Here is a 72,089-nt window from a genome sequence, read left to right as displayed (position 1 = left end):
ATGAAATAATACACAAAATATGATAATCTATATTCATGAAAAAACATTAAGCCACTTACCCGGAGTATTCAATTATTTCACTATTTATGGATAACGTGTGCTATAAATGTCAAGATCAATTTAAGAAGTGATTAAATTGCCTTTTTATGTCTTGGTATTAAACAGTGTCCGGCATGCATGGCTGTCACTTCAAAATTGTTTAGTTTTCTTCTATCATAAAAGCTCCATCTACACTCTTACAGTACATGACTAGGAAAATGGAATGCAGAGGATACTATCAAGCAGTTAATGGCTTAAATACTTTATCTTAATAATTCAGAATAAAGAACAAATGTTTGGAAATACTAAAAGAAACTGGTATAGTCAGTCAGTTTGACAGTGATGGAGACAAAGAAGTTTGTACCTATTGTATATTGTGTTATAGAGGGAACAAAAACTGAGGTATATACATCTATAGTGTTGATGAATTCAAATATGCAAGAAATACTTACATTGTTTTCTACTATATATCCAGTAATTGTGGCTTAAATATTACATTCATATCTTCTAGTGAAATACCTTTGTGCTGAAATATTTTGGGTGGAAAATTTGAAAGGTGAAAAAAAAACATAAAAACACTTTAAGCATGAGACCTAAAGAAAGTTAGCTTTGGTTGAATAACCACACTACTGGAAAGCTTTAATTTTAAAGATATGTTTCAAGTGGCTTAAACATTGTCTTTACAAGAACCTTCACTATTCTATGACACATCTGTATAGCCATTACTCAGAAAACTGAGTGCCAATTATAGACTATGTTTTGCTTTAATAAGTGAGAAAATCACCTTGGCAGTTACATTACTGATCCCAATAACATTACCTCTCTATCTCTCTGGTTGAATTTCCATGGAGGGTTGCACAGAACAATAGCAATGAAATGAGCTAATCTTCCACATAAATAGAGATGATTGGAAAATGTTCTGTCAAAATTGAGTTAATCAGAAAATGTTTTTTATTACCTTATATGGAAATTTTGATTTCATTTGATTCTCTCCCTCCATGTTTTTTCAAAGAAATGAGAAACAAAATGTGCATGTGTAAGGGTTTTTTTTTTTTTTGTCTTGTTGTGTTTTGTTTTTCCTAAAAATGCACAGTTTAATTTCAGGTTGTCATAAAGAAATGATGGCAATTTTTAATGATTTTTTTTTTCAAAAAGTCCAATGAAAATACCCTATGCATTATTCGAGTAGCAGCATATCTCACTTTAACCTGAAGAAACCTATTATAAGTTCTTTCCATATTTTTTCTTTATTTTCAAAGGAGAATGATTTCAAGTCTTTTAATAGATAATTAACCCCCAGAGGCAGATGGTCTTTGCAAAGCAGGTAAAATTGTAACACAGTAGTATTTGAATATTCTGATGTGCTTATTTATACGTTTCATTTTCAGAGGCAAATTATTGATTATGCAAGCTGTGGGTTTTTTAAAAATCAATCCCATGCTTCGTAAATCATACAGAATAAGCACATCCCTTTGTTTTTAATGCTGGAAGTGTTTAGTGAGACTCCCTTTAATGGTCCAGGAAATAGTTTAAAAATGCGAATACTTTCAATGGAATCAAAGTAGGGCTTGGTAGTAAATTCTTTTATGAAAACTAATCATTCTACACTTTGTTCCAGTGTAGCATATGGAGAGAAATAATGTATGATAAAATTCAGAATAAGGCATTTTACAACTGCAGATTTATTTCTTTAATGATACAGCATTTCTGGGAAGTCTGTGAATGCTTAAACACAAACATTTCTTAGAACAACGTCATATGCTCTCAGGACCTGGCTTTCCTCTTATACCAATTTTGAACTAGTATACTCTCCTAGAAACATTTAACCACCTCCTCAACAGATCAAGGCCCTGCTTTTTTCAGGCACAACCACATAGGAAAATTGAAGTCCACATTTCAAATAAATTGTGATCTAGGACATGTTAGAAATAGTTTTTCTGATGAGGAGATTCTTGTGTTATACTTGTCAAAGCATTGTTACTTTAGTGAAAGTCAGGGTAGCTGTCTGTAATGTGAAGAGCTCAAACTGTCCTTAGTATCTAACTCCAACTTTCTCTGCTAATGAAGATATCTGCAGTTTGGATAAACCTGTTGTGAGGCCTGGATTGAGTTTATATTGCTCAAGGTTATTAACTGAGCTACTTCAATCCAGATAGAATTCTCCTCCCTGTCTTGAAAAACAGAGATTATAATGTGTCTCTTCAAAGGTAATGCTTGTGAGGGTAGTCTGTGGGAATTATATATTTTTCTGGTCAGAGACTTCCCCAGTTCATGATGAATTTGTCTCTGAAACTCCCACCTCCAGATAAAAGTGACAAACATATCCATTGAGAACCATAAGGGAAGAAGATTTTTCTTCACAGCTCATAGTAAAATTAACTTTCCCTCCTGTGTCCTCTGACTTTTTTCTCTCTCTCTCTCTTTTTTTTTTTCTTGTTTTGATCATCAACATGTAAAAGAAAAGACAATATGTTGTATTAAGGCAATAGAGAACGTAACATAAGAAATGGAAATACTGCCAAATTGTAATAGGCGTACAGGATACATATACTAGCTCTTGCTTTAACTATTTCCAGTAGCTAGCTGCAGCTGTACACGAGTCCAATGGAGCCGAACATTCAAATTTTTTACTCTATTTTTTTTTAGTAGACTGAGATCTCTTCTGCTTTGTAGACGACCAGAACTGATGATAGAACCATAATAAGCTTTCTATTGTTTATAATGAGGATACTCTGGAAAATGCAAGAACCATATAATACAACTATTTACTATTTCCCAGCCTGCACAGAATATCCCAAGTCATCATAGATGTCTCAGCACCACCACACCAATCCCTCAATTAATAAGACTGATTAATTCAAACACAGCCCTGTGGGGCTGTGTAGATCCAGCTGAGATTAGGAAATGGTTGAAGCACAATAGTATAGCAAAGCGCCTGAGCTAATAAGTTCTGCCAGAAAATTTGTTCTTTTGGACATGTTTATTTACAAACAAAATTATCTACAAATAATCTACAAATAATAAGAGCTGACATTACTGTAAAGTTATTTTGGGTACTTCTATATCAGAGTCATTTTCAACAGGGATTTCATGTAGACTGTGTACAAGGCAGGTGCTTAGGAGAGAGGTTTGAAGTGAATTTGTTCTCAAATAACATAAGCTATTTGCATTCCACAGAGATATTAAGAAGTACAAAGGAAATCCCCTGGGTAGGCTTCCTTCATTGGATTCTCTTACTCATTTTGCACTACATACCTCCAATGACAATTCTGTTGCCACTCTTTTGAGTGACTACAAGACCACTGAGAAATGTCATTTTGTATCAAACCAAAAAGAAGCACCTATTGCCTACCATGGATGACAGGTTCTTAACCACAGTATACTGCATTATTTCAGTGGCTGATGCATTCATTCTCCACCTACCCCTATCCCATATTCTCCGTACTTAAATCATTTTAATTTGAAAGGAGAAGAGGAAAAATTTGCAAATATGGTAAGACAAATACAGAGCCTGGTATACAGCAGGTGGTCTTCTCCCTGCTCAGATTCTAGACAGTGGATGAAAATTGTAAGTAGACAGACTACTAAATTTGTGGAGAATAATAACTTTGACAGGCTCTTACTTACCTATTAACAAAAGAAAGATATAAAGATGCCCCAGATAAACAATTCCTTTCCAGAACTCCTGCTCCTGCTTGTTCCTCATCATTTTGTATAGCTGAACCACTTTCTCTACTCCATGCAAATGGCTTCAGAGTTTTCCCTCTTTTGGCTTGGACATACCAAAAACCTTTTCCAGTAATATCAAAACGTGACGTACAATTTTGCACTCTCAAGCAATGTACAAGTTACGAACTTAGTGAAAGTAATACGTTGAATCACAGCTTGGGTCCTTTTCACACCAAGGAACCTAAAATCTCGCCGTGGAGTTTTATGGATCAAAACACTGGATGAAGCATTGTTGCATGGCAGACATTCAAGTCTTGTGTCAGAAAAACTTCCTTAGGTTAGAACACATGAAATTACATTTCAGAATTAATGTACTTTGTTGATTTAAGTAGCCAAATGGTAGAGAGGATTTTTGAGTTTTATTTACAGTGCTCATAATGTTGCAACCACCTACATGGCTGTCGGAAATGAGGATCCTCCTACTGAGTGGGTGAGAGCAGCCCTGACTCTGTAGTAACAAGGGAGAAATCTTAGACAAAAGTTCCTACTATCCCCACAGCCTTATAGATCTTTTTCTTAACTCTATAGATGATATCTAACTTCTCCCTTCATTTATCCTTAGTTCTAACTTAGTCTTCTGTCAAGGAAAAGGCAAAAACTCCAAAAATAAATATAAAATATTTAAATAGCTAGTGAGGACATCTCGGCTTAGAATTTCCTGGGCATTAATAATGACTTGGGTAAATGGCCTAAAGTGGTGACTATAAAACTATAAAAACTATAAAAACACTTCCTTACAGATTTATCTATTCCCAGGAGATGTCTGGCACCTTGATACTTATTGCTCCAATAAACTACCCATTAAATATTTCTCTCATGATAATCTTTTTATCAAGCTAAACATGATGTTTTGTGGAATCCACAATTGCTTGTGGTAAACAATTATTCAAAGGCAGGACACTTCATTTCATTTTGCTAATTATGATTCCTTTTTTCAGCACAGCCATTTCAGATTAAAAATGTGCCAGCATTGGGAATAGAAATAGCAACTGAAAATTTAATATCATCGACTGTTACCAAAAGATTCATGAGATTTAAAAAAAAATTATAATGTAGTCTTTAGCTTATAAATTGCATTTCCATTTTTATCACAAAATCCACTTATTATTGTATTTCTTTTGTGTCATTTAAGGAATGGAAAAGTGAATGTAGAAAATGAGAGTAATATGGCAAAGACAAGTTATCTTCATCATAGCTCTTGAGATTTGAGATCTTCAACTTTGTTAATTCCAGTTTAGACCAACAAAATGACTTTACCTCTCAGAGGTAAAATATTTCATGACTGAAAACAACAGCTTTCTGTTCATCTTTCTCTGTCAAAGCAAGAGGAAGGATCTTTGGTAGTATGCAAAAATTTAATGAGAAGGTGTAAGACTCTGACATTCCTCATTGGTATCCTTAGCCAAAGAAAACTATTTTAAATGTAGAATAGTTCTATTCTACATTATTCTGTTCTAAACGTTCTGTTAAAATTCTAAATATTCTATTTAGAATAGTTCTGAGAGAACTGTTCTAAAAGTAGGCTGAAATAAGTGTTTTGCAATGAATAAAGAAGTCTGGAACATTTGTGAAAAATAATGTTTGGATCAGATCTTATTCTAATGTGGTTTAGTTCATCTCCAAACAAGACATCATTCTGAACAGGTACTTCTGCACAACATTAAATTTGCTCCTTATCAGAATATAAGAATATAACAGGCCTGAAATAATGATGGGTTAGTTGGATTAAGAGCACATATATGTTACTTTGGATTGAGTTATTTTCCAGGTGATAGGATTATAGAGGTCCATTCTCAGCATGAGGCACTCAGCCATGGCTTGATTTTCAGATTATTCCTGGGACATATAAATTTCATGCCAATAGATGTTACAGGAAAAAAAAAAAAAAAAAAAAAAGTAATTGATAAAATCACCTAGCAGCATTTTTTGGCAAAACACAATACAGGAAATGACATCATTCTTTTTGGCATCAAACCTATACCAACTGAATGACTAGGACATATCTTTTACTGTCCATTTGCAAAGGAAATACTACATGCTGAGTAAGAAGTTTAAAAAAAAAACAAAAACTAATTGGTTCAATGTCAATAATTGAAAACATTTGTTTTTTTGTTGACAGGCTGGGTCTTAGCATGTCTTAATTTGCTAGATGTAGGAATTCCCAGCATTAGCTTGTCACTGCCAATCACATTGTCTATTAGCTTTATTACAGTAATAATGCTGCCCTAGTTTTTTACTAAATTAAGTAAATATCTACTTATCACTGCAAGAAGACTACAAAGAGTCAATAGCAACCTCCACAAATTCCCCATCAGATATTTTTATACACATAGTTTAATGTCATGGCCGTGACTTTATATGTATAAAACACCAAGCATGTCACCAGATTAAAAACTGGCATATCATAATGCTTAAAACAACATCCTACTGTGAATGGCTAAAAGTCTAGACTCTGATAAATTCCGCAATACTGTGGGATTTGAAGAAAGTAACCATCTAAAGAAACAGATCTTCTAAGTTCCTAGGAAATTTGTCAGTACACCAGGTGAGTGGAACTTCTGAGATATAACAGTTGTTCTGTAAACTGATAAAGTTGAAAAGGGAAACTTAATGACTAACAAATATTTAATAAGGAGAAATGAGAAGCATTTGTAGCCAAAGATGTAGTTGGGTAAAGGTAAAACAGGTATGATAGCTAGTGTTTAATTAATGGATGAAGAACTTAAATTCCATTTTGTATTGTGTGTTGAAAGGAACACCACCAATATTTTCTAGTGAAGAAAAGACAACTTATAGAAAATGTGTTAGATTAAATAGAATTGTTTATTATTCTCTGCTTCTTTGGCTTCCTATGTAACACTGGATAAGTCACCTATTTTGCCTGATCCCTTGCTTGTTCAGGATATTATTTTCCTAGCCATAGGGCAGTATTGCAGATAAATTCATTAAGAAGGATTAGGTGTTCGAAAATTTAGGTGTAGTCATCCACGTATCTAAGTCTTTAGTTATTTATTAATACAGCAGGAAATAGATTTGGAAGATGGCTTTGTCTCTATTTCAAACCCATAATTTGGTAAAAATAATGAAGCACAAGGACCGCGCAGCTGCCTAAATTGCAGAATGACATTGTTATCAAATCAGTTCAGTGACAGGGTTGATGTTCGCAAGTATGACAACTCAGAAACTGTTTTAAAGGCTGTAAAGACACCCACTGAACAGAAAGAAGAGACTATTTTTGTGCTATCTTAGCAAAATAATTATTTTGAGGAAAAAAAAAATACTCTTTTGTTTATGGAATACCTTTGACATTCAAATCCCTTCTTCCTGCATCTTGACTCTTACACCCAAATAAACATCGCTTTGTTCATATGTCAGTCTGACACTAAAGCTAATGAATGGTTTTTGCTTGAAATATTTTGCTGTGTTATTCCTTTTAGATAACTGGCTGATACAATTATTTGGAAGTGTTGTTTTTTTTTTTTTGGTACATATTCACACATATTTCTATGGTTTGTTAAACTCCATCATTATTCTTGAAATTAGGATGAAATTCCTCTTCACAAATTTTATTCATTGGTCAGTCTTTTTAATAGACAGATATTTCACTAACTTTCTAAAATATATTACAAATGCCATGTTTCTGGGAGGAAAAAAAAAAGACAAAAGAGAGAGAAATGATGTGTTTCAGAAAGCTTTAAAGTATTTTTAAAAAATATGAGAGTTTCTCTAAAATTGTTAATTTTGGCCAGTACTTACTAGGACCACCACTTAGTCATAATCAAAATTTTTTTGAAAATCCAAATAAAAAAATTATTTGCAGTCTATCATTGTGTAAAATTAAAAGATTTCTTCTTTCATTGCATGGTCTTTGGAGAAATATTTTCAATTTTCAAAGTACTCCAGAATTAATTCAGAACAGATCCCTGATAGTGTCAAGGTTTTGGCTGGGATAGAATTAATTTTCTTCATAGAGGCTTGTGTGATGCTGTGTTTTGGACTTTTTATGAAAATAGTGGTGATAGCCCACCACTGTTTTCAGTTGTTGCAGAGTGCTTACACAGAACCAAAGACTTTTCAGCTTCTTGTGCTGCCCTGCCAGCAAGGAGGCTGGCTGTAGTTATGTAGCACATAACTACAGGCCAGTGAGTCTTACCTCTGTGCCTGGCGAGATCATGGAGCAGATCCTCCTGGAAACTACGCTATGGCACATAGAAAGTAAGGAAGTGACTGGTGACAGCCAGCATGGCTTCACTAAGGGCAGAACGTGTGACAAATCTGGTGACCTTCTACAATGGGGTTACAGCATTGGTGGATAGGGGAAGAACAACTGACATCGTACCTGGACTCATGCACATCATTTTACACTGTCCCACATGATGTCCTTGTCTTTAAATTGAAGAGACACAGATATGATGGACAGATCCTTATCGGTAGATAAGGAATTTATTCGATAATCCCACTCAAAGAGTTACATTCAACAGCTTGATGTCCAGGTGATTGATTTTCATCAATCGGGTTGTCCAGAGAAGCTGTGGATGCCCCATCCCTAGAAGTGTTTAAGGCCAGGTTGGATGGGATCTTGAGCAACCTGATCTAGTGGGAGGTGTCCCTGTCCATGGCAGGGGGTTGGAATTAGATGTTTAAGACCCCTTCTATCCCAAACCATTATATGATTCTATGATTCTATTGGAATCTGTTGTTGGAACTAGGCCTTACAGCTAAGCCTTTCTGCATGCGTGTGCAGAGCAGGGAAGGAGCTGGACTGGATCATTACTTCAGGAGGACAGGCCACAGGATAGTCTGGATTCAGGATATATGTGGCAATCTTACTTTTGGGTAGATGCTTTTCATCCATCAATGGAATAGACAGCAAAAACTGTTGGATGTGCAGGCATAGCCCAGTCATATCATAGAATCATAGAATGGCCTGGGTTGGAAGGGACCTTGAAGATCACCTAGTTCCAGCCCCCCTGCCATAGGCAAGGATGCCACCTGTGGTGTAATGACCACACGGACACCAGGGTTCTTTAGGGATCAATAACTTCTACTTCTTTATTGAGGACATAACTTCAACTCCTTACATTGAGGACAGGCTCCCTTCTTATACCATTCACTCTACAGCAGTGCTTTTCCACTAACTATTCATTGGTCAACAACTTTGCCCGGCAACAGCAAACACCCAGCAACCTCCATGTCTTAACAGCTGGAGAACCAGCAGTCCACGACAACAAGGTGCCTCCTGAATCACCCTTCTTTGTTCCTTCTAAACTCTTTACATTCCTCATGGCCTCATTGTTAAGAGTCTGATGTTATCACCAACCATGGGGCTTGTCGACCCCCATGGCCACACTCCAACAGCCACCCACTATACCAGATTGTCCAGTGCCTCATCCAACCTAGTCTTGAACAGCTCCAGGGATGGGGCATCCACAGCTTCTCTGGGCATCCTGTTCCAGTGCCTCACCACTCTCCAAGTGAAGAATTTCCTCCCAACATCTAATTTAACTCTCTTCTCTTTTAGTTTAAAACCTTTCCCCCTTCTCCTGTCATTATCTGACTGAGGAAATAGTTGTTCTCCATCTTTTTTATAAGCCCCCTTTAAGCACTGAAAAGCTTCAGTAAGGTAAATCTGGAGTCTTCTCTTCTTCAGGCTAAACAGCCCCAACTCTCTCAGCTTTTCTTTGTAGGAGAGGTTTTCCAGCCCTCTGATCAACTTCGTAGCCCTCCTCTGGACCTGTTCTAACAGATCAACACCCTTCTTGTGCTGGTGGCCTCAGGCCTGGACGCAGTACTCTAAGTGGGACCTCACAAGGGCAGAGTGTCCTCCTGAGACATAGTCAGAGTGCAGGAAGAGCTTGTTAATGACCAGGAAAATGGCAAGCACTACTAAGTGTGTATTCTCCATCACGTAGGATGTAACCGCACCTCCAAAGGGAAGCCAAAACAAGAAACACTGAACAAGAACCTGCCTGACAGTTTAGGTATATTGTCACTTCCATCTAGTGGAAACAAACACTTTTGAGTTTTGAGTGAGTCCAAAGAGGCGCAGAAAGGTACCTCTGCATATTTGGAGTACACAACTTCCAACTTTCTTCAAAGTGTTTTTGTATTTGTTTGTTTTTCTGTTTTGTTTGTTTCTGTTTTTGTTTTTCCTGATGCTGCTGATGGATATCCTGTCCAAGATGCTAGAAACCATGCATTGCTTATATCTGAAAGGATTTAAACAAGCAAAAAACAAACAAAACAACAAAAAAAACACACACACAAACCCACAACATATCTGAAGCTTTATAAGACTGTCCTAACAATTGACTTACTAAGCTGTGCCTGCAAAGGTTTCAATATATACTAAAAAAAGAGTTGATGAGTGGATATAACATGATAGACTAATAAATCACTGAAGTGAAGAAGAGTTCTCACCATTCTTCTAGTGGTGCTTTATGTTTTTTTCCAAAAAAACAAAACAAAACAGAAAAACCCTCACTCCCAATAAAAGGAACAGACTTTGGAAAGCAACAAAAATACATATCCTCCCTCTTAGCTGAATTTTTTAGCTATTTGTGTACTAAATCATGCTTCTTAACACTAGTTCTCTCTGTCCAGTTTCATGACAGATGCCTTCCCTTTTGATTTCTTTTTCAGCATCAAGATGCTAATGTAGAAAAAAGCTCTCTAATGTAGTCTGATGTCTAGAAAACTCTTTGTGGTGGAACGTAAGTGAATTCTCAGAGGAATAATTCTCTGTGTTTTTAATAAAGTTGAACTTTATAATGCTATGGCGGAGATGCATACTCTTCCAAGAATTTTTTGAAAGAGAAGAGAGACAACCTGTCTATTTTGAAAAGAGCCTGGTCCTGAGGATGTGCTTGGTTAGTGCCACAAATGACTGTTAGGTGACTCTTAGTTAAGTATGATCATAAGACAGTTGCAGAGCTATTTAGCTCAGTAAAAATTAAGTTTCGTACATGTGAAGAAGTAGAATTTGTATGAAAATTCAAATTCAAACCAGAGACTTCTGATACTTCCAAGACTGTTAGAAGGGAGTTGGGCTACCTATATTCTGCATAAAGACAGCAAAGTTATGTCTGATTCCTGCATTTGGTGCTTAAGCTCCATTCTAAGACTAACCCTATCTATAAAATTTTATTGTTATAACTTTCAAAATTATTGCCTACTGAGCAGAAAGAGACAACTATCATCTATAAATAGTTTCTGATACATAGGATCCTTTTATTTCTCCAGGATTCCTCTTTTGGCGGGAAAGAAACAAATAAATTTGCTAAGCTGTACAGTCTGTAGTAACAGTAACAGCTGTTAAAGATAACAAAAAATGTTTTTACAAATACATCAACACCAAAAGGAGGACTAAGGAGAATCTCCATCTTTTACTAGATGCGGGGGGAAACTTAGTTACAAGGGATGAGGAAAAAGCTGAGGTGCTTAATGCCTTCTTTGCCTCAGTCTTTAGCGGCAAAACCAGTTGTTCTCTGGATACCCAGTACCCTGAGCTGGTGGAAGGGGATGGGGAGCAGGATGTGGCCCTCACTATCCACGAGGAAATGGTTGGTGACCTGCTACAGCACTTGGATGTACGCAAGTCAATGGGGCCGGATGGGATCCACCCGAGAGTACTGAGAGAACTAGCGGAGGAGCTGGCCAAGCCGCTTTCCATCATTTATCGGCAGTCCTGGCTATCAGGGGAGGTCCCAGTCGACTGGCGGCTAGCAAATGTGACGCCCATCTACAAGAAGGGTCGGAGGGTAGACCCGGGGAACTATAGGCCTGTTAGTTTGACGTCAGTGCCAGGGAAGCTCATGGAGCAGATTATCTTGAGTGTCATCATGCGGCACTTGAAGGGCAACCAGGCGATCAGGCCCAGTCAGCATGGGTTTATGAAGGGCAGGTCCTGCTTGACGAACCTGATCTCCTTCTATGACAAAGTGACACGCTTAGTGGATGAGGGAAAGGCTGTGGATGTGGTGTACCTTGACTTCAGTAAGGCTTTTGACACCGTTTCCCACAACATTCTCCTCAAAAAACTGGCTGCTCGTGGCTTGGACTGGCGTACGTTTCATTGGGTTAAAAACTGGCTTAAAAACTGGGTTAAAACTGGGTTAAAAAACTGGTTAAAAACAGTCCCAGTCCTCTTCAATATCTTTATCGATGATCTGGATAAGGGGATTGAGTGCACCCTCAGTAAGTTTGCAGTCCACACCAAGTTAGGTGCGTGTGTCGATCTTCTCAAGGGTACGAAGGCTCTGCAGGAGGATCTGGATAGGCTGGACCGATGGGCTGAGGTCAACTGTATGAAGTTCAACAAGGCCAAGTGCTGGGTCCTGCACCTGGGGCGTAACAACACCAAGCAGCGCTACAGGCTGGGAGATGAGTGGTTGGAAAGCTGCCTGGCCGAGAAGGACCTGGGAGTACTGGTTGATAGTCAGCTGAATATGAGCCAGCAGTGTGCTCAGGTGGCCAAGAAGGCCAACAGCATACTGGCTTGCATAAGAAGCAGCGTGGCCAGCAGGTCTAGGGAAGTGATTGTCCCCTTGTACTCAGCTCTGGTGAGGCCGCACCTTGAGTACTGTGTTCAGTTTTGGGCCCCTCGCTACAAGAAGGACGTCGAGGTGCTCGAGAGAGTCCAGAGAAGGGCGACAAGGCTGGTGAGGGATTTGGAGAACAAGTCTTACGAGGAGCGGCTGAGGGAGCTGGGATTGTTCAGCCTGGAGAAGAGGAGGCTCAGGGGCGACCGTATCGCTTTCTACAGGTACCATAAAGGAGGCTGTAGCGAGGTGGGGGGTTGGTCTATTCTCGCATGTGCCTGGTGACAGGACAAGGGGGAATGGGCTAAAGTTGTGCCAGGGGAGGTTTAGATTGGATATTAGGAAGAACTTCTTTACTGAAAGGGTTGTTAGGCATTGGAATAGGCTGCCCAGGGAAGTGGTTGGTCACCATCCCTGGAGGTCTTTAAAAGACGTTTAGATGTAGAGCTTAGTGATATGGTTTAGTGGAGGACTTGTTAGTGTTAGGTCAGAGGTTGGACAGGGTGATCTTGGAGGTCTCTTCCAACCTAGACGATTCTGTGATTCTGTGTGATCCTTTTATTTCTCCAGGATTCCTCTTTTGGTGGGAAAGAAACAAATAAATTTGGTAAGCTGTAAAGTCTAATGAATAAAACAAGGGATTAATATTTAAGAAATTTGTCTCTCTTCTTGATTTCCTATCAACTTTGTGAATTACTTTGGACTATCACCCATTCCAATCCCATATTTGGATTTTCTATTTGCATTAATATCAAACTCATTTTGGTGTAATTCTGTTGTTTCTAATTACTACTATTTCCTAGTTAATAGTGTTGCAGATGCCACTCTACAAATTTAATAAATCATGCTAGATATAATCTGAACCAAAATAGCACATCTGCTATGATTCCATAACAGTCTGGTCTGCTTTGGAATTAGCAACAGATGTTGCATTACATTAGAAGGGAAAATCTGGCTAGTAGAGAAGAGTAGAAAAAAACATGATTCTTTACCATTACCATCTGCTTCTTAATTCCTTGACGTATATTGGCTTGGTACTTAAAGATATTTACCTTTGATATATTTTAAACTAAGTTCATAAATTAAATGATAGTTTATACTTCCAACACTGAACAACTTGAGGCATAGGTTTTCACTTCCAGTCTAGAATTTTAGTTTAAATAAGTAAACTCTCTGGAATGAGTTTCTGTGAATTACTCAAGTTGGAAGAGACTTCAAGTGAGTCATCTGCAGTAGGTCATCCTCCTGAGTCATGGTAGAACTGATGCAAATATTCCTACGGCCCCAGGACTTGCTGTGATTATTTCAAATGAGTTTATTTCAGTCAACTTCCTTGCAGTTGATTCTTCTGCCAGAAATAATTATTAAGCATCCTTTAACACTTAATTGCATTCTCCCATGCCAGGACACTATTCCCTTTCTTATCCTCTTCTAAAACAAATGATAATAGCTTGTGACATAAGATTTCCTCCTTGTAAATTGTATTGCTAGTCTTGTGCTTTCTTTTACATTTTAGGTTACGTTATAGGGCATTCATACTCTCTCATTGCTTTGTTCTTTTATCCAATACTCATCGATCATGTTTTAAATATCTTAGGAAGCTTGCTGCTCTTTTTTCTTTTTTTCTTTTTTTTTTTTTCCTCTACAGATTTCTATTCTATTTGAAATGCACCATCCCTAAACCTGTGTTTTGTTTCAAGTAAAGCCAAAACAGCACTATTATCCAGGAGTTTCCATCAAGACTGATTTATTATGATGATCCTTTTGATACAACCCGATACAGAAACTAACTTTTTATGATTAAGGAGAAGCCATAAACATAAATTATGGATAATTTATATTTAATTCAATCCTTATGCCCTCCTCAGAAGTCTTGGTTTGTGTTCTTGAACTTAATAATCTCTCCCACGTATGAGCTTATTTCCATTTGTCTTTACTGAGTTTCTTTATTGATTTTAGAATCTTGTTCCAATTTAAGAAGAGTGTACTATGCTTTAATCCTAACTTCTAAAATAATTTAAATCCATTTCAATTTTAATTTTTGCATAGAGAAATAATGCATGTTTTACAGCACTTTCCAAGTCTTCAGTGACATTTTACTACACCTTGGAATCAGAACTGGTTTTCAAGACCCTATATTCAAGTTAATATTGGAACATTGGAATTACTTTACTTGATTACTTAAAATGGTGCATGCCTAAATTATAGGATTTCTACCTAATTCTTCTATGTCCCATAACCATATAAGATTTTCAGAGTTTCCCTACCAAGTGTCTCCAGTATCATAGTCACTTAGACTATGTTCAGCGGTAATACTTCCTCCCCTAGAATTCCAGTCAAATACACAAGGAAGACAAAGAAATTCTGCAAGCTGCATAACATACAAGGAGCAAACAGTGGCACTCTCACACTCATGCAAAACCTCTCCGTATTTTCTAAATGTTAGTGTTAAACTGACATATCTTGAATTAATTTAGTAGAATGCCCCAGCTGTACTAGCGTCTACATTGTTACTTCTATACTCTTAGTCCACTAAGGATCACATTCAGTTTCTTGTTCTCTGTAGTACTGTATATTTACTGCACTCAAAGAGAAAGTTACTTGATGAAAAGTTTTTCTACTCCCTCTCATTACTTCTGGCTTATTGAATAGTCAACAGATTCTATTTTAAAATAAATTTTTTTTAAAAGGTCCTTATGCTAGATGCTTCTTTTTCAGCTTCCCAAAAAATACTTCTGAAACCCACTTAGCAAATAATTTCTTAGCTCTGTGTTCATTTGATTAGTGTCTGATTCCTCTTATTTCTACTAACATACAGACTGAGGTCCAGTACTGACCATCCAAAAATCATGTCCTACTAGTTTCCAACTCTAGTTTTAGTATGAGTCTTCTGAGGGAGTGTTCCTAAAACATTGAATATCATCGTAGTCAGAAATGTTCGGGGTTGCAGGGAAATGTCCTTTTGATGATCTTTATTGTTCTTGGCCTCTGCAAGCCAGCTGATCAAAGTGCTTGCAGAGTGTTACTGAACGTATTAGAGCACAGAGAAGTAAAGCACTTCCTTACTCCAGCTACCAGTAAAATAAGTAAATAAATAAATAAGCAAACAAATGAATGAAGATAAAGAACATGAGTTGTTTGCCTTATGCTGAAAGTGGTAAAAGCAGAGGCTCTACTCCCTGAGGAATGAGAGACAGTGAGTGGGCACACATGGCTGCGTAATTTGCTCAATTAAGGACTGAATTGCATTACTACCCTCAAAGAGCAAAGTGAAAATCAGATCAGTTTGTTCATTGACTGGCCCCTGCAGTAACACTTTGAAAAAAAAAAAAAAAAGTATTATTAGAACATATCCCTTCAGAAAGAGTCCTAATGTGTCCCTCAAAAGTAGGGGGGGTCTCCCACAAGGGTCTCCCAGAGGCAACAATGAGTTTATTGGGTACAATATCAGATGTGAGATATCTAAAATAAATGTGAATTTATCTGAAGAGCAAAGGAATTGCCAAATCAGTTGGAATGGCCTGTTTTAGTCCATGTCTTGAATCTGGCTGTTAGCAATGCAAGCAAAATCAAAGAAGAACAGAAGAAACCACACAGAGAAAAATCATTTATTATTATGCCAGCTAATGGCTGTCTTATCTCCTGAATCACAAAATTTCATATTTCAAAATTTCTGCCCCTTGAATTTCAGGAAATATGTTCCCTTAGTGGTGAAACCAGCTGTTGCTTAAGACAATGTGACACATAGCACATGCATAATCTTTTACGACTATGAGAGTACATAAGGTGATTACATTTTGTATTTATTAAAATGCATCTCTGAAGATGTATGTTTGTTTTTGAATTATCTTTATTACTGAGCAGTAGTGTAAACTTCTTATTAACTAGGAACAGAATCAGAAAGAATTCAACAGTGGATACTCTTTGTTTTTCTCTCAGGATAAAAAATGTTGAAGAGTGAAAAAGGGAACTTTAAATTTAATTCAGATATTGCTAATGGTTTACCACGAAGTTTGTGTAGTTGAAATCCAGATGCCAGTGCTAAACTAGCAATGTGTATTAAATAATGGACTTTCTCTTTCCTTAGCAATAATACCTCCGAATAACGGCATACGAAAAGGTCTTTTACAGAGGAAATTTATTGAAGTTCATAAATTTCATGCCCTGCCAGAAAAGAATCACTGATGCATGGTTTCAACGCTCAACTCAAGCTTTGGTATGTGCATTCACAGTTAATTGTACCTTACTATAAAACAAGCACCAAGACATTTATTCTATTCACTCCATATAAGGGCATGAGGATCTAGCTCTCAGTGACATTTTGCTGATATAGTGATACTGCAATACTAAACTTAATTATATTAAATGCAGGGGAAAATTCAGCTGTAAATATTATAGCACAAACTGTACCTTGACATATACCTATGGTGACCCTACCAAAGTCAAAGCACAAAGATTTCCCAGCAGAGTATGGCCTTATGAATAAACTGGTATATGATATGACATACAGTTATTTTTATCATAGCTGGGAACATGAAGTAGGGGAAAAGCACTTTGTATTCTTTGCAGATAACTTTGACACAAACTAGCCCTTTTGTTTCCAGAGATTCTCCTGAAATTCTATTCAAAATAAACAAGGGTTTTGCCCCCAAAATAATATACAAGTGATTCCTGAAGTGCTTATTTTAGATCAGAATGGTACTATATAGGAGAGTATCATGTTTTTGAAATCAATGGGACTGTCCCTGGTAAATTATTTTTCACCTAATACATTCTGTCATTTTGTGGAAATTTTAATTGGATTGAGAAATTAAAGGTAAAAAAATATATGTATGATAGTCAATAGCTATTTATTTCTAAGTCAGAAGTGATTACGAATATCGACATACTTTTATTCTCAAAATTCTTGCCTGTTGTAGATAGATTTGAACCTCACACTACAAAATAGCACTTTTGCTACAACAAGTGACAGAAAAAAAAATATTTTGAAGTGAGCTGTTCTCTTATGCTCTCTAAAATTCTCACCAGAATTTATGTCACTGATTGATAAAACTCAATTTAGCTTGACTGATAGATCTAAGCGTGGAAGGACTGTAGTATATACACCTTTTTCCTGTCTTCTTTGTGCTGCCTTTAACAAATTTCACAAAGTTTCTCTGGTGCTTGTCCACTTTGAAGAAATGTTGAATATGTCTCAAGCCTGACCTACCATTTCTTCTTGGGTCTGAACTGGACTTTTCAGTACATGTGTGAAGGCAGAGGAAGAAGTGAGGACTTCTAAAAGGGCTGAGGCATGCCAGTGCCCAAGCTGAGCATGCAGAAAGTAACTGGTTTCTTGACATTATTGGTAATACCACCATCTTTGCACATAAGAAACTCCTAAATGTAAAAATTGACTTTACCTAGCCCCCCCAAATAATAATTTTAACACGTTCTCTCCTCATTGCCTGAGTACATTGTTACACCTGTGCCAATAAAATAAATATTGCCTGTTTCTTTTCCCTTCCCTTCCCTTCCCTTCCCTTCCCTTCCCTTCCTTCCCTTCCCTTCCCTTCCCTTCCCTTCCCTTCCCTTCCCTTCCCTTCCCTTCCCTTCCCTTCCCTTCCCTTCCCTTCCCTTCCCTTCCCTTCCCTTCCCTTCCCTTCCCTTCCCTTCCCTTCCCTTCCCTTCCCTTCCCTTCCCTTCCCTTCCCTTCCCTTCCCTTCCCTTCCCTTTTCTTCTATAGCTATTTTTAATACCTTTACATGTATCAACCTTTACCTGCAATTTCCGTGCAAGGCCAAAAATAAAGTATCATATAATAATTATTTTTGGTATTTTTGTAAAACACCTTTTCTGTACTACTGCTCTAATTTATAGAGTCTGACGCTGCAACCTGTTACTCATTTATAGCATAATTCATTTGGACACAATAGAGGAACTTGTGTGAAGTAGTGTCCACAGCTATAACAATCAGATTCACAGACTACAAAACTCCTTTTATACGGACATTCCCAAAGCAAACTCAAAAGTCTCTTGAACTATATGGAGTAAAGATTTTCACCTAGAAAAATGGGATGTTATTCAAAATGTTTGCTTGACCTGGAACAATTCCTTTAGCATCACAGCCTCAAGTGTGTTGAAGATTCTGATAATATACTAGTATGGCCAATGACATAATGGGAATGTTAACTGCCCTTCATAATGGCACTGAAGGTAACCCTGCTGAACAAATATTGGGTGAAGAAAGAGAAACCTGGTGAGATTTGGAAGGCACATGCACAGATTAATTAGCAGAGATCTGAGCTGAGGAGAGTCCCCACTGTTAAGTATTTATTATTTGTATTTTAGACAGTGCTGTGGATCGTACCTTTAACCACCAGCATTTGCCTGGAGACAATCTGATTCAAACCTGTCAGAAGTTACTAAATGAACAGTGAATCAGTGTTCTAATAATTATTTGGTTGTGGAAGAGCTCTCTGGCTTTTCTGTACCAGGCAAACACAGCATGGTACAACTAAATGATTATATGTTAATGACTGCAATAATTTAAGGCTAGGCAAGAGCTGGAGAGCAGTATTCAAGTGGGCTGAAAATCTGTTCAGTTGAGTGAACTATTTAACACCTCTGCTAATGGGCTGTGTTCCTGTTACCAGTAGTATGCTTGAAGGATATATTTATCTGTTTTCATATTTTAAGGATATGCTGTAGTGCTCATCTTAGTATCTTTAATTGGCCTTGTGTAAATATACATGAATTTCAGACATTTAAATAATAAAGGTCTGGCACTGCCTGTGGATTTATGAACTTGGTTTTAATTGACTTACAGGAAGAGAGGAATTAAAACTATATATATATATATTTTTTTTTTCTTTGGTTTTCAGAATGATGTGAGGACTGGGTATCTGATAATCGTTTTTAGGACTGGACAAAGACTACTGAACTGTACTTCATTTCTAATGCAAATACTAAGTGATTCAATTCATTCTTTCTCCTGAATGAATTGTCAGTAATTTATAATATGTAAAACTGGGAGAGAGAAGAGAATATTCCAATACAACAGACTATTTACTGTGCTAGCACATCTATTTGGACTATGTCTTCTGCTATGCTCTCCACTTTAAACATTTAAAGATGGACTTTTTTAAACAAACCTGTTAAGTCAGTGAGAACTTTGTTGGACAAAGTAGTTTGAATTGTGTCTTTCATCAACACTGTATATCTGCAGTATCTTTTAAAGTCTGTGAATTAATACATATGTGATGATTGTTGCTAAGTTATCATTATGTTTAAGTCCTTTCAAAACCTCTAAAAATTCTTCCCAAAGCTTGTCATCTTCATTCTGTATTCTTCCTCCATACTGGTCCCTCAAAATCTCTCAAATATCTTAGGGGACATGTAATTTGCCTGTACCATGTTAACACCTGGCAAAATAATGTGTGGCATATGGCCTAGTAGCCTATGAAAGCACAAAGGCATTTGGCATTGCATGAAAAATTAAATTTCTGAGTAAATTAGTGACAAGGGGATGCAATTTTCTATTTCACCTATAGACCTCCAAAAACAAATTGTAGTTTAAAGCCAATGAAGTATCTGCTATGACAGAAAAGTGCCTTACTCACTCTCTCTGCATCTGCTGATAGTTTCTTAGCAAGTTCACTAATGTAGGTAACATTTTTTATAAATACAAAAAAACACAAACAAAAACTAAAGATGACATTATATTAAAATGTATAAAATGTGTTAGTGATTAGCATCAGCTTTTCTACCTATGTTCATTTTTATGTGATACATGATGCTTTTTCTGTGTGAAATAGCAGTGTCTAGTGTGTGACCTAGTCTAACATAGTCACATTTAATCCAAAAGTTCCTATCAGTGAAGAGAAATAAGAAGGGGAAAATAATGAAAGGGATGCATTCTTTCTGTCCTGATTACTTTTGTAAGACATTTGAAATAACTTAATATATAGTCATTTTTTTCCTTTCTACATTCCTTCAGCTCACCTTTACTATGCAAATGATTAACATTATACACCTATTTGACCCCAACACCATATTCTTTTCTGTTTTGAAAAGGTCATGGCAAAGCAACATTGCATATTTTTTTTCCTTTGTAATTTTAAAATATTTACATTATAAACAGAGCTAATTCTTTGATAAAGTTAGGAAATTTAATTATGACTTGAGCAAGTGGCCATCATCCCTTTAGCAAGCTAAATACAATCTGTCCAGATTGTCAGAGATATAATGCTTCACTACCTCCTCGTTGCTTGGCACCTTTAAAAAAAATAAAAAATAATAACAATACACACTTATTTAGACACTAATTTGAGTCTCCTGAGTTGGAAATGCTGACATGTTCAAAATCCCCTTCACAATATGGATTTTATAACCTGTACTTACCTCTACTGAGGTGATCATGCAAGGTTTGGATGAAACACTGATTCAGGCTACTTCTCATTTTCTGGACTGGCTTTCAAATCCTCTGAAGTTACCTCACCACAGGTAGGAGATAAGAAATTTGAAGGGTTGTTACACACTGCCAATATTGATGGAAGGCTGGTAGAAAGTTATTTGGCACAGCAGGCCATAACTAGAAATTCACTCTCAGCTCAGTGATCTTTTTCATGTAGGCCACAAAGATGCTGCAACCTCACAGGCAGGGTCACACTTTTCAGACTTTCTCTCTTTGGTTTTGAAACAAAAAAGACACATACATTTCTTGAAATCATACAGTGACACATTATTAAATGAAGAATCCAATACATAAAAAGGAAAGCATAAGATAACTTCTTATTCCTGTGGTCCTTCCAGCTTCCACACATTTTTTTTTTAATTTTATTTTTATTTTTCTGTAGTTTTAATTATGTTGTTTCTTCCTCTGCTACTTAACTTTTCTTTCACTACAAAGATTTAATTTTAACTTGGCACTTGGCATAATGCTCTTCATCTTTTGCTTTGGATTTCTGTCTTTCACATTTCTTCCATGATATAGTGTTCAGCTTCATAGATGTTATTTTCCTACTCAAATCTGGGCTATAGCAGCAGCTCAGATTGTACCAGTCCTCCACATCTACAAACATTCTCCTACTTGCCTAGTAGGTCACCTTTTGTTACTAGATTGAATACATCCATTAAGACTGTGGTAAAGACACCAAATTTGGGCTGCTTTGCTGGCAGGAGATGACAGATCTGTAGGCAAAGGAGACAATGTGTTAACTGGGGAGATGAAGGAAGTTCATGGACAGTGGACAAAAGGCTGAGGAGGTCAAGGGAACAGGGCAGTTTTGCTGGTGGATTCTTTTATACTAGGGAAATTAAATTTTGCTGGGTTTGGTGGCAGATTCTTTATGCTTTATTTTACCAGATGTTATCCAGATATTTTATTGAGATATATTTCAAAGATCATCTGGACATTTTCACCCATCCAGTACCTTGTAAAAGAGAATACTGATAAAACTCTTCCTTGCTCTTAATTTTGTCATATTTTCAGTTTCTGAAGATTTACTGATTTTTATGTTTATTTTTTGATAACAGAGTAATCAGTAGTCCTGCAGTTCCTTCCTGCCTTGGCATGAAAATCTACTATAAAGACCAGTCAATCCCTTTTAAGGACCAGCCAATTCCAATGGACACACTGAAGCTATGGACCTAGCCACTTTGCTTAGGATGTCTGATCTAGTTAGTAGTCAATGTAGTCAATGCTTCTTCGGAAAAAATTTGCTCATTATATAGACTTGGACTCAAATGAAAACTATCCTTTTTACCCAAGGCTCTTTGACCACTTCTATAGTACAAATCTTCATTATAAATTGCTCGGATGCACATATTACTCCTTCTCTTGTCATTTCTATCTCATTAGCAGTCTTGTTTTTTCATGCTTTTGGAGAATGAAATACCTAATGACACATATTCAAGCTCAGGTTTTAAAGCAATGCAACTGTGGATAGCTATCTAAGAAGCTTCACAGGCAGTTTTGGGGAGAGCTGGGGATATCTGCCTGAATCATGGCTGATAGCAACTGAGAAGAAAGAGCTTTCTTCTGATTTATAACTGTTCCATCTAGGTTGTTTTCACTTAGGAAAAAAAAAAAAGAGAGAGAGAAACAACAACAACAAAAAAATACTTATTGACATGAAACCACTTTCATAATTATCTGAAAAATAGAGTACTGACTTACTTTGAACTAAGATGCAACTTCAAAAGCGTGAGAAACTTCTTATGGTATTGAAATGTCATTTTCCTCGTGATATAGGAGTTGTTGTCTCCTGCATTACTGTAGACTGCCATTCTTATACCCCCAAAGGTATACTAATCAATTCTTAAAGAGTCTTGCATCATCCATGTTTTAGAAGTCTGAACTACTGAGTGATCTTTGTAGCAGACACTTCTGAAAAAGCAGCATTCACAATACTTATGCATAATTTACAGTATAATTCTTTACACTTATCTAGTACCTTTCAGCTCAGGATTACAAAGCTCTTTGCAAATATTAATTAATTTATCCCTCCAGTACTGCTATCAGATAGGAGATATTAGTATTCCTCAGGAGAGGCAATGGTGAAATGAATGTTACTTTAACCAAGTCACCATTACTCGATATCTTTTTTTTTTTTCATAAGCAAAATGGAGATAAAATAATGAAGTAACTCACAAGAATGTTATTAAGAATTTTTTGTTTGTTTGTTTTTGACTTAAATCAGGACATTTTTACTGCAAAATATTATTTTTCATGTCATTAAGTAGGCATAAATTTGTGAAGATCCAAACTCTTGTACTCAGCCTAATGCATACTGAAATAAGTAGGAGGTGGACATGTAAGCTCTAGTCACCTTAGAGGATCCTGGCCAAAGACCCAAATGTTCAAAGCCCTTATCAAGCCGATATCAAGCCCTTCCTGTTCTGTGTTGCTTACAGCAGGATTTCAAGGACGTCAGTGGTGTTTTTGTTTTATACAAGTGTTTCTTGCTTATTTTTCTTTTGTCTTTAAGACTATTGCCTGCTTTAGAAATCAAGGAATTGACATTAAAACTCTTCATTCTCTGAGTTTCTGAGAGCTTTTTGACACTTAATCAAGCCCTGCTGCTCCTAGCTCCCTTTATTATGATAATGTATTATTCCAAATTGAAGACGGCAAGAAGAAAATTACTTAGATGATGTCTTAACACATTAAACGAAGGCCTGCTGTCATTGAAGCCCATAGCAACACTCCCATTATTTGCTTAATGCTGATGTTGTATTCTGAGCAATGCCATACAGCAAAGAAAAGCTAGACACAGACTGCTGAATGTCTTTAAATGTTAGCGGTAGTTGATACTTAAATTCCTTGGTGCTACGGTGTTCTAATTTGATATCTGATGCCTTGCTAAGGTGGAGTTTCCTTGTTTATTCCCAGACAGAAACATCGCTGTTATCTTCCTATCTAATATTTGTTCAGGACTTTTCATTATAAAAGGAACCCATTTTCACACTTCTTTTTCAAATGACCAGTGACTAAAGGAGAATTTTTTAACTTGAATATGAGGGATCCCATTGCCTAATTCTGTCTCCTGGCTTCCTGTGTTTCTGCAACAGCCCCAGAGAACAATATATCTCCCAGTACACAGGACAGAAGAAAATGTCTATTGACTAAACTTTCTTCTAAACTTCAGATTTCATTTCCAACTGAATGTTTGCCTTGAAAGGTACATGGTCACTTTTGTTTTTAATAGATAAGTCAAATAACAGAGAATTTGCTTCTACATGCCTTATAGAGAAACAAATTAAAAAAAAAAAAAAAAAAAGCTTTCTAAGACTGTTTTAGGTTTTTTAATACTTAGAATTCAAGATACCCATCTCCTAGTGCATTAACAAATGATAGCTTTTGTAGTCATAATTTGAAACATTTTTGTCAGGAATGCATAAGCTCTGAATATAACTGGCCAGGTCACTATAATGAAGCAAGAGAAGGAAAAATAAATGGGATGCCTGAGCTGTCTCTGGAGACAAACCTTTTATTATTACTGTTGAACAATTAGGTAAGAATTATTATAATAAAGAAATGTATAAGATATTTGCAGCATCAGTGTGGTGTGTATATATATGTATATAACAAAAGAAATGTGGGGCTATTCAGCTTGCTGGCATTAAATCGTAGCAGTATCAGCTAATTTCTTTATATTGCTCTATTTAGACTGCTATATAATAACATTTAATTTGTTAACAATAAGCACTGTTTCTGTGACTTAGATGTGCTTGTGGTTTATGACTTTCAGCACCTCACATTGTAGGAGGTCAGCATATACAGTTTCCCCCGAAACTCATGTTTTCTGATAGATTCTACTCTGGTGCAAAATGGGCTTCAAACCACATAATAAAAATAGAAATCATAGCCATCTGGGGCTTTCACCTTGTTTCTCTTATACTCACTTTAGTAAGTCATACAATTCTATCATGAATGATTGAGTACTTCACTGAAATCCAGGGGGATGAGTTGCAGCTCATGCAGGCATACCAAGCTCTCCTTACACCAGCTCATTGAGGTACAAATAATAACAGAGTCTAAGACTGTAAAGAGATGGATTATGGGCTTGGGACAAATAACAGAGTGGACAGAAATCTGGCTAATATCTGCTATTGGTATCTGAGCTGGCTGGTTTGAAGCTAACTCAGGTTTGTGCTTGTGAAATACACTGAATTGCTGAAGTCTCTGGCTTGTAATGGCATAAGGGGTCTCAAAACTGGAGTAAAAAGGATGCTACATTTGAGTCAGGCCTTGGGGGTGGAAGTCTCTTCCCTCATGTTCTTCAGGCCCTTGTCTCCACTGGAGTTGTTCAGCATTAATGGTTGTCCTTTGTGGAGACTTCCAGACAGCATTTGTAAAGTCATGGTGTGGTGGTTTTACCTTGCTAGACAGATGAACTCTACCACAACCACCCCCTCCTCAGAAGAGGAGGAGAAGAAGAAAAGGTAAAAAAAAAAAAAAACAACAACAATTCACAGGTTTAGAAAAGGATAATTCATTATTTAAAGGGAAAATAATTATTAAGGTAAAATTATTATTAAGGGAAAATTAAATAATTTAACTAAATAGGAAGGGAGGGGGGGAGGAGGGGGAACAAGCAAAGGCCATATGGAAGCACAGAGAGAGAGGAAATAAATTACTCTCTATTTCCCACCAACGAGCAACGCTTGACCACATCCCTGAAGCAGGCCCTCAATACCTGTAGCCAGTTTTCAGGAGATAAACAAGAGCCCACCCCTTCCCTCTCCCTCCATTTTCCCACCTTTTGTTGCTGAGTGTCACACCATATGCAATGGAATATCTCTTTGGTTGGTTTAGGTCAGCTGCCCTGGTGATGTCCCCTCCCCACTTCTTACCCACCCCCAGCCTGCTGGCTCTTGGGGGGTTTGGAGGGAGTCCTGATGCTGTGCCAGCATTGCTCAGCAATAGACACAACAATGGTGTGATACCAGGGCTGTTCTAGCTACACGTGCAGAGCACAGCACTGTATGGGTTGCTGCAGGGAAAGTTAACTCCATCCCAGTCAGACTCAGTACATGTTGTCCTATATATGCTAGAACTGGATTTATCCCACAGATGAAGATCCAGGTTTGACCTGGATCATGCATGGACAAAGGTCCTCTCAGTATAGGATTTGTGCTGGTTCTGCACTTTTATGCTGGTTTTACGCCAACTGGAAAAGAAGAGGAAAAGCATAATCTGGCATAAAGCTAGAGAGATGCAGACAGATAATACTTGATCTGGCAGGCAGCCTGGCAATATGAAGGTAACTTATTAATATTTTAAAATAAACTTAGGTCAGCAAAGTAAATATATACCACATCAATGCCTTTCATCTCATGACTGACATGTTTTTAATTCACTAGCAGGACAGGTATGTCATTAGGGTGGATATAAAGAGCAGCAAGGACCATATGCATATGGTTCAGAAGTCAGCCGGAGGCTATAAGTTTTACATAACTGATTTTCACAATTCTGTCATTAATATATGTCTTTCTAGGAGGCAGACTCCCAAGGTGTCTTTCCAGAGATTTTTATGAATGCCTACCGGAACTGCTTAGCTCAGTGTGATTGCTTTGTCCTTCTAGTTGTGCCAAATCAAAATTTCCATTGTTTTCTTTTTCTTTAATGTAGTACAACAAATGAAAAATATTTAGAAGTCCTAATCTCCTATAAAATACAATTTTCTTCCTGCAAGGACAAAACTTGTTACTGATACTGCCATCCCACACTAAATGAAACACAGATTCTTTATTTACTGTGTTTGTCCTCAAACATTTTCAGTCACCTCCCCACCCCAATTCTAATGCTGATAATTAAAACAGAATATTTGCACATACAGGCAGATAAGACACAGACATATGCATCCTTTCAAATGATTTAATCATAATGTGCCTGTTGACTTTGTTGTCTATTTGGCTTTTAAAGATTTAAAGTCTATTCCAAGGTACAAAGCTTTGCCAAAAGTGACTATAACTTTCACAACAAGGGGAGTCTCCAGTTGTGTTCAAAAACTTTTGTAACTCCTTAATGTTACAGGCTCTTTCTGTGAATCTCAATGCAATCTCCCACACCCTTTTGCTGACAACACTGAATGAAGAGGTTTTCATTTCAAAGTACCTTGTAAGGTAAGTGCTAGGCACCTGACCTGAATTTTTCAGGTACCCAGTGTTTAAAATCACTTGTGAGGACAGGATGATCTAAGAGAGGCAAAGTATGTCCATTTATAAAATAAGTAAGGATGTGTGCAAATTATTTTATTATTATTTTTTTTAATCTGTGTGAATAGATGTTTTAAATGTGCCATTAAAAGTTATGTGGTTGTCTTACTCTTCCACATGTAAACTCTTTATTAAAGACCTGGAGGAGAGGGGTGTGGATACTAAAGTGTTTATCTTTCAACAGTTCAAATCTATTTGAGTTTGCTGATACCATGAAACGTCAGCTTGTTCTAAATATGGTCTGCTGTTAATGTATTGTATGCTGTATGCACAGATCCAATAGACTTTGGTTGGATTCTGGAACGAATGTAGAAGGGAGTTTCTCCTCAGACTTGAGTGAGGGCCTCATTCTTGTCGCATTCTTACCCAGCTGCATTATATTTGCAGAAGCTTTAAAATAAATAAATAAATAAATAAATAAATAAGGACTGAAAGAGACCTCAAATTACAATCTGTCTAGTGATTACCCCAAGACAGCCTCTGTTACACTGAAATCACTCCTGAACAGATGTTTTGTGTAAGCAGTGACGAAGGCCTCCAATGATGAAGACACCTAAACCTCTAGAGGCTACCTGAAAAGGTTGCTAGAATGAATTCAACTGAACTTCCGGATAATCCAGATGTTGTGAAATTGACTCTCATCTGAAATATCTGGAATGTTTCAGTATGGAAGAACACTGAGCTGTGTCAGGGCTCTTATGAATTTTCTCTCTTTGCTGTAGGATTGTGTATGCGCAAGGCTGTGAGACATTTACATTCCAAGTGGTGAAAGCATTCTCATTCTCTCATACTTTTAAAAATACAGCCTCTCTTGTTGCTACCTTAAACAGCATAATGCCTCTCTTCCTCTATCTAATGATCTTCCCTTTGGATCCATCACAAATAGCTTGGGGGAGAATATACAATTATACCCCATAATACCATGTCAGACTGCCAGGCATTGCTTTCTACCTGAAAAACAGAATGAGTCATAAGAAAAAGAAAAGCCACAGAGGATCCAACAGATATTTATTCATTTTTTATAAACTTTTGTAAAAACTTCGAAGGCTGGAGACAATGATGTTCCTTATTCAGCTATACATTCTTGCACATCATGAACTGTGACCACAAAGCTGCACATGTATCACTGACCAAGAGCTTTGGGTACTTCCAAACCTCTACGAACATGCCTACGTCCTGGCCAACTTAACTACCATGTCTCTTTCAGCACAATATGAATAAAATAAAGATACCTAGGATGGTTCCTCAGCAACAAGGCTAAATTACGTGGAACAATCTGTGACCATACTATTAACTATCTTAATTTTCAGAGCAGAAATGCATGCAAGGCATCTGGGAATGATCACTGAACGGTATTCCTGAGTCATCTCGGGGAAGAGTTTGTAAAATAATTGTGACCAGAACTGTTCTGAACATGTAGCAGTGCACATGTATGGGTACTAGTGCCCAGAGTGCTCCTGGAGAAGGCATACATTACACCCATAAGGATGCGAGTGTTTACTTTGATTCATCTGAGTCCATATTTTTAAGCTGTACCTTATAGCCACCCTTATCAGCTGGTATAGGAATAGAAAAAAAAAAAATTTATATATATATATATATATATATATAAACACCCACACTCAGACCATGCTTTCTTTCCTATTACCAGAGCTTAGATATACAAAAATAAATAAATACATAAATAAATAAATATTAAAAAAATATTGTGTGATTTGCCTGAGTTAGAGCTAACTCTTTAGGCTGACATATAAATGATAGTACTTGTGATTCACATTAGTGCTGTGGTCTGGGAAATCCAGCAACCCCAACATATATAATACAAGGATAAACTTTTCCCACATTCTTGGACTGTTAAGATGTGCTATTGTGGCTGGAGATTCTCTAATGTCCTAATTTATTAGGGAAGTGAGATAATTCAGCTTTAACATTTTTCTCTTGAGGGTCCTCTATAGGTCACTAGAACAGCACACAACCCCAGGAATGAAGACGTACATATGACCTTTTCCCCTCTCTGAAGTGCAGTGCTATTGGAGTTGGACATCCAGAGCCTATCAATACATGTGAATATTGTTTGTTTTCAGTGCTCCTGTGAGAGCTGACTGTAAAATCAATTCTTTTTAAGTTGAGCTCTGACTGAGTTGAAGATCTAAAACAGGTAGACTGGCCCTTTCCCCTGCCTCTCCTCATTCAGCCATTTTAGTCAAGCTATACTGTGGAAAAGGAATCAATCTCACGTATTGTTCACATAAGAAATGTTAAATAGCGAAGTTTAAGGTCAAGTAGGCCCATGTATCCGTAATGCCATCAGCTCTTTATTACGATTTTGAGATTTGAGATTTCTACTCCACAGGATTTTTTTTTTTTTTTAAAAAAGGTATTTAAATTATTAAACCCTTGCTGAGGTTTTCAAAGGAATGTACTCTGAGGCAGGAGAAACCTAGGAGCTGTATTCATTTTAAATAATTCTAGTATTCCAATTAGGAAAGCTGTGAGCTTTTTGTTTCTTAGCTGCCTGCAGACATGGCAGAGACTGGGAGGCTTTTTAAAAATCCCTGATTCTTATTAAAGGCTTTTTTTTATTTATTCCTAAGGCAATATCTATGTAATATAATTGTTTGCAGTTATCTTTACAGTTATCTTATGTCAGAATTTCATCCTCAGAATAGTGAATCACAGTCACAAGATTTCTAATGCTGACAAATTTCAACACACTTTTTGAGAAATGTAAATTTGAGTGTACAAAGCTCAAATTAAAATACCCTGATGTGACACATTATAATAGATAATATGCAGGTGTGAACCTATAAACTACGTTTATTAAAAAATGAGTTTGTGTGACCAATTAGAGGACATTTTTTGCTTAAGACCATTTTTCAGAGTCACAATATTTTAAACAAAATTCTGTTCTTCAAGGTTGCTTTTGGAGCCTACATGTAAAATTTTATGTTTTTAATGATATCCCTGTTCAATCATTTCCTGACAGAAATTATATTGATTTGTAGGTCACAAAACATTTTTAAAGTTAATACAAAAATATGTGTGCTGTTGTATTTTTTGTTTCCAAATGCGTATGCATCCAGTACAACTTTTGTTTGAAGATAACAGGCAGTTCAGTTCAGAGAATCAAGCTAGCAAAGTTTTCAGAAGTCAGTATTCAGACTTTTTAAATAAAATAAAATCCAATGTGTAAAAATAGAAAAATATGTTCATATAAAACCCTTTTTTTCACAATGTCTTTCTGTCATTTGTGACTTACTGGCCTGGTAGGCTGTTCTCAGGTCTGGCAGTCTACGACTTTACTTTAAAAAAAATGTGTCCTGCAGAGCACACAAATTTCTGGCAAGTCTTTCAGGACAGAATAACTCATCTACAAGCATTGTCACTCCTGACATAACAAATGTTAAATATTGGTCTGTTTAATTGTTTAAACTGTTACACTTTTGTATATGGAGGAAATGCAAGTTGACTCAAAGGATATGTTCGTCCAGGTAAAAATTATGGCCTTGATCATCTTGCATCATTAAAGTGAGTGGCAGTTCTGCTGACGATTTTGCAAGGAACAGATTCAGGCAGTCAACAATCAGGAGAGAAACAAGCATTTATGCCTCTGAGATTTTAATGTTTTGACTTTCTAACAAAGGTATATCTTCTGACTGTTTTTACTTAAGAAAAATGCTTAAACATATTTAACTATGTATTTGGGTCCCATTGATTCTTAATGGGATTCAATCATGTGCTCAAGTAGTTTGGGAATGATAGCCTATGATAAGAAATATAAATGTAGAAATGAGTTGAACAAGTAAACATGAATAAATAGTTCTGCCTGTATGAGGTACTTATGACTCTTGAATAACTCTCAAATCCACATTTATGTCCTCCCAGCATTATCAACACGTGGCTTACCTAAGTATGGTTTGTTTTCTACCTCGTCAAGAAATTCAAAATTAGCTTTGCTGAGGCAAGATATTTAAGGAAGAGTGCTTTTCATTAGATATAGCTCTTCTGCACTGTTGGATCAGCATCTGATATATTTAGATGTTACATGTTTTTCCTCTGCAGAAAAGGTCTAATGCAAGAAAATAACCTGTTATTTTGTTGTATGATGGCATTTTCCATTCATTAAAATGCAAGTCCTTCAGGGCGTTGAATTTAATATATGCTTTAGTAAATAATGAGAATGGGGGAAATAGAGTGCTTACAGTTCTGAAAGTGTGCATGTGCTTCAAAGTCATATTTACCATCCAAGCTACCAGCTTTTAATGTATTAACAGCCAGTATATCAGCATAATTATTGCTGTTTATTTCAGTTTTAATGAGGAAACAAACATAATAATACATTAGAAGAAAGAGGGCTGACAGGTGTATTAACAAATAGGCTTATAGAGAAACAGATGCAATGTTATTTTCAGCAGGGAGTTAGAATAATAAAAATAAGCTAAAATTAGAAAATACATACTCAAGTTCACAACATTCTTAAGCAATGTTCAGATACCTTTAAACATATTAATCTGTCTGAGCCCATTAAGACTAACTAGAGTACTTTTTAATGTCATTCTCAATATTTATTAAATACATTATTTAAAAGTAGAACCTCCTCTGTATCACAGTAGCCAGTTGAACACTAATGAAAGGCGTCTGCCAAGAGCCTTGTTTGCAACACCGTGTGATTTTTCCTGTGCAACATCCTATTTATGATAGACCAAAGACTCAGAGCATAGCCAGGGCAAAAGATGTTCCAGTTCCTTCACTTAGTGGCACAGGAACTGTAGAACACGTGAGATCATATTTCAAGACCACAGGTAAGATTTGGACTGAACATGCAAGCTCTGTCATGTTAGAGACAGGCTGTAAATAAAAATGAGTTGTGCTGGGCAGTGTTGCAGTTTTAGCTCACAGGACAGAAAGCTGTTATCACTTAGGTATGTTGGGCTAAGTGGGCTAATGTTTATGATCCTGGAAATAAAAGCTGCAGTTGAGCATGATACAAACAAAACTCCCCAATTTTTACCTATGCCTATAGTTAGACATGCATTTGAGACGTATTTGATTTCTGTTCATTTCACAAAATAGGTGAGTGTAGACCTTCCAAGACAGATGAGTACAGAAGATACTTAATCAACAAAGAATGTAAATACAGTAAATCATTGGAGCACAATCAGAAAAAATGTAGACAAGCATTTAAATAGTGGGCTTCAGTCCTTTTTCTCATTAACAGGACTTTGATCAATTGTATCTCAATAGCTTCATTTGTTATATTCAGTAAAAGAACAAGAACAAATAAACCCAATTTTTATGTTAAAAAAAATCAGCTGGAGATCTCCCCTTTACATCCTACAATGCCCCAATCTGAATGCATAGAAAGCATATGCATACATGGATCAAATTTATTGTAAGAATCAAAAAGATGTATTTAATTTGAAGGGTTGACCAAAGGCTTTCTCTACTGTTCAATACATTTTTCATATATATTTTGATTCTTTTTATTATGGCTAGTTAGGGAGTCAAGAAATTTTTGAAATCATCTAGACAGACTTAATAGTTTCCATAGAAAAACTGATGAGCCATATTTTAGAAAGAGCGGAGTGAGTACATGGTATATTTGGTTAATGAAAACTGAAGCATTCACACTACCTGCAGCTTGAAGAGACCTTTGGTGACCTCAGTAATTTCTGTTGCAGACATTAAGTATAATCTTTTAAAGTGAAGCCATTTGCAGAGAAGTCGTCTTGTGAGAAAACAGAATACTTCAGATTTCAAGGCAAGATCTGTTTACTTTTCTTAAATGGCCTTTTAAAACTAAGTTCTGAAAGCAATGGATCATATGACAGTATACTTGAATATGCACACCTGTCCACGTGATCACTCCTCCCAACAGCCAATGTTCCATACTTCAATCCATTTGATAATTTCAATTGAATTTGACAGAGCAACAAAGCCATAAATGTAGTTTGTAAATGGGAGGGATCTTGTTGATTGTGATTGATAAAGGGGCTGTAGCGTGAGGTAATCTGCTGTTAGCCGCTACAGAATCTGCACTGATTAGCTGACCTAGTAAGTGTTCTGCTTGTAGGAAAAGCTTCAGCTGGCATTTGCAATCAACCAGGAACAGCTGTGGTCTCCACTGCTGGTTTCTTTTTTTTTTTTCTTTTTTTTTTTTTTTTTTTTATCTCTGCATTGCTGCCTCTCTCTGGTCCCTACTGGCACTCCAGGATTCTTGACTACCGTTCATCACCAACACACTGTTGATCATAAAACCGTTGATACTGGATTTTACTACCCAGTATCAAGGGCTATAGAGTATTCCTCTCCACCATTCAAGGATCTCTACAGCTACAGTCACACAGCTCATCTCAGGTATCTTTATTGAAACAAGGTGGCTAGTAGCAAGAATAGCAATTAAATGCTCTGTAACAATGGGATGAAACCACTCAATAGCCCAAGTCCAATGACTCTTATCCATGAGTCTCTTACACACTTGCTACTTCTTTAGACACCATATCAGATGTTTTTCTATTGTATCAAACATTGTTGAAATAACCTGGTTTTGTTTGTTTGTTTGTTGTGTAGATGTTGTCCGCTGAACAGTAGTTGCACTACACAGTAAGTTAGGCTTCCTGGATTCATGTTTGCATAGCCTACTTCAAATATAAGACTTGACCAATTTTTTGTATATTTAGCTCTAACTTAACTATGTATAAGCTGTATGTATGTCTATCAGTTTAAAGACCAGGTAGTATAACAATCTTCTGTGTCTGTGGTGAGATAAAATACCTGATTTTAGCACTGCGTACTGGTGTTAATACACACTAACTTGCAACATGTGTTGTTAAATTTAAGGAGACATGTCATGATTAAATTTGTGTCCAGGCATAAAAACTTCAAGGCCTACAGATACTACCAAGAAAAAAGCAGAAAGTAATAGAAGATTTATGCTGAAAGATATGTCTAACAGCTGGATGAATTCTTAACTCCTGACGTACCTTTAATATGGTTGTTAAGGAGGTTTAGAGTGTGTATTTCACCTGTCAAGCAATTATAAATTATTATCAGTCTGCGGACTGATGATGTTTCTGGACTCTCCATTGTCTTATGAAATCAACGTGAAGATGGCCAAATACTGATTAGATGAAACTGAAGAGACTAGTGGAGCCTGGCAGCATTGCTTACCTACAATTCTATTGTGATCTATATGGTCATTAGTGAACATGGAACTATCTTCCAGGGTCATTCAAATGAGATGTTTTTGATATTTTTAAATGGCAGTCTCCTCTCTTTCAATCTAATAGGAGGATCTGGTAAGATAAATACATGTGACTGACAGTGTACCGGGCTGGAAATTTATATGGAAAGTGAAGCAGATGAAACTAAACACAGAACTGGAGGCTGGATTTGTTTGGGTCACTTTTGCAGTATGTACATAATTCTTCTAGGGAGGAACATAGCCAATAAATATAAATATATTGTATTATTGTATACAATTATTATAAATATGTATATTTATAAATGTTCTATTTATTAAAACTTGAAGGCATTTGCAGCCACTGGCAATCAAAAGCTTTCCAATGAATGAAAAAGAAACACATGGGAATGTGTGCTATCCCATGACAAACATAATAACACCTTGTATGACACACGCTCCTGCTGAAACTGATGCTTAAAATGCTTATTAATATTTTGAGAGCTGCAGTTCTTTCATTTTGTTGCCAAGACTAAGTTACAGTGGTGTCCAGCAGAACATTTGCATATTTCACTAAACAGCAATATATAGTTCAAGCATAAGAAAATGTCTCACCTCACCTTTCAGCAAAGTGGGAGCAATTCAAAATTGTGGTAATGCTTCATACCATAAAAATCATTACTGCAGTGGTAAAACACACTATACTGTGCTTTTATGTTTTTGTTTTTTTTTTTGGTCAGCTTCTCCCTGTTCTAGTCATGTTATCAATCCAAAATGAGGAGCTAATTGTATTGTGAATTACCTCTGAAGGCATGCAATCAAGAAAAGTTTCAAATGCATAAGCTAAAAGGGCATGGGCATATTTCTACCCCTCCAGAGGATGTTACGGAACAGAAAGAATTCCTAACCACAGCATTAATTTTTCAGCATACTTGTATGTGGTAAGCACAATCTCTTACAGAATCACAGTATCAGAATAGCTGAAGTTGAAAAGGACCTTTGGAGGTCATCTGGTCCAACCCCCCTGTTGAAGTTATCCAATTTTATTCACTGGGTCTTAATAGACTGTAGGGATTGAACCTTGGTTCCCAAGCCACCTGATGGGGATATGCCCACCTCCTTACTTTTCAAAGCTGGCACCCCCTGCAGAAGGCTGACTTCAACCAAACTTTCTGTGAGCCCAGAAGAAAACTAGTCTGTATTAGGAGGGAACTTATTCACTCCAGGGGAGACATCATGAATGGAGTGGCATAAACACAGCTTGAATGACCAGGAAACTAGCAATTGTGCAGCAAAACAGAAATAAACCTGGAATGACAGATTAGAGGCATGTAGTGGATTTTTGTACCAAGGAACAGCTTCGACAAGAGAAAATGTGAGCAGCTCCTCACATTCGCCTAGTTCTTTGTTTTGATCAGTCACCTAGGGTTTAGAGGCAAGTCTCTTCCTCAAAACAGGACAAATAGCAAATAAAACCCACATCCCAAAGGTTAATCATTTGATGAATTGATATTCTGGGATAACATTTCAATTTTCTCTGCAACACACAACCTAGACCTTGCACGCTTAACTCTTGAAATGCTTTGTAAGTGATGTGACTCTTTCATAAAGAGGTACTGGCCTGATTAGGTATAATCATTTTAAAACTGAAAGACAGGTCTTATAACATTCAGTGATGCAAAAGAACCTGTGTGGACTTTGCCCAAAGCACTGTCTTTGACCTAGTTTTGTTGCCTTTCGTTTTTAGACAAATTATAATTTAAAATTCATCAACTCTTGTAATCTGAGTTGCTAGCTGGGGACAGTATCACCTATAAATAACTTCAAATAAGTAAGCACAACTAGATAGGAACAACTGTGGTCAAAATAGAAATGGGGTATGTTTGAACTGCGGAAATAAATAAAACAAGATATCTACCTAGTAGCACTGCTGCAGAAATTTAATAGCTTGCAGTGACTGATACCATGACAGACCTGAGCTGACAATTTTCTGTCAGGAAGATATTAGTCTGTCTCAAATTATTCCAGACTAATAAGTACATTAATATTGTGTTGCTCATTTATCTATGTCTACAGGTTAACAGAAAAAGGAAAGAAAGAAGAAAATAATCAAAAGATGAAGCCAAACTACTCACCCAAGCAGTTCCATTCAGTTGGAAGAATACCACTTTCTGACCCTTTTTGCTTGAGAAAATAATTCTTATAACCAGTAATTTAAAAGGCACCCCCCTTTGTATTTTATTGGCACCATACCTGTGTAGCTTGGAGGTCAAAGAGGCAAACAGCTGTGGCAAATGAATCCAAGCAACCAGCCTGGTAGCTCTTCATGGGGAAGAAATGGATTGTGGCAAGGCATCTGTAAAATTTCCCTAAGGCCATCATGATACAGTAGCTTAAAAATGACATATAGCTTTGCAGCCTCAAAGTGATCATTTAGATTAGGTTAACAGAAAGATCATTCTTTGAAACAATGAGAACAACAAATGGCAACCAAAAAATATTGTCATTTCAGCAGAAACACTTACTTAAATTGCATTTGGTCACCCCCCACAGAGAGGAGAGAAAACCTTTTAGCACTCATAAAAGTGAGAGACGAACAGCACCGTCTAGAGCCAAGTGTTTCAGAGATGGAGGCGATGTGTGAAACATCCCTAACCGGCTTGGCCAGTGCTCCCAATTCCCAACCTGCACCATGCCTATTACTGCAGGGCTGAGCAGGCTGCCAGCCCTGCTGTTCCATTGTGCTCAGCAAGATGATGGTTTTGTGATGCAAATGAAGGTCGACTGAAAACCACTGCACTGATGTTGTTTGTGACCACCTGCACCATTTTTTTCCTCCTCTGAGACCCAGGGTCTCCTTGATGGAAAATTTATTCATTTTTACTGTGTTTGCTCTTGAGACTATCACAAGGTGCCTGCTTCTCTGCAGAGACCTCCTGTATGGAGCAGAATGGCCTAAGGAATCAAAGACAAAGAGGACTGAGTAGTTGTTTCCACCAAGGCACTAACATAACTAAAATGTAGCATCTGCAGAGCTATTCATCTTGTTCAGTCAGGAGTGTTCTCCTTCTTTCCCCAAAAATAAATTTCCATGGACTGGTAAGTTGGACTTGGTCCTAAGCAGAGAACTGTAATAGTGATGGCAGATTGAATGGCACAATCTAGATTTTTGCCTTTGATATGGTTTAACATATTCACACCATAGTAGCACAATAGCTCTGTTTTTGAGAGAAGTGCTTCAGTGCATCTGCATGCAGCATTGCCCTCAGCAGGAGCTGCACGCCTCTGTTGCAGCTGTGCAGCCCAGTGCCCAGCGCTGGCTTGCTGAATGATGCTTTGTCAGATGCTGCCTGGAGAACTGGTCTTGAGGTAGGGGTGCGGTTGCAACCATGTAGACACTCTGCAAGGGGGGTTTGGTGCTGACCCTTCAAAACCTGAAGGTTATTTTATATCAGAACAATCCTGAAGTAATTCCCTTACAGCATACACCTATACAACAGAGATCAGACTGTGATTCTAAGCCCCTTGTACTGAAACACATTACCAGTGTAAATGACAGCTGAAATGTGATAAATGTTACCTTTAAGAGAGGATCTTTAACAGACTATAGATTATGTAATGCTCTAAGAAGAGTAAATGCCTCTGAAGAATATATATTAGCTTGTTTATTGACAGCTAGACCTTTTTTGCTGTTTACCACTTTTTGCCTTAAAAGGCAAACAATCATTTTTAGCCTTTAAAAAGCTAAAGCAAACAATCTCCAATAGCAGACTGAAAAGTTACAGTTGACTCCCGTATTAAAAATATTGGAAACATTGGAAATAGAATTCCACACAGAAAATGGGTGAAAACAAATCCGGGCTATCTTTAGTTGATAGCTTTGAAGTCAGAAGGAACACTTTGCCTAAACGACAATGATGTGCTATCCAGAGATCAAGTAAGAGGCACATGTTAAACAAAGCAACATGTACAAGGCTTTTTAAAATGTGTTTGCTTTGTGGGAGGAGGAGGAAACACTAGAAGAGTTTCATCTAGGGAGGCAACTACTGGTAATTATCTTGCATTGTCACCAAAACCCACATGTAAATATCCTATAATGAACTTATGGATCCTCAGGTTAAAAAACTGTTCATCTTCAGAAACTGACTGTGAAAGAGATCCAATTTTGTGCTCTGTTACTCCAGCATAACCTGAATCAATTCATTCAAATAATCAGATTTATTCAAATAAGTACTATCAAAATTATAAAAAGTTTGTTGGAATAGTAGGGCTGCCATTTTCTTAATGAGGATAATTAGCCCTAGAGGAAAATGGAAGTGCAGGAGTCTCTATCTTCACTGAGCAACTAGATCTGCTTCTGGTATCCAAAACGGAATCTGAGCTTCAGCACTGGAGTAACTGGGGGAAATGGTGTGGGCTCATTATGTATGAATTAACCTAGTTTGTTGCCCTTCTGTCCTTAACTTCTTTATATCTCTGAATATTTGGCTCTAATATAAAGGATGAGACATTCCTGTTTGCTATATACCATATATTAAATTTGTTAACATATTTATTATAGCATATATAGGAGAGTTCAAGCTTTGCCTTGAATTCATCTTTCTTCTTAATTTGAATAAAGAAGGTTTCTTTAGAGACAAACATAAATCCTGCCTCATCTAACATCTTTCCTGAACTAGTGATTATTAGGAATGCTTCAAGAGAGAATTAGCTTTACCCATAAAAAATCTCAGCTTTTAATACTTTTAGATTGACACTAATATTTGGCTTAGATGCCAGAGTCAACAAAATAGTTTCTCTTCTCCAGCAGGGCCAAAGGCTTGACAGCTTGCCACTAGCTCAGGGGTAGAGTAGGTCAGTTATGTTCTGATGAATCAGACCTTGATGTTCCAAATGCTACTTTGCTGAACACAGAGTATTTCCTTAAAAATACCTTAGATTTATATTTTCAGTGTGTTGAAGATTAGTTCCAACGGATTCCCACCTGTGTTTTTGTCAGGTCCGTCCCAAGGCAGACTTCTGCTCTTGGCTGCTGGAGGGAGCAGAGAAGCCCACAGTAATGCTCATTTTACCAGTCTCCAAATTCTGATCAGTTTTTGGTTGACTGGCAGGTTGCTTTATTTTTTGGCTTTTATATTGAGTTATTTTCAATTAAGGCCCAAACCACATATGCACACAGAAATCCAGTGAGCTAGAAGTGCTTATTGGCCTCTTCAACTCATCTTTTACTCACTGAACTCATGCCATGATAAAAATGGGGTCACTATGAGGTGTACAGGGGATAGCATGGACAATTAAAATTCTGCAGGTGACAAGAGCAACAGAGATGGAGAACAGAATGGAAGAAGAAGGGAAAGGAAAATAAAACATAGAAAGAAAAAGAATTTTATGAATTCTTAAACAGTAATATTATGATTGACTGGTAAACAAGCATTATTCTATAATTAGGGAGTGGTGCATTGAAAGTGGAAAGAAGTAAATGTGAGGTGTCTTCATTTAGCTGACTGCTTTCTGGCACATTCAGTGTAAACCCACAATTTTGCATTCCTTTATAGCATTTAAATCTGTGTAGTTGCTTCCAAGTGTAGCTGCAAACATGGACATATTTGCAAATTTTGATTTATACAGCTGCAGTATCCCAAGAGAAAGAAAGTATCCAAACTGAAGTCCTCAAACCTCAAAGAGTTAAAGATGACTTTTTTTCCCCTTTTTATTTACCAAAAAAAAAGGTTAAAAAAATAGAAAAAATAGAAGTCTAGCCCTGCAGGCAGTGGAACCTTCAGGATCTCAGTATACAGTGCTGCCTTGTGCATGGATGAGGACAGCCTGAAACACGCAATGAGAAGGCACAAACTGCCCCTATTCATCTGCAACCCAGCTCTGCTAAAGTAAATGCTTACATTGTTAACCATTTCATCACCAAGTGAGACATCAGGAAAAGTGAGCTAACCTGCATGTTCTCCATGCTTTGTCAGGATGGATTTACCACTTGAGCAGGACTGTGTGTCTGGGGAAAAGTCCAGTGTTCCCTCTGGGGTTTTGGGGCTCCGTTACCAGGGTCAGTGGTGCCATTCCTGGCAGCAATATTAAAGGTCTATATTAGAGTCAAGGATTCAGTGTCCAATTTGCTTTAACTCTAGGAAGGTAAGAAACAGTTACAATCAAAGAACTCCATCCCCAAAGGCTAATCAAGCTAATAGCCATCTGAGCCTCTCTTTCTCCTACCTCTTGCTTTCTTTTCTTCTTTTTTCTTTTTATTTTTTTTCTTTTTTAATTTTTTTTATTGTCAAGAGCTGATGGCAAGTCTTCCTCCATATGAAACAAGGATATTTTAAGGAGGAATTAATAGTTAAAAAGATTGGGTACCTCTTAAACCTTTTTAAAACCAGTGCTATGCAGATCTGCCATAACTTACCCCAGGATTTGACAGAGTTTGACAGATAAGTTGTCACCAACTATCAGGAGGCTGGATGCAGATGCGCTGCCAATATCATCATTTAGTGGCATTGACTATGAGAGATCCTTATCCTTTTAAATTGAAGATGCAGTTTCAAACAATGCCATACATATGTAGGCATATCTTATATCATATACAGGTCAGCAACTAATGCTAACCTTCAGTTTAATCATACAAGTCTTAATCTCAGCTCATGACTGCTATCTGTTAAATGAAGCCCTGAATGAGAAATGGTTTACTCAGAGGTCACGAAGGCATCTAATGATCTGCAAGAGGATCCTTTCTATTTCTATTTCTATTAAAATAGAAAATTCTATTTCTATTAAAATAGAAAAACAGCAAAGAATCATGATATGGAATAAAGATAACATTACCTTGTGTAGGAGATGCCTGTGTTTTGGCAAGGGGACACTGCTGTTTTCTGCTCGCTGGGCCCCTTGATTTTTCACCTTGGTAGGTGAACAATCTTTAAGTCAGAAATTCATGCTGTAATGCTCATACTCTGCACACTGGTCTCACACAATTGACAAGATTTCTTCTAGCTGTTCTTGCTTATAGAAGGAAAGAATGCAGCTTCGTTATTTGTAAATACTGTCCACAGGGAGAAGGACCATTCACCTTCAAGTTTCTCAGTGGATAGGTTTTTGCAAAATGAATGAGACTTGCTTACAAGCTCAGTTTTAAAGAACTGATCATCAGGAAAACAAAAGAGGATTTTCCTTTGCTCAGGGGAGAGTTGGCAAATGGAGTAAGACATTGAAAGGATTGATAAGAATAGCCAGAAGAAATTGTTTCAAAATAGAGAAAGGAAAGAATCTAGAAGAAAAAATGTGAAGTATAAGAGCTGGCTACAGTTACAGATGGCCAGCTTCTTTCTTAAGCTTTTATGCTCCCTGTACAACACTTAAAACACCAAATACACATTTCCTCTAGCATACGTATGTATTAAATCAAACTGGAATTACATCTTAGGGGAGAATTAATTCCTCGCATATAATAGCTAACAGACTAAAATCTATTTCTTCACATAAATAGTTGTATTGTCTTCAGTACGGATTATCACATGCATATCCAGCTGCTATTAGATCATTTTATTTCAGTCTATACATATTTCTAGAGTCCCTTGCAGTTGTTATGAAATTTAACCATAAGCTATTGTTGAATTATATGTATCTTCCATCTCTTTAAAAAGATTAGACTTGCAAGGCCATAATTATTTTTGAAATATAGTTCTTGCTTTACATGCCAGTCTCCAAAGTTTATTCAAATCTTATCTTCTCAAGATCAAGTTAGTCATGACCATCTTTCTCATGTAGGTGTTTTTGCTTCCTTTCTTAGAGAACAATAGGCTAAATTCACTGTGGATATAAATGAAGATGCTTGATGTAAGCCATGGAGGGAATTTCTCTAACTAGACAAAAGAATAAGCACAAAATAAAAGCTTTCCCTTTAGCTATAACAGATCTACTACCTTGATTAATAATGCTGCCACTAGCACTTTTATTAAATGCTCTAAATTGAGAATTCTGTAACTCTGACAGGCCAGACTTCTGTAATAGTGTCTACCTTTCAATAATAAGAAGATGTGAAGCTAAAGTGTACAAGGACAGAAATATTTGGCCTCAACCTTGAAAGAGGCTTGGATAGCTACATCTTAAAGTCCTGTGGATATTGGCACTGTGTGACATGATGCAGGGAATGTGTCACCAGCAAGAGTCACGGAACTGGCTCTCAGAGCTGTCATGGACATGTTGAAATGCCAGAGTTTTTGTCTCCGCTTTTACTGCCTGACAACCAAGAGCTGATACTACCAAAATCTTTCACAGTGTAAGTAAATTGCCTGGATTGCAGGGATTATATACAGAACATGGGCGTAGTTCTCCTCCTGGTATGTTGATGTTGGTATGAACCTACCATGTTGGTATGAATCTACCATGTTGGTAGGTATGTTGATGTTGGTATGTAGCCCTCAACATAGACCACTATTTCCATAGCAGAGATGCCTGATGTCTTGGAGCATCTCAGTCTATGTCTTTTTCATTGTTTCCCATTCACTACAAAATATACTGAGCTTTTTACAATTTGATATTTAACACCTGCTAAACATAGGTGTTAAATGATCCATCAAATACAAAACAGTAGTGGAAAAATACAGTTCCTGAAGCATAAGAAAGTTCATGTAAGAGACAGATGAGTTTTAATAATTCACATCATTTGCTCATTGACTCTGGCTGAGCTTTGCATGGAAAGAAAATGGTTGGAAAGAAGAAAAGAAAAAAGAAAAAAAAATGCCTGGTATAACTTTCTTTCTAATCACATTTCTCAAAGCTATTAGGAAAATAGACCTTACTCATCACTTACTGTGTTTCCAGCCTGCAAAAAAAAAAAAAAATATATATATATATATTCTCAAGGTGAAGATTTAAGGAGCTAGGACATGGAAGATCTACTTTAAGGTCCCAGTTTCCCTTTGTAATCTGGGGAATTTGTACTTTCTAAAGAAAGTTGGTCACCAGGTGGAGAGGAAAGAGCTTGGTAAGAGAGAAATGCAAATGAAAAAGTTATGAGAATTCCTTTTGCTAATTCCTTTTGCTTAGGTACTAGTCACCCGAAATGTACAGTTTGCTTAAGAAGGTGGGGAGGTTCCCATCCAGGGGACACAAAAGAAATTTGCAACCTTCCATCACAGAAAAATAAATTAGCACATAATTCCAAACCAGGCTTTTGTCCAAATGTCTGGTTAGTGCAGGCATTTGAAAGCTGCTCATTTCTGACCTGAGCACCTTACCAGCCTAACTGATGGCTGCTCTTGAGTCGTGGTTTCTCCACTTCTCTGGCAGTAGCTGTTCCCCTTTCTTAGAAACATCTCCTGGACCAGAGCGTGAACAGAAGAGTTTACACAGCATAATGGCTTTGGTCAGTGGCTCGTGATACTGAGGCTCAAGGCTCTACTTCAATACTTAATTGCTGATTATTGTTGGAACAACCCCAACAGAAGAGGATTTCACCAGCATCCCTGTTACCACAATGGTTAGGCCTTTCTGAAGGGATGTGGAACCATCAAATATGTAAATTAAGCAGAGCAGGAATTTGAATCCAGCTCTTCCACCCTAGAAACAACAGAGCAATTTTTGACACACCAGTACATGCACAAGCATATATATGCTGATACTACTGGGCTAAGCCTGTATCTATTGGCATTCTGCAGAAATTTTAGATGTGCTCTACATGCATACACAAGACTGGGCCCAGCTAAGGAGACAGACTGGTTTTTAGCAGTTTTTGCCTTCAGTCTTAATTCCAACACTGTAACAAGGGGTGGACATAAGAGCTTTAGGTGTTTTTTAATGTTTCCCAGATTAAAAAAAAAAATAAAAATGCCCAGAAGGCAGCTCAGTGATGTATTTGAGACCAGCAGAAGTAGCTGGGCACCCTGGGGACAGGTTGCATGTGATTTTACTGCACCTAACACAATAGTTCACAGAACCAAAGAGAGTTTCGAGTACTATTGTACTTTACTGAGTTTGGGAAAGCTACTCAGTTTCAATAGCAATTCATAAATTCATAGAATCTAGTTTGCCTCTCAGAGCTACAAGCACAGGATGACAGTTGTATCATGTAGTCTAACTTCATGCAATTTCTTATGAAAAGATGTAGGACAACATGCTTGGAAACTGCCACATCGTCCTTAGGAGTAATTCGCAGAGCTGCTGGAACAGCAGCTGTGGAAGCTTACATGTGGATCCCAGTGACAGAACAGGAGCTGGAAAAGAAATAGGTCACTTAAAGGTAAGAGCAGTTTAAGGATGGGTGCAGGAATTTATCTTGGAAGGAGTAAAATAAGAGATTTCTTCCAACTGAGCAATATTTTTCAATAATTTACCATCTGTATGTTGGCATTCACAAAGATCACATTTTTGATGCAGGTCATGAAACCTAATCTTGTTGGAGATACTGGAGCTCATAATAGAGCTGTATGTTATTTTATTTCTTTATGGGAACAGGGCTGAAGTGATAGGTGTTAACCCATCAGTATCTGGGAAGTACAAGACGTTTTTATCTTACAATCTGATTTTCCATTCCATCATGCTTCTTTTATGCTGATCGCCATCCCCCACTATTCCCTGATTAACATAAAATAACTAAATTCTTGCCATAAACATTTCTAACTCTTCATTCACCAGTCCATTAAGTGTCTTCATGTTAATAGACAAATGCCTTACAGAACTAGATTCAAAACAGAGAGAAATGGCTCCTAAGAATATTAAAAAAAAAAAAAAAAAGTTAAGAAAAGCAAACACCAGGAATATGTAAGAGTTTGGAGCATCAGTCCCCAAAGTAGGAAGAAAAACAATGCAATACTCCTTCTTTAACAAAATAAATCATTTATCATGACATTTAAATGCATTAACAAGCCATGCATGTATTAGAACCACTGTCTCAGGCTGCAACAATGCAAACCTGCTAATGTGATATTAGTTTAACAGCTTTAGGAAACAAATTAGAATAGATGTCTAAGAGACCATGAGAAGTCTAAGGCAGGAGTGAGAAACAGCTGTCAAAAATGCTCTTTCAGCAGCAGAAAAGGCAAAATTACATCAGATATAAAGAAGCCTCACTGAATACAAGGCTGGAGAATGCTCTACTACACAAGCAGGAAGGTGTTTTTGCAACCACAGAATTATTAGCTCCAGGTTCTACCTTCTCCAGTGACATTTAAAATCTCTCTCTCTTTTTTTTTTCCTGATGATTCCTTATTATTAATATTATTATTTTTACCCAATAGGATTGGCATACACATATTGTGGAAATGTTTCAATGGAGAAGCACTGCACCACTGAGGGATACAGAGTGTTTTATGTGGGAGCAAACACCCCAGGTAATGTGTAAGTAGAGCTTACACATACCCACTGAAAACTGCAGAGATGGAGGTACCTAATGCCTGAGGCAACAGGGCACCTTTCCTGTTCCAGTGCAGCCTAGCAAAATGTCACCGTTCAATATTCCAGAGTAATTTCTATCTTTCCTTATGTAAAAATCGTGCTTCCTCCCATTCTGCAGTTCCTTTATCAAGTCCTTGAACCACTGTTCATGCCAGGACTGAAAAGACAGACAAGAGTAACAACTGAGCAAGAAACATGATAGAGAAACAAAGAGGTTTTTTTGTTTGGTTGGTTTTTGGCCCCAGTCGTTATGAATTTTGGCACCTAAAAAAGAATAGTACAAATCAAAATGCAGAGTTGAGAATATGCATTTGAGGAGAGATGGGCACCACAGTGTGGAGATTTGGGCTTTATCTTTTCTTTTTAATACATTTCACAGTTTATTGAATGTTACCAAGCAAGGTGAAGTCAATGAAAAGTTTATAAGAAAGGGACAGTTCCCATGACTTCAAAAGTGGTTGAAAATCTTACAAAATGATTTTTAAAATTTTTAGCAAGTATTTCAGCACGACCTAAGCAGAATCACTTATGTAAATTTAGGCAGACTGCTTTTGGTAGAGCTTAATTCAAAAATCAGAAACTCAAGTGCATTTATATTCAGATTCAGAGTATGCTGCTTTTCAGTTGAATTTGATATAGGTTAATACAGCAATGAAAAAGAGGAAATACTGCTTACCCAAGCAGATACAAAGATTAAAGATATTTTCAAAATCTACAAAGAAAAATAAAATAGACTACTTTCCAGAAATTACAGCAAGTTCTTTAACATATTTAGAGGCAGGTACTGGGAAGTAAGACTATCAGTTACTGTCAATTTCAGAGGACAAATGCCTGTGATTTTACTATTGCAAGTACTAATGTAGTTTTATTATTTATTTAGTTAGTATTAAAATATAAGATTATTATAATGAGTTCTGTTCCTTAGCATGTCTACTCTTCAGCTTGCTGCCCAGCGTAAATATGAGCCAACTTGCTTGCCAAGAACAGTCTGTCTATTTCAGCCAAGAAGTGGGGCAAATAAACTATGCTGGTACGGATAAGCGCTTTCCAGTCTCTGGCTGCTTATAACAACCTTAGATTTTACTACACCGCACTGTTGCTTGCAGTGTTGACATACCCTCATTTTAATGAGGCTGTGGACGGCAAGATACCATCAGCAAAACACTCTGTGGATCTCAAGAACAGCTTCAGAACTGTGAGCTGCTAGTGAATAGCAGTCTCTGTGGGAGCAACATGATTTATAGTCAACATACAGAGACCCTGTGATTAATATTCATGCTACATATCCCAGAATAAATAGATGCGAGTCTGATCCAAAGCCCTCTGAAATTGATGGAAATCTTTCCAATGGCTGCAATGAGCTCTGGGTCAAGCCCCAAGTGTCAAAGTGTGTTTATAGCTTAAAAAAAAAAAAAAAAAAAAAAGAAATTCACTCCACATTTTGCAGTCCCTCATGTTTATTGTTGGCAAACTTCTGGCAAAAGAAAGCCTTCCTCTGCTGCCACGGGACTCCCACCAGAGCCAGCAGAAGTTATATACACAGAGACTAAGGACATAACCCCAATGTAAAACCATTAACAAATTGGAAAGAAACTTGATTTTGAAACCACACAAGACAAATTTTAGTGAGAAAGCAAATCTTTCTTCTTAAGAAGTACAAAATAACTCAGGTTTTGTATACCTGTAGGTCAAGAAGGAAAGTTTCAATGAGGCACATTGGATCTTCATAATATACATTTAAAATCCACTCATGTAAATCTAATGTCATTATTACCATCTTCCTTAAACACCCTATTATAGTCTCCAAGGGTAAGTACACGAATATGGCTATTTAAATTATTTTATGCAAAGTAAAGATTTTTTTACTTATTAAAGGAATTTAATACTACTTAGAAGCAATCCTTGTTAAATGCAGATTGACAAGGAAGTTAAAGAATAAAACCTCATTTATTTTTATGCTACTTTATAAATTTTTCAAAGTCCAAGAATTGTCACAATAGTGTACAGTAATTGGATTAAAACTACCTTCAAATACTTTCCAACACATCTTTGACATTAAACATCCTGCAAAACCCACAATGTCTATATAATCATGTTACAGTGATTATAAAAAACTCATGGAATTAAATAAAAGTGGACTGATATGAATTCTCCTCCTTAAGCAATAATATCCTAGCACCATACAAAATATCATGATTTAAAACTGAGTACTGGCTCTCTTTCTCTCCTTTTCTTTCATTTTAGTAACCAAACAGAAATTATTTTCCAAAGCATGACTGTTAATATGCAGATTGGATTCTGAGTAGTTTGCAATAATCAATTCTTTTTCTTACACTTTGCTTCCAGAAGGAAAATATGAAGTTAAAAAAAAATAAAAAAAGAAAAAAGAAAAAAAAAAGAAAGAAAAAAGAAAAAGATACAAGAAATAAAGTCCTAAGGTCAATTAACAGTGAGTCCCCACAGAGGCAAAGGTAGACATTTCACGACGGATGGTGCTGAAAGGGGAGAGCTCCAGTTCTGTGGTGTACTCATTGTCATTGTCATCACTTGTCACTGTTGAAGGTTTCTGGATGCATTCATCACAGCAGCAACAGCAACACTCCATAAAGGCCCGGCTGAAAGGTTTGCACAGACAGAAAAGGAGGACTGGGGTAACACAGGACTTAAAGAACAAAAGGAACTGGCTAATGAGATGGAGGAGATCCATAGTCTGCCGAGATACCCCTGTGGACATGTAGGCAGTCACAATGTTGCAGATGTTTTCAGGAATGATGCAAAACCCATATAAAATGGTCAAAGCCACTACTGTGCAGTTCATCTGACTTTCTAGCTGAATTTGTCGCTTGTTCCCTCTTGTGCAAGCCTTTTCTGCCCTCCTGATTTTCCTTGCTGTTACCAGGGAGCAGGTAATAGTGAAAAGGGTAGGCAAACAAAAGTAGCAGCCAAAGTACCACCACAGTCTTGCCCCATCGTATGTCAGAGCTAACACGTAAATGGTGTCGGGTAGGGCGGTGGATATCTTCACCACGCACCGCTCCCCAGGTGGGCTGCCACTGTATTCAGGGTCCTCCTTTGTCAGCTGGCGCAGCACAACCTCCGGCAGTGCCAGCAGCAGTGCCCCGACCCATATGACGGCCAGCTTGGCAGTCGTCGAGGTGCAGTTCTCAATCATCTCGTAGTACATCTGCACGTTGGTGGCAGCACGAAACCGATCAATGCAGAGGGCACACAGTGTGAAGGTGGTGACTCCAAGAGAGGCTACCTGCAAAGGAGAAAAGGGAATGCAATTTAATGCAGGTGCTGCCTGGAAAAAACAAACAAACAAACAAACAAACAAAACAAAAACAAAAAAACCTGCAACAACAACGAGAAAGAAAAATAAAGGACAGCTACAAAGCTACAGCCCATTATTTCTTAGAGAGTGAAAAAACTTCAGCTCCTTCAAACCCCACCCTGGTCTACCACCAATGGCAGTCTTTTTGGAGGTGGAAGATGAAGGCCTGAACTTGCTCAGGCAAAAGAGGGAATTCATTCCCTGTACATTGGATGAAGTCTCTTACCACTGAGATATTCCCTGAAAGAAGGTTGTACTCTTCCATAAAGAGAGCTCAATTTATAATGCCAAGTACCAATTAAGTGTAGCTCTCAAAACAAGCATCACAGGTAGGACTTAGCTTCCAGTGTTTGCTGAGCTACCACACCACATGCGTCCTAGAAGAATACATCCTTCTGTTGTTCTCCCCACAAATATCACTTCATCTTGATGTCATGCTCTCATGGAAGCTCATGCCAACATCCGTGCAACTCTGAGTGACAGAAAAATTGGAGAACTGACCGTTATGCAAAACTAAACCTCCCTCCATTTTTCTGAGGGGTGATTTTCAGAAAGAACCCACCATAGAGATTGAAATGAAAGTCAAAAGGGGAAAGATGGTATCTTCCTTCAGCAGAATTTCAAAGTTATGCCCCCCTCACATGTTTGTCAAGCATGCAGGGGATCATAATGTCAAAACCTTAAATATTTCCAAAGTTTAGGAACATTGTGGATTAAGCATTCACTGAATGGAAGAGGGCCCCACAACTGCTGTTGTGGACTTGGGCTCAAGTGAAATTTTGATCGGGTATAGGTACATAAAGCCATCCTGGGATCTGAGTTCTAAAAGACGATATTTGAAATCTTCAGACTTCCAAAACCTGTACAAAACCAATCTTGTCTACAGTAGTTAGGCTTTCATAATTTATCTTCAACATTTCACCTAGAAAAATTTTCAGGAAAATCTAGGCCAAATTTCTTAGTAGACATCCTGTGCAAGAATATATTGCAGGCCAGGAAAAATGGCAGAATTTCTGATGTTTATATGATTTAAAGATGGATTGGACAGAGCTCTCAATTATATACTGTAAGGAGAAAGTACAGAACAATGCGTGTGTCTTCTAGCTTTAATAAACATAATTCTATGCATGAATAGAAATCTTGTACTGTCATGAAATATAATTTCCTATCATTTTATCCTGTTTATAATTAAATTTCCTAAAAACAAATTTGCAAGAAGACTATATACATTTTGGACTAATCCTATTTCCATTAAATTCAACTTCAGTTCAAATTCAAAGCAGAACTCCCATTAACTTCAATCAGAGAAAGATTAGGCGCTCTGTTGCATTCTAATTCATTTATTTTCTTGGGTTTGTATGCTTCTGTTATGCTGGAAATGTGTTGAAGCAAAAGACAAGAAACTGTTAAATAATATTCCTAATAAATTTAAAGAATGCTTACTTTTATCATGCATAAGCCACACGTCTGTGCAATTAACTGAGAGATCTAGGGTAACATTAGGCAGTTTGCTATAATTTTTGCTTACTTAAATTTGATGCTTACTTAAATTTCATATTGGTTCATTTCAAAATACACTCTAATTTCCAACACAATTTTGAATTATTCCTGTTTATGCATCTGTTGTATAAAGTTCTACAAAGATAGACAGTGCAATTATGCACAAATATATAACCTTATTGTTAATTTTGGCCTTCTATATTTAATGGTCATATCAGATTGCTAAAATTGAATGTCACTGAACAGTATTAGGCATTTGGGATTACAACTGTTGGGCATTGCCTTAGTTGGGTAATTTTTTGAAACAGATTCCTAAAAGATGGAATGCAATCTTTTATTAATTAACCTGCAATGGCAGGAATAGTTAATGGTGACAAAGCAGTACTGTAAACATTTTTAATAGGCAAACCTATTGATTCAGGGAGTTAAAATGTCGGACAACATTCAAAGAAAGCTTGGTAAATACCAGTAAAACACAAAAACAGCTAAAGACAGATTACAGTTATAGGGAAATCTTAATGAACAGTGATAGCATTAGCAAATGACAGATAATTTCCATGTATCACTGCTGAGAGTCAAATTTCCAAATCTAAGACCAGTGACTTTGTTTGCAAAACATTTCAGTGTGTGTGTGCAGTCTTCAAATTCCTTAGAGTGACAGCAAAACCTTTAGCCAGAACATCCAACTTGAATAACAAAAGGGTCGGGACTGAGTTCTCTACAATTACAGGAGACAGGGAAATCATTGAGACTCAGAATTGAATAGGGATTGAAATAAAAGTCAGCAGAACAGATGAAAATCTGAGTTTTTGTACATTAATGTTTTCCTTCTCAGCTCTTGTTCTAATGAGGCAATGTGAGCATCTCCCCCCTGCTCCGCAGCACACACACGCTTTTATTGTTTTAGCACTCCGTTACAAACAGGCTGTTATACAGTAGCTAAGACATTAAAACTCTGCAGCTGTTAAGGTTGGTCTAATGAAAGAAGACATGTCTACCATGAACAAACATAACCTACGGGGCTCCTGTCACATTAATTGACCAGCAACTTGGAGGCTTGAGACAGTGAAATAGAGCAAGAGGAAACAACTAAGAACAGTGGAAGTCAGCTTCGAAAATTCTCCCATGGATTCACTGATCAAGCAAGATTAAAAAAGCAAGTGCTTCTCTGGAACAGGCAATGGTTTCCTATTTTCTGTAGATTAATGAAGTTAGTGATGCCATGGAAAAGCCTACAAAAAACAACCAAACAGAAAAACAATTCCAAGCAGATGAACAAGGATTCATTCCTGCTGACTTGTTTAAAGGAAGGGTGGATTCATTCCTGCTGATTTGTTTAAAGGAAGGGTAGCAATTCAAGGGTCTGACTATTTGCCCTCCTTTATTTCTCCCACATTGTAGAGTATGAGTAATAGCCCACCAAATCAATGGGTGCCGCTCGTAAACTATGTGGGCAAGAACTGGGACATGTATTCTGCATGTACATACAATTCCAGTTTGTGGATGTTTCTTCCTACCAGTCATACTAAGAATTAGTGTTAAGATGAAAATGTGAAAGAAGCCAGAGAAGTTTCCCTTTTTTTATCTGCTTCATTGCTCTGGTATAAATAACCACAGAATGAGTGCGAGTAGGTAAAGGAAAAATTATCCCTTTTTGAAGTAGTGTAAAGCTGCATGTAGTTTAATGGTGCTCTTCTTGTTGTAACAGCTGAGTTTTTGATACACATTTGCACTCAATTCCAACAACCTAGCGGGAAATGAGGCAAGGCAAGGGTGAATAAGGCTCAGTAGTTTTTGATGATCACTTAGTTGTCTGATGTATTTCCGTATGTTCCCTATGAAGAGCCTCCTTCAGCCTCTAAACATTGGGGTGACACTGGTTTATTTTTCTCTTACTAGATGATATTAGAAAGACACAGATATCTAACTGAAAGACCATTAATCTACTTGGAGCAGGTAGGTGGGAAGTAACCTCAATTGAGCTGGACAGAGAACAGCTATGTAAGGGATTACCTGCATACACATACAAAAGAAGGCATTGTTGTTACAAGAGAGACTCTTAATACTGTTGCTCCTTTAAAAGAATTGACAGGGATGTTACCAGGCACAGTGGTGTTCCTTCAAGACACTGTGTAAACCTTCAGCATTAGCTCATCAGCTGTTAGTCAACTGTGTCAAAACTTATTTGGGGAACTAAGGCCACTGAAGGCAACAGTAACTCGTGAAATGCTCGGCTTAATTGCATCGGTTCTCCTCTCCATCCCTCCAACATACCCGTTCCCCTTTCATGAGCTTTAACAATTACCAAAAGGTTCCCAGGCCTTCCCTGGCCTGTCCTACTTCTCCTCCTGGCTGTGGTCCCACAGTGCTTGGCCCCAGCCTCTAGGAGCAGAGCCTCCAGCTGGCCAGGGAAGCAGTGCAGGTTTAGTAGGGTAAGCAACAGCAGTGCAAATAAGACTCTGAATTCTCAAACACTAATACCTGTTTGGCAAGATCAAGAGAATGAAAACAAAAAGAAAAACAAAACAAAACAAAACAAAAACACAGAAAGAAGATCAGCAAAAGGTCACAGGTGAAAAAGTCAATGAAAAAACAATTCTGCGAGTTAATGACAAAATGAGGTTGGGTCACTCAGTCCAGCAAGATGAAGACCAAGAAATGATATTGCTGCTGTCTACAAATAAGTCTATGTTGAGATGTAAATGTTGCTTAAGCTGAAGGACAATGAATATAGCAGAATATACCAACTGGCCATGAGCAACTTGAGGAAATGAGAGGTACCATTAATCATCCAAAGCATGATGTTGTGGAGCACACCTTCTGATGGAAAAGTGAGGGGAAAAAGTTAAAATAAAGAGAGATGTAAAGAAGTGGCTACTTCTACCAGCTGAACTGGATTTTCTTTGTTACAAGACAGGAAGAGTGTCTAAACATTTCCCTGTAGGAAACAGGAAAGCTAAACTACAGAAAAGTTTGATGACTACCACCGGCCCAAATGTCTCTGAGCTCTCAGTGACACCCCCCCTAACCTCTTTCTACCCATTTCTGTCATACCATATATATATATATATATTTATTTTTTTTCCCTGAATCATTACAGTCTATGGTCTTATGATTGCTGTTCTATACCCACACCAAATTTCATAGCTTTGGGACATGTTAATGCAACAAACCACAGTGACTCTTGCAAACTTTTCAGTTTTACATAAGATAAACAAAGCTAGTACAGACTGAAATATTTGTCTTGTGCTACTCTACACTTACAGTAGAAAGTCCAGTAATAAGATTGGGCTAGTAAAAATAAAAGGCCATCCTATTGCAAACAAATATTTAATTGTTTAATATAATCTAGATTTCTGGGTTTTGTTTCTTCATTTAGGAAAAAAAAAAAAAGACACACACAACACCAAGAATGACAATCGTTACTACAAAAGAACAAAAATGCATAAATATAATCTCTTTATATTTCTTACATGAAGTTCTATGAAATATTAATAGTTTCATAGTATTTCATAGTACTCATATTTGTTTTAAAAATAGGGAAGGGTCACTCAACTAGTTAAAATACTGATGTGGTGTGGCAGAAGTAATCCAGGAGCTAAGGAGTACTGGGGCTGGGATACCTCTCTGACATTAGTATTCAGCTTAAGCATCCTGGAGGAAAAGATAGCTAAAGATAGTTAAGGTGACGTAACTATCTGAAAAGCTAAATGGTAATTCAGGAAACTACTATCATGGAGATGTTCCACACACAGAGAACAATGGGTACAATACAGCTGTTTCCTTTGTAGTACTTTTGACATTCGCATCAGGGAGATATAAAGCATGTATGCTCTGTGTGTTTCCTATCCTTCTATACATTGTAAGAGTAAGAATGTTCAGAATTAACTTCTAAGAGCAGTTCTTGAATTCTGTTTGAAGCAAAAGCCAACCAGATTATCAGGGCACTGGAACTACTCATTATAGTACAAGACATGATTATTCAGAAATCTGGAAAATCACAGAACACAAAGGGCTTTAATTTTTGTCCATTTTCCTATTTGAAATCTACCATGCCACCTTACGAGTAAATTAAATTTACATTTTTTTTCTTTAAGAAAAAAATGAGCACTGTTCTCCACTAAGGATCACAGTCTCATCACTCTACACAAGTGATTCCTGCAATAACTCTTAATATTAACATGGAACCGTTGCTAAAAATCTGCCTCTTCCTTCTTTGTTGGAAAAATCTGGTCATATGGAGAAATGACAGCCCTGTGCTCATACTAAAGTCAATGGTTCTGGGATGGCAGATGTTGCTTTATTCTCTCTACACATATGTAACTTAAATATTACTGACCTAATTTTAAGCCTAGTCTGACACAAATTCATTTCCATGCTGAAACGCCAAAGTTTAAGCCAAAAGCAATTTTTTTTATGGACAATTTATAGCCCCCTAAGGGTTTGCAGAGGAAAGAAAGATTGACAGAACAGCAAACATGGCAGCTACTATCACCGTGCTGTTAATACCTAAAGGACAGAGACATATTAGCACTTCTGTTTAAAAAATATATATATATCTATTGTGTGATAAGTACTGAAGGTATTTTGCTCAGTAAAAGACACATGCAGCCATTGCCCTAGAAAACTTCCCGTATGAAGCTTTGAAATTGCAAACTTCTCTGAGGATCTTTGTCTATGATCCAGAGGACTTTCTGGAGGTTCAGGAGGCTAACTCTGACTAGTGTTAAAGAAGAGACATAAAGAAGATACAGAACAACAAATGACTCAGACAAGACAGATAATACATAGCTTTTAAAAAGTCCCATAAAATATATATTTCATTTGCTAAAGTGAAACTTAAAATAAGGATGTCTTCTGACAACTTTGGAACAGGCAGAGAATAGCCACTTCCATTGTGCTGCTGACTTGCCCCTACCAAGCAAAAGAGAGAAAGGGGAAACAGCCTTACCTCAGGATTGCCCTGGAAGGGTCAGCTCCAAGTAAGAAAAAAAAAAAAAAAAAAAAAAAGTAATTCATATTCCAGACCAAAACAAATCAATCCTTACACTTTCCACTACGAATACTAATGTACTAATTGTGATAGCTTTCCTGAGATGGAAGTTACCTACCAGACCAGGGTGATGCCACAAACTGACTACTAAAAGCATAAGTAGGGTCTAGGCACTGGATTTCAGAGACTTCCACAATCAGCTTCCTCCAGAGTCAGGCCACTCTCTTAAGCACAATATGGTCTAGATGAAGACATCTCAAACTTTCTCCTTCTCTCTCTTTTTTTTTTTTTTTTTTTTTTTTTTTCCGGTTGGGGGAATGTGAGAAAGGCAGAAGACCTCACTCTGAGTGCACAGCTGAGTACCTGTGACTGGACTTGGAAATTTTCTGCTCTGTGCTGGACTGCATGAGACCATAAATTAGCCTCTGCAAACCCTTTTTCCAAACCCTTCCCCAGACCTAAATCCTTATTCCCTCACAGGTAGCTTGTCTCAGTCTGCCAACATAGAAGTGATGTCTACTTCCAACTACTGCCCCCAAACTCATCGAGTTGCTAGTGTAACCTCTAAGAGCAGAATGCACACAATTCAAACAAGCTTCTTTTTAAAGCCTGAAAGACAGCTTGTAGTCCCAGTTAACACAATCCACTTTCATCTTAGCAAGCAGCTCTGAGCTTTAAGCAACTTACTTAACCTCTTCACTATTGGCTTCCAGCATTAAAATAAATAAATAAAAAAAAAAGCTACTTCACAGGACTGCTATGTTTAATAGCTGTGAAATATTTAGAAGCATAGTAAAGCTGTTTGTCTATATCCACACTTCTTTCTATTCAGGCTTAATTTAGAGTTGAGAAAAATGCAAACCCTAAATATATAAGTAGGTGAACAGAAATTATATTGTCCTATTATTTGTTTTCTTTTTTTTTTTTGTATTTTTTTTTCCTAGTTCTTTTTCTGAAAAGACTGGGTATGCTTAAAGAAGGAGCGGCAACGGATTGGCAGGCCTGTGGAAAGAGAAGTAGCCAAAGCCATTGTTTTTTGTATTGTTGTTTACCCTGTATCTCCTGATCCTGAGCAATGTTGACAAAAGTATATGGAAGGCAACATACACACAGACACGTCATGCAGATAAACACTTCAGACATGGTTGCCCAAAGCTAAACTTCTAAAGAATCTTTAGAAAAGTGGCAAAATCTGAAGAACTGAGCAGAGGACTAAAATTGCAAAGGAGAAGCGCATCTCCACACATCCTTACGGGTAAGTAGTTGCCCCAGTTTGTTCTAATTCCCTTTCCAGTGAGTGGACTCAGATCTACTCTGCCAGGACAGTGCCATCACCATAGTCTAGCGAAGTTCTTGGTGGAGTTAATTTAATCCATAGGAGAATGAATTCACTCAGTTTCTTCCTTGGTCATGCCTACAGCATTCCATATGCAAGTGGAACCATGACAGTTTTACAAGGAAGGTACAAGTTACCAAACTGTGATACAATATGTGACTGAAATGTCTGCTTAATATACTTGGTCACAGAATATCTTTATTAGGTATGGGAAAACTACCCTTTAAATAAATACTGTAAAGATTTTCCACTACTGGAAGCTCAACATTTACCTATTCAAACGTACTTGAAGGTATCATAAAACGTTTTCCCCAGAGTGTGTGCATATGTGTTATCACTGGCAACAGATGCTTTGTTGAAATTCTGCACAATACCCATTAAACAGCACAAATAAAAAACAATTGGCCACAGGAGGGCAAACAAAGAAAGCTCAAGGTTCCTTATTTGGATTACTTGAAACCTTTGAGCATAACACAAAGCAGGCTTGAGTTACATTCAAATGATGTGATCACTACATCAGTTCCTCTGGATACTCAGATGTTGCCCACTCCCTAGTCCTGTGCAGTTCTCAGAGTACAGGTTAGCACGACAAGAGAGCTCAGGCCAATAAGGCTCCTTGATGCTTGAAAGTGAGATGATATATCTGGATCTACAGCTCTGGGGGAGACATGAAGGTCCATAAACAGCATATGAGGAGAGTTGGCATGCAAGAATGCAGTGCAGAGCATGAAACAGAGATACCTAAAGAACAAAACATGGGGTAAACTTATAGAAAACAGTGACAACAGGTTAAAATTTGTAACAGATAAAATTCTTCAGGACAATGCTTCTGTTTCTGTTCCATGAAGGTCTGGAAACCTCTCCTGAAGGTAGCTATCTACAACTTTGCAAGGAGCTAAGACTTTATTCTCTCTTATGTGAGAAGGGGATGAGCTGCTCAGGTGAATTACAAGGGAGAAGGCAGTGTCATTCAGCTGTTAGATGAGCACACTACTCACTGCTGTGAATAACCCTTGCAAGACCACAGAGTATTGGCTGCTCATAGGGCAGATTTCGTGACATGCTCCACATCCTCAGTGTTCCTGGTGGTGTCAGCGTCACTGGATAATGCCCGTGAGGTTAGGACTGCAGTCAGAAAGTGGCAAACTTTTGCTCTAACTCCCTCCTCTGTCTCAGCAGGGTCAAATTCTGATTTCCAGGAGAGAGCCCTTCTCACCAATCTCAAGGCAAGCCGGGAGGCACAATTCAGTATTGGTGCTCAATATGTGTCACTCATGCCTACAGCTCTTACAAGGAGGGGGAAATCCAGCCTTTAATTTACTGCTTCCTGGGTGATGAATATATTTTAAATTCATGAGTAGAGTAGTTAATGGGTGATTAATATACTGTACATTCATGAGTATTATGTTTAATACCTATTGAGTGAAAAGTATACAATTCTGGGAGCAACATGGTATCCCCCAAGGCTGTCTCTCTTCAGATGTGTACCTCAGAAATAAATCAATTAAATTTCCCCCAGGAAAGAAGATAATTCTTTACTTTTAGACCCCAGCGATAATTCAAGATAAGACAGGCACCATTCTGTTGGTCCATTGTGATTAGATTGGTGCCAGTTCTTGAAAAAAGGTTCAACTGTAGGTATCTGATGAACTTTAAAGTGAAAAAATAAGGTGTCTTTAAAGTATAGAGGGGGGTTGGCACCAGCTGAACATTTTCAAGATTACAGTTTTGAATTTTGGCTACTACAGATCAGCACAGCTTCTTTCAGTTTAATTCAGTGATGAAAGTGTAAAATCCAGAACATGTGTATATTGGGCAGTCCTGACAACATGCCCCTTTTTGACAAGGCTAAAATATTTCCAGACTAACAACATGAAAATAAAACATATTTGTGTGATTCTAGAAGATTATATCTGTTTCTTACACATTTAAGTTAGTGATAACTTCATTATAATATGAAGCTTTGTGCATTTTTCTTCCAGTCATGAAGTGGCAAACTCTTTATTGCCCAAAGCTGAGCAGCATAAGGAACTAATTTTGAAAAAATGGTATGGCCATGCAAATCATTTCAGTTATTGACCTTTAATTAGAATCATTATTATGAAGAATTACTCCTATCCTGTATCTGGATGCACCAAAAAAGGTTAGGAAGTGTGAAATGTCACTAGGGGAAAATCCTGAAATACTTAAACTACAGTAGATGTGTCCATTGAAATGGTTACCCTTTAACTGAAACACTAACTACTTATTTTGTTGGATAATACAGTATCGCCAGACCTGGATTCAGAAAGTTTAAAAGCACCTAGCCAAGGCTATTATCAGTGAGTATTCTCAACAAATACATTTCTTCTTTATTTCTTTCCAAACACAAATTAAGTATACTCTGAGTTTTTCAAACCACGAAAAATGTTATACTATTGGTCTTGAATTCTTGTAAGTGTAGCACAGCTCCACCCTTTGTCCACCAGTAATAAAGTGTATCACACATGAAAGAAGTAATGGCAAGGTAGTGGCTACACACCTCACACATCTTTCTAAAGACCTTATTGAAAATATTGGTTGGCAGTTGTACCGATGTGCTATGGAAACTGGTATTCTGTGTATTAACAACAATATAATACCCCACCCTCAGTATCTAGTTCTTAGGACAAGAGAATCAACAGTTATTTCCTCAGCTTTCAGTTACAGAATAAAGCTGAGCAGAAGGCTTTGGGAACATAGCAGAGCCAGCCAGCATTACAGGCTGCCACCCCACCACCAAGCCTCTCCGTTCAGTTCCAGTAAATAAATAAAGCGGACAACCTGAACGCTGCCGGCAGGACTCCAGCCAGCTGGCTGACAGCTTCTTTGACAGAGTCTCTGAACAATTGCCAAGAAGCTGTGATTTGAATGGAACTGGAGTCATCTTTTTTTTTTTTTTAAGATAAACCAGATAAATAACTGTGAGATTTGAATGCTGAATTATAAATTAAAAGCACATATATCACATTGATGTTCATTTTTGCAATCACCTGCTTACAACCTATGTCCAGTCCCCCCTTCTGCTTTCCTGAATCACTTCACTTTAGAGAAAAGGAAAAAAAAAAGAAAAGAGAAAAAACACCACACTTGAAATCAAATTTTGAGAGGATTCTTTGCCTTTCGGGATGACTGGGAGGAGTGAAACTTCGGCAGAACTCTCACCAATGGAAGAGCTAGATGGTCTCAGTTTGAGGCTGTGGGAATCCCAGCGCTGCTGGACCCGAGTCGCGGAGTCCCTGCGGGGCTCTCCACCAGCAGTGCCCAGGAAACCCGAACCGGGCAGGGAGCAATGAGGGAGGCACAGAAGGGGTACCCGGGGGGCTTCGCAGAGGCAGCCAGGCCCACGCACAACCACCCACCACCATTACCTCGATGTACGGGACGATTTTGCAGGAGAAGTCTTCTAGTAGCCACTTCTTGGTGAGCTCCTGGAAGATGACCAGCGGCAGGCAGAAGAAGACGATGAGGAAGTCCCAGAAGGCCAGATTCGCCAGCAGGGAGTTGGAGATGCTCCGCATGTAGTAGTTGTGGCAGACGATGCACATCACTGCCATGTTGCCCATGATGCCGATGCCGAAGATCACCACGGAGAGGCACATCACGGCGTAGGCTCCGTACGACTCCTCGGTCAGCGGGTAGAAGGGGTTGCGGAGCCGGGCGCGGCGCCCGGTGCCGTTACCACGACCCCCCGCGCCCCCCTCTCCTCCTCGGCCCGAGCCGTTCAGGGGCAGCCACCGGGGGCCCCCCGCCGCCCCCAGGCCGGCCCCGCTGCTCCGCGCCCGCCTCTGCCCGGGCCCCGCAGCCCCGCAGGTGCCCCCGGGCCCCGCCGGGGGGGCTCCGCGCCCGCGGAGAGCAGCGGCAGCCCGGCTTCCAGGGCCGGGGGGCGCCGTGGCCGGCGGGGATGGGGGGCGATGAGGGTTTTCTTGCAGCCCGGAGCCCGCAGAGGGGAGCAGGGCGCAGGCGGCCCATGAGCCCAGCACCTGGCACAGCAGCAGGGCGAGGGGAGCGCCGAGGGGCCGCATGGCCGGGGAAGGCGGGGGGGGGGGGGGGGGTCGCCTGTTCGCCTTTCAGAGGAGGCGGCCCCCACTCTGAGCTGGGCTGGGGGCAGCCCGCATGGCTTCCCGGCTGCGCGATTCTCTCTGCTCGCCGCCTCCCGGGGCAGAGCCGGAAAGTTGTGGCGCCGTCTCCGCCGCGCCGAGTTAATAATGTAGCGGCTGCGGAGCCGGGAGGACCCCCCCCGGCGCTCCGCCCTTTCCCGGGACCGCTGCCTCCTCGCCCCGTGCCGCCTCTTTACAGCCTGCCGCCGCTGCGGACAGCCGCCGGCTCCATTGGCGAGGAGAGGTCTCCGGTGGGAGACACCTCCCCTCTCCCCGGGTAATCGCCAGCGCTAATTCCTCCTCCTCCGGCAGCCTCGGGGGAAAAACAGGTTGCTGCACGGGGCTTGGGCTGTTCAGCGGCTTTGCAAAACTCCGACCGAGATAAATCACGCAAACGCTCGCACGGCGGCGAAGTTGCTGTCGGTGGTGCCGGGCTCCGGGGGGACACAGCCCGGGGAGAGACTCCTTGGGATGCTCCCACCCGGCAGCAGTTCCCGTCTGGCCAAGCTCTGCCCGGCTCGGTTCGGCTCGGTTCAGCCCGGCTCGTTTCGGCTCGGTTCAGCCCCGTTCGGCTGCCGGGTATGCGGGCGCGGCGATCCCGCAGTGCTCAAGCGCCGCCCGGCGGTGCTGCGGGTCCGGTCCGGCCGCGCGGGGACAACGGGACCCAAGGGGGGCGAGGAGGGGAACCCTCGGGAAGGCAGCTGGCGCCTGACCCCCCGAGAGCATCTTGCTGGGGGGCAGAGGGCGGCTTTCCCCCCGGGGAACCAAGCGCAGGGGTTGCCACTGATGGAGACGGTGCTGGAAACATCACCCCCGCGGCTGAGCGGCATCAGAAGCGGCCCCGGATATTTTCAGTGCCTGGAGAGAATGCTCCGTGTTTCTTTCCTGTTCCACGTGTTTTTAAATGGTTTCTTTTCTTGTTTTTGTACTGTCTGGTAAACTTTGCAGCACTTTCTTCTTGCTGCTCTGATTTTTGTTTAATTCGGGTGACTTCATAGCTTAACAAATTTGAATGCACAAAACATTTTGTTGTAAATAGCCTTAAGGATCCTCTGTCACTCTAGTTTCTAATTTAAGAGGCTTTGTGTAGCTTATTCCCAACAGGTTTAAAAGTTTAAAACTTTCCCCATAAAGCAGTTTGAGAAGCATTCATCTATATCTTTTTATTATTATTATTTTATTTTTTTCCCAGCTTAAGCCATTTGATTTAGAGATCACAAACTTAGACAAAGCTGCCAGAGCTCTGTGTTTCAGGGCCTGAAATCAGGACTGTGGATATAATAGTCCTCTAAACTCTTCTCTTGTGGGCCAGTCTTTAAAGTCTTTAGATCCCAAGCATGTGGGATGTGCTTGCAGGTTAGTGCTCTGACTTTTTGTGTTGGTGATCAACAAAGAAAACCACGTGAATCTGCAGAAGTAGAAAATACCCTTCATGTACACACTGAAGCCAACCTGTCAGATGCAATAAAAGAGACAAGACTGCTGCCACTTTTTCTCAGTGGGGTAGAGTCAAACTGTAGTGTCGAAAGGATCCTTTCGTATGAATTGTTTGTTCTTGTTTGTACAGACACAGCTGCACAAAGTCACCCAACTGGCAGAAGGGTAGGCTTTGGGTAGAGTACTCGCTAGGTTGACCTTGCCATCAGCAGAGAGAGAAAAATGCCGTCCTGAGAGCCTTTATCCCTCAGAAATGTCAAACGTGTGGTATAAATTGATGTCTGGAGATGCCACTTGTGCACTGTCCAACCTAGAAGGGACTTAGAAAATTATTTTTGTTTGAAAAATGGACCTTTCTGTGTCTAAAATTAGTGAGTCCTGTCCACTCAAACCCAGGTGTCATGCCATTCCACGGGGTTATGGCAGTTGCACTCAGAACACAAAGGTCTTCCTATTCCTGAAACTGTTCTCTCACACATGGAGCTGGGTGTAATTGTGGGAAGCTTAGGGTGTTTCTAAGCATATGAGAACAACTGTAATAAATTTGGCACTGCTGTGCTGAACGTTCCTTAATGTAAGTTAAGCAATTTTATTCTTGTTCTTCCTTAGCAATATAAGTGTCGTCTCATGCAGTTAAATAGTCAAACTAATTTTCAGGCTTCCTAATAAATAATATTGTTCATCTAACAAAAATATCTATGAAAAAAAAAGGCAGGAAAATAAGAGAATGGTAAATGTTAGTTTTTTTTTTTTTTTCTTTTTCCCCTTATTTTTTCCTCCCATTTGATTCTTTGGAGCTCAGCTGGTCTATAAAAGGAGTTAATGATGATAATGAGCTTACATTTACTGCGCCTTTCTTCCTGAAGAGTCCCAAAGGGCATTACAAACAGATATGATAAATTCACTGCTTGTTCTTAAAGGATACTGAGGAATATTGCTTCTGGCTTTTATATGGAAGGAGCAGACAGCAGTTAGCAGACGTATTGCCCTTCTGCATACTTCTGGAAGAAATATGGATCCTGAAGAAGAAGGTTAAGCAGTGTTTGGTTTACGTCACTGATCCTTTAATGGTGAGATAAGAACTGAGTCCTGCATAGGTTTTCCAGTGTCAGCAGTCTATCTGCCTTATAAGAGAAAATTGATTTCTGAACACAAAAAAGGCCTCATAAATTATTGTTCTCTGCTTACTATTTTGTCACATTTCTCCTACTTCATTAATATTTGGGTTGTTACAAAGAACAGCACATGCAAAAAAAGATTTGGGTTTTGTAGCCTGTAGCCATATAACCCTGCCTGAAATGGAGGATCTTGTCGTATTTATATAGGAGTGATGGAAGTGTTCTTCTGGGCTTTTGTCTTGTTAAAACATTTACATAAAAGGGAGTCAGAGGAATGATATTCCCTAGAGGTTTCTTATCTCATTGAGGCATAGTTTTCTGTAGAGTTAAGATTGACATACTGTCTCTGCACCTTACCATAATTACTTAATTCTGCCAGTCTAGAAAGGCCCTCTTTTGATGGCTTTAAGAAGAATTACTTTGCTGTTATGATAATCCCCTGCTTATTATTGCTGCCCTGTAAGATGCTGAAAGTTAGCATATGAAGGTTTGGCTTTCCCAGTTTCTTTGATCTCAAATATTTAATTAAAAAATTGCTGCAATCTCTATAATTTCCAGTTTGTTTGCTTGTATTTTTGTTTGTTTGTTTTGCGTATGTCCTGTGTCTTTCAAATCAGTTAGTTATTTCTTATGATAAGATATTCCTTTAGGATAAAGCTCCTGCTCTGTCATATTGTGGTGCTGCCTCCAGTTCAGTCAGGCTTTCACAACTTGTAGTGTGCTCTTCTTCTGAAGGAGTTATACATGTTTTGACAATCTTTCTACCCATTCATGCATCAGCCTAGAAATAGTCTCATGAACCACAAGCAGACAATTATATTTATAACATATTAAAAAACAACAACAACATTTTTTCACTGCTAGATGAGGGAACTAAAACTAAAATTTGGAGATGTTTTTGCAGCCAAAAGCTATAATAAGAAATCTGATAAACATGTTCCTACATAAAATAAATAAATAAATAAATAAATAAGGAATTGGAAAGTTTTCCAAGCATTCATTCTTCTTTGTTGGTGTTCTACAACATTTCAACTATGATAAAGAAATCAATAGGCTTTCAGTGCTTGCAGTGTGGGGTGTTGATTTCTTTTTTGACACTTCCAATACTCATTAACAAAATGAGTGATACTCCTTGCCTGAATGTTACTGAGCTGCAGTAAAAAGGGATTAATGTTGCCCTTTCTAGCCCTCCTCAGGGTTCATATTCAACAGTTTATCAATGAAGAAGGCAAAGAGCAAATTACCAAATACAGTTTTTGTTCTTTGATTTTAAACTACAATATGCTCAGACGCCTTACACTACACTCTCCTTCCTCATTTAGGCAAGTGTAGTAGGATAACTTTTTTCCTTGCTTTTGATAAACTGATCTGTTGACACTGTCCTCTTACATCTCACTGGGTTTTGATGTGTATCACTTTGTCAGAAACATCAGTATTCAGAGATAATTTATTTCTGTGATCCAGTATCATTGGGACTTTTTTTCAGACAGACCAAAATCCCCTAATCAATGAAAGGCTTTTGTCGTTGAACTCAGTTGCTTATGTGGCCGAACCAGACTCAGTGATAGTGAATAAATGTTGAAAACTTTAAAGTTGAAATTCAAAAAGGAATTTAAAGTTTAATGATAATATTGGGTATTTCTTGTAATTACTGGTGTGATTCTGTATTTCTTGAGGTCCTTTAGGAAAACTTATGATGACTCTTGGGTATAGATTGCTATTTCTTTCTAGTTCCACATTTTAAATTATAATACTCTTCCTTTTAACCTTTCTCTTCCTCTGAAGTTTGAATTTTGTTTTAAAAGTTAAGCATCATGCTCGTATCCCATTGTACAAATAGATTTATTTTTAAGGTTATTCTTGTTTTAAGACATGATTACCAGCAACTTTTCTGTTATTGTTAGCAATTGTTAGCAATAAAAAGAAAAGTGATCTATATTACATGGAAAACTAAAGTGTGATTGGTACTTGAATTACTGCTTTTCAGTCCTATTTTATTCAAATGACAGAACGATATACAGAATATCTAACAACATTCATTGTTGGAGACAGATGGAGTCAATAATATTTTAAAGGTGAATTACTTGGACAATAGGTTATATCTATATAATCTGAAGTCAGGGGAAAAGAGTATCTATTAGTGGTGAATATCCTTGATAGACCATGAGGGTGAAACCATGAGTCATGTCCATCCGCATCTAATCATTCTGTTTCAGGCTGTCATGTTTAGCATCATCCCTTTTACCTGTGATCATCTTCACAAGTTTCTGTGCAGGAAGTATTCAAACAGATAAAAGATCAGTAATCTACAGTACTAGAGGTGAGATGTGAAGACTTTTTTTTTCTTTGCCTAGCTATGGAATTCAAATTCTTTTCAGAACAAAAACTTTCCTTTTTTAGAGTTCATTCAAGATTTTTGTTCTGCAATTGACAAATGATGTAGAGAGGCGATAAAAGTCTTATGAGTACAGGTTGAACCCTTATGGATTTATTATTTTTTTTAATAGTAGCTGGTGTCAGCTTTCAATATAGCAGATTTTCTACAATATCCACCATACTGAAATTCTTTTGATTATCATATTCTAGAGAATTCATAGAAGTTTTTGCTTGTTTTGCTAGTTGCTTTATATAAAATGAATTTTCCTATTCTTTCTAGTCTTTTTACTTTCCTTATGCAGAAAAATGGCCACAGTTCTCCTCACTTTCTTGGTCTCCAGGTCTGAATATTTCAACTCATTTGGATTTGAATCATAAGCCCTCAAAACCACAACCTGGCATTCATGTCTTCAAGTCATTCTGCCCTTGTGATACAGATAATCATCAGTTAGGTTAGTCACTATTTGCATTGGTTTATTATTTAATATAAACGTGAAGTTCAAAGGAAATTAAAAGTCATGAACTGTGTGAACTTCTAAGCTGTGCTCCATAAATTAAAAAAAGAGATGTGAAGCCATAATAAATGTTTCAGAGCTGGTCTGGGAAACCCAATGGAAGAATGAGAGCTCCACCATTTCCAGTCAAACTGGAAACTCCAAGGAAGGAGTAGTTCATAGGCCCAAAAGGTTTTGGAAGCACTGCTGTCCTTGGGATGGCCCAGATGGCCCAGTGCTTCTTCCACCACCATGTGCATTCCAGCCCAGATGGTGGTAGCAGTGGTTATCTCTTTCATTAGCTATGTGTAGTAAAGAAGAGATGACACATTGTTATCAAGCACGTGAAATCATTTTCTTCATTTAGTTCTCAATTTTTTTTGTCTTCAGTGCATTTCATATAGTGACCATTCTTCTGATGCTTCCGATGTAGCAATGATTGCATTAGCTAATTAGCAAGAGAGTGAGAAGAGAGAGAGAGAATGGGTAAAGAATTGTACAGTGTGAATGCAGGTTTGAGTAAGAGAAAAGGAGGCATGATAGGCAGTGTGCGTGTGGCAGTTGGTGGTGGGGTCAAGGAGTATGTATGTCTCAGGGTGGCAGAGGCAGTTGAATTGCATCAATGTGTTGGCTTTGAACAGCCAGTGCAGCTATAAAGAGAAATGAAGAAAGTGAGGGGAAGAGGTACAGCAGACAAGAAGGCTCCGGAAAAAAAAAAAAAAAAAAATTAAAAATCATCATCAGTGAGGAAGAAGGAATTCTCTGGAAAGAATACGAGGAAAAGAAAGACAGTTTAAGGAATAAAATGGAGCAGGAGGGCCTACAGAGATGGTGTAGAAGCAACCCCACCCCTGGAGAGCATGGAGGAGACAATCTGTTGTTATCTTCCAGTGCTGTGGTCTTCTCTCCCTCCTTTGTGGCCCTTGAGCTTTTTCTCAAGTTTGAAATGCTAAAATGTACTTGCTTGTAAACACTTAAAACATTATGTTTGCTCCATGCATTGAGGGTTTTCTTCCTTCCTGTTGCATATAAGGCTACTAAATATGCAGCCCAAGCATACATTAGGTTTTGTGTCTAACAAAGTGCACTCCAAACCCTCATATGTATGCTGCCTTTCATTCCTAAAGGTGAGTTTAGGTCACTGTTTTGCCTACGCAAGATATTTGGTTTTCTGTTGTGGGCTGTCCTTTCACTAATGCAGTACCTTAGTAGCTTGATGCTGTCTTTTTAGGGTTTTTTTCTTTCTCTCTCTCTCTCTTTTTTTTTTTAGACCTCAGTTTGTTGTTTTCTGCCTGTGGTTTTTTGATATTTTTTTTTTGCCAGTTTAGAGTTGCTCCAACTGTAGTTTCATCTGCACAGATCATTTACACTTTATTTACCTTTCCTTGCAGCTTTTTAATGAAGTTATTAGAACAAGACACAACTTTATACCTTGCAGGAGACCCACTGCCTACCTCCCCACAATTTAGTGCAATCCACCGCCCTTTCTCATCAGCCTGTGTTTGTGATCCTTCAACCTGTTTTCAATTTACATGACAGTGCTTATGTCCAAAGCAATTTTAATTCATTTTGGGAGATTTAGTGAGACACTGTATTAAATCCTCTATTAAAATCATGCTGTGTATCTTTCATCCAGGATTTCTGCAGTTCTATCAAAAAAGCAATCACGTTTCCTTGGCACAACATGTTCCTTATGAACCCATGCTGCTTATTGCTTATTGTTCTATTATCCTTTGAATCTTTAGTGAAGTGTTTTTTTTGTTGTTGTTGTTTTGTTTTCTTTATTTTCTTTTTCCCCTAAGCACTTGTTCTGTTCTTTCGCATAACAGAATATACTTGAAATTAGACTCTTGTTTAATAAACCACTCTTCTTTCCTTTATTGATGTTTGAGGCTATACTTGCTATACTATGTAACTTTTTAGAAATAATTTTCAAGGGCTTAGTATTTTCAGTGTGTACTCAGGGGTGCCCTTAACCTGGGCTATTTGGCAAGATGTTACTGTTTTCCTTACTTCTGTGCTACTTACAGCATATTTTTTTATTACTGATTTTCTATCAAAACTTCTGCTTTCAGTAAGGACAAATAATAAGTACATGTATCTGGGAGTCACGATTTTTGCTTGCCTCACTCCTATCAAATTAGCCCTACTTTCAGACTATGTTTGCATTTATTTTATAAGTTTTAACAATTCTCTTGGGTATCATTAACTTCCTGGCTTTGTCCTGAAAGCCACTGAGCACTTGGCGATGCTCTAACAAAATGTGTAAGAATGTATTTACTTTCCATCACCAAAAACATTTGACTTTGAATGACGAAAAGTATTCCCAATGAATGATTCTTTGGAAATGACTCTTTGGGAATATTTATAGATCCGGGTTCAACACAAGATTTTATGCTTTGCTCTTGCTCATACGAATTCTCTTCTCCAGTTTTTTTCCTGAATACCAGCCTACTCTGTATATTTTGTTTACTTTCTTCTTTATAAGTAAATACTTTGCCTTGGGGAGAAGAGTTATTTAAAACTCTATGATAGATTTCATACGCATTCTCCCTTTTGTGTCATCTTTGTTCAAAGTTATGCACAGATCCAAAGTCTGTTAAAGTCAGAGAGATTATTCTTAATCACTGCAATGAATTTGGATCAGGCCCTTAGTTGTCAAATCTCATATTTTCTTTAGTTTGGGGTCCTCTTTTCTATTCTTTTCATTTCTCTCTCTCTCTTTTTTTTTTCTTCTTCCTTACTCTCCTGCTTTTATATCCCATTGTAAATTGATATCTTCTGAAGGTTTACAATTACTACTACAGATCTACTAAGTGCATCTCATCAGCTGGAATGTTATTTTTAGTGAATTTTCATGTTTTTCCCTTATGAGGGACTATTACCTCTTTTAGATGTAGCTTGATTTTCTATATTTGCATAATTTTCTGTATTTGTTTTACAGGCTGAAATTCTTGCCTTCTATAGCATTGTTCCAATTTGCCAGCATCTGTTAATGAGGACATAGTATAAATCCACTTGTAATGTCAGCAGGTCATTGAGGAGAAGAGGCTGTCAGGGACGCCAGCTCTTCTGTCACTGGTCTTATGAATCACAGATGTCCTGGACCACACAAGGCTTCTGAGAGCATTGGTAAATGCTGCTTGTGCTCATGTTATATTAAGCTGTGCTTTTTTCTACCTAAATAGCATCAGCACTATTTCTGCTTAGGTGGAAACCTCAGCCTGCTGCATGGGCTAATATATTCTTCCCTTAAAATTGTCAGTGAATACCCTACTTTAAGTACACACCATCTCTGTCAAATGAAGTATAATCAGAAGGCACCTGTTACCTGTGCCCATTAATAGATTGCAGGATGCTTTTTTACAAGACAGGATATCTTCACATTGAGAGTGCTGTCGTACTCCATACCAGAAATATCTTCACTTGAATGAATGACCAGTAAAATGGGCCAAATTTTTGACTGTAGCTGTTCTATGCTAATTAAGCCAAAGACACAGGGATGGAGTAAAAGCAATCTGCCTTTTAACTACTCTGATTCTAGAGCTTCTAAACACTGCTTTTTGATTCAGGGATGCTCACACAAGTGTGCTGTGTACCAGTATCTGCAGCCCTCTTTCCTCCTGGGGGGTGTCACAGAGCCATCCTAAATAGTGTTTGGCAATCAACAATTTTCTTAAATCAAGAAAAATCTCACTTGTCTTGTTTTATCTGCTTTTTAATATATACTTCATGGTATAAAGAGACCAGGAAAACAAGGACAAAGATCTGGTTTGGTGGCTATAAAGAGCATTAGAAATGTATTATTGACCTCCCAAAGAACTTAATTCCATTGGAGCATGAAGAACCTATTCCTCTGGCTGGAAGAAGAAACGGCTGGAAGAAGTGTTTAAAATTGCCTTAAAATGATAAGCCAAAATCCATCAAATAATCTAAAATCCCTTATAGATATATATATATTTATATATATATATGTGTATATATATATACAAAACTATGATTCAAAAGAAAGCTAATAGCATTTATATTTCTCTCAAGTTTTCCTTGCAGGGTGTAAGTTAAGAATTATTTTAGTTTAATTTATGAAACAAACATTATCTGTTGATATGGTCATTTTTTGCTCTTAGCAGCCACTGTTAAACTGTATTTCATCTGGGTGCTGGCAAAAAAAAAGGCAAAGGAGAACTAGCTTGCTGCAGAGTCAAACATATGCATGTGCATACTTGCATCATATATCTTCAGCCTGGCTGACTTGTACTTTACTGTGAGTGAAGATTTCTGTCTTGCCCCCTCTGACATTAAAAAAGTAATAGACATCAGGAGTGGTTTATGTGAAGAACTTAAAAAATATATTTAATGAATATTTTAGACTGGCAAGGGCTGTGCATTTGTGTTTGTGAGGATTCTGACGCTTTTTTTTTTTTTTTTTTCTTCAATACAGCCTCATAGGTTAGCTCAAGCCACCCACCTGAGCATTGCTTAAAACAAGGAGTTGCTCTTTCTTAACCACTGGCAGGGAAGGCTTTAGCTGGAGCCAGGAAGTAGAGCACAACGCAAACTGCCAGCTTGTTAGCAGGAGGATCCTGACTTCATTGAAGGCTTTGGATTAATGACTTCAGACAGACAGATGTGAGACTCTTAGGCCATGTGTGGGGGAGAGGGGTTCTCTTTGGAGGGCCCTGGAGTACTCTTGGTGGTAATATTCCCTGAAAAATGCAAGGCAGTAACAGAGCAGCTGTGAAGGGAGGCTGGCAAAATGGAAGGAAGAATATAAATATTGCAGATGTCTGTGTGGGGATGTAATGCACAGCAGCTACTCTGAGTCCATCCAAAAACCCTGTGCTTTCTTTATGTTCGCTGTATAAATTTTGAGCTAAAATGGGTTTCCAACATCTGCGTACAGTAACGTTACCAATGTATGGTTGTTAATGGCAGTGATCTGAGTTTCCCATGAGCCTTTGCTGCAGGAGAATGGATATCTTCGGGGTAGAAAATTTTATAAAACACCAGATCTGTCACAGCAAATCCGTCAGGATTATTTCCTGCACACTAGCTTTCCTGCTATGCTATCAAAAATAAATAATATAAAGTAAAATCTAAACATCTTCATCAAGCACTTATAAATTAGGGGATACCCTCCGGGGCACAAGTCACAGTATGTGCATTTTATAATAAAATATTTACATATTCTGGGACAGCTGTATAGTAGAAGAGAGTATGATATTAAGCAGCATTTGGAATGTAATTGTGCACATAGAAGAGCAAATAGAAATGTTATAGAGTATTTCATAGTGTGGTTATAAAAATATTATGGGAATATAAAAATGCATAACACTAACATCCTAAAATCTAGTTATAGATTTTCTCTTTTACAGATTGCATAGTCCAATTTAATATTCATTTTATTTGTATAATAATGTATGTTGTAAATACATGTATGCACATATACTGTTCTACACAAACACATGCTAAGCCACACATTTGCTAAAGTATATTTATCACACTTTTTGTTTTGTGTTGTATATTCCTATTAAAATCAAGAAAGTAGAGTCATATTTTCCCTCTAAATTCATAACTCCAGAAATGGATAAATGGGAACAGATGTGATGTAGAAGGAACTTTATTCTGTAAGACTGTCATAACAGTATTAAGCTCTCCAGCTGACTTCATATTCAATGGTAGAAACTTTGAACAGTGGGTGGTGTATGAGCACAGAGGCACACCAGTTTAGAGCACAGCAAGTAGTTCTTAAATATAGCCAAAGTAAAGCCTGGTGGAAGATTTAGAAATAA

The 72,089-nt window shown here is 38.0% G+C and overlaps 1 protein-coding gene and 1 long non-coding RNA gene across 2 annotated transcripts; one reads left to right on the top strand and one right to left on the bottom strand.

The window, feature by feature from the left end:
• Positions 1-47,028: 47,028 nt before the first annotated feature.
• On the bottom strand, positions 47,029-60,797 carry GPR37 (G protein-coupled receptor 37). The gene is made up of 2 exons (XM_035559375.1): positions 60,144-60,797; positions 47,029-48,853 (listed from the first exon to the last, which is right to left on the bottom strand). Exons 1-2 carry the CDS (start codon positions 60,795-60,797, stop codon positions 48,035-48,037), a joined length of 1,473 nt encoding a protein of 490 aa, XP_035415268.1. The 3' UTR covers positions 47,029-48,034.
• Positions 60,272-71,653, top strand: LOC118254263 (uncharacterized). Its single transcript, XR_004780631.1, has 3 exons — positions 60,272-60,402; positions 69,242-69,429; positions 70,739-71,653. It is a non-coding gene; the product is annotated as an uncharacterized LOC118254263 (long non-coding RNA).
• The last annotated feature ends 436 nt before the right edge of the window (positions 71,654-72,089 follow it).

Source organism: Cygnus atratus, chromosome 1 (assembly GCF_013377495.2).
Source record: "Cygnus atratus isolate AKBS03 ecotype Queensland, Australia chromosome 1, CAtr_DNAZoo_HiC_assembly, whole genome shotgun sequence".
NCBI classification, from domain to species: Eukaryota; Metazoa; Chordata; class Aves; order Anseriformes; family Anatidae; genus Cygnus; species Cygnus atratus.
This window is presented reverse-complemented; position numbering and strand designations above follow the sequence as displayed.

Coding starts and splice junctions, on each gene's coding strand:
- GPR37 (XM_035559375.1), bottom strand. CDS start 60,797: ATGCGGCCCCTCGGCGCTCCCCTCGCCCTGCTGCTGTGCCAGGTGCTG. Junction 48,854..60,143: donor AAATCGTCCCGTACATCGAG/GTAATGGTGGTG, acceptor TCTCCTTTGCAG/GTAGCCTCTCTTGGAGTCAC.